This window comes from Gordionus sp. m RMFG-2023, chromosome 2 (assembly GCF_954871325.1).
Source record: "Gordionus sp. m RMFG-2023 chromosome 2, tfGorSpeb1-WG-v2, whole genome shotgun sequence".
NCBI classification, from domain to species: Eukaryota; Metazoa; Nematomorpha; class Gordioida; order Chordodea; family Parachordodidae; genus Gordionus; species Gordionus sp. m RMFG-2023.
This window is the reverse complement of record NC_088776.1, coordinates 714,903-786,991: the sequence shown is the minus strand read 5'-3', so window position 1 is coordinate 786,991 and position 72,089 is coordinate 714,903. Positions and strand designations below refer to the sequence as shown.

Genomic DNA, 72,089 nt, shown 5'->3' with positions numbered 1-72,089 from the left:
ATAATTTAGATTTAACAAATAAATTTTAATTATATTTAGCCAATACATTTATCTCATATTACCACCCCAAAATATGCCAGTATAAAAATTTTATCTCAACGACAATATTTGAACTCATGACATACAATACCAATTTATAAATATCTACACTGCACTCATTTTTTATTACAATTTCATATATTTTACGCTAAATTTAATAAAATGAATAAATAATAACTAAAATTTGTCATATATTTTCTATAAAAAAATGTATTCAAAAAAAAATTCATATAATATAGTTCAAGATTTTATTATTCCCGTCATTCTTGACGGGATATCAACTAGTCAATAAATAAATATCGATACTGCTATTTCTTCCATTAAATATTTTTATATTTAACCAGGCTATTAATACTATGCTTACCCCAACGTGTTGGGCTAGGTTACTTTAACATATTAATGGTTAACAGTGCAGATATGCACCAGGCTAGATTTTCTATTTAGGATTATTTTTTTTGACTTTTAGAAAAAATTGATCATTTTTATCCACTAGAAAAATCTTGACCATTAATGGGGTAAAAGATGCAATCCTATCAGCTGTTTTAGAGTATTGATGAATTCTTCCCCTGAGGGCTAATTTCATATTCCCTTTTTTATAATCTCTTATTTATTATTTATATATACGAAAACAAAACAAAAATTAAAGTTTTGTCACAGATTCTTGAACAACGAAGGGGACAACAAATACGCCCTCTATTTACACGATCGTTATTTAATATGCGTCAAATGCAATCGAACCTAGTCAGTCAATCAATCAACCAATAAAAAGCTCATTTCGCGATTCTACCTTGTCACAATAAAAAACGAAGCATCTCATACACACACAAAAAAATAAAATCCATTTTTATCTAATATTTTTACATACATTTTTTTTGTTTTGAAATACTTAAATTATATATTTTCATTTCTAAATGATTAGAGATGAGTGACGAACAAATTATTTATATATTTACAATATTAATTTTTGATATACTTTATTATGACCCCATGGGATAGTATTAAGTCATTTTACAAATGGTATCTCGAAAAAATAAATAATTTAATTATGATGTTACTAGGCTAAGAAAAAAAAATTAACTTGAAAATAGAAAATAATAATTTAAAGTTATAACCGAGATTGAATATCCGGATATTTCGAGTTTTTATATCGGTTTCAGACCTGTATTTATAAAAATTCAATCCGATGGGATGTGAAACCGAACCTGAACTCTCCGGACTCCTGGTATTTTGTCTGTACCCCAACATTTTTTAAAAGTCGAGGGTTCTAGGTGTCAAAAAAAAAATTTTTTTTCATTTAAATTCGAGAAATCATTTTTTTATTTTATACTTCCATTTTTATCGGTAATATCTTGTTTTAATTTATGTTAATTTGTAGGTGATATATGTGAATTTGGTAGCTTGTAGGCAATATTTTATTATAAATGATCCTAAGGGCCATATGCGATTAAGTAAAACATTTAATAAAATATGAATTTACTTCTATACGGGAGTATAAAAAAAATTTTAAAAAATGAATCTGTATTTCTTGAAGGATCTCCAAACCTGGATCCGAACCCTTATTTTTGTCGAAGAGTTCACATCCCTGATATAAGATCATATTAATATTGTTTATTTTATACATTTTTTTTTTTTAAAAAAAAATCCAATTATTTTAAAAGAAAGATTAGCAATATTAAAATGGGACTTAAATTTTTGTTATTTATATATTAAGCAAACCTGAAGATGTTACTTATATAAGGAAAAGGTCTGTACATTTATTATCGAAATCTCAGGGCATAGGCATTATTTTTCTGAAAGAAATATTAAGTTATCCGTTTTTAAAAATCGGGAGCATATCTAATTTATTTAGACCTAATAAGTGAATTTTTCCCTGCCTTCCATCTTTCTCATTCATTTTCTTCCTTTCCACTAAAGGGACATAAAAGTGAAAAGAGTAAGGAAAAATTTAGTGAAATTCTGCTTTTTTCTCCACTTTTAATTTTGTATGCATATGATATCGTTATTCCAACGGTGTAGTGTTTGGACGAATATTTGTGGTCATGATTGCTGCTACCGTCGGGACTATGAGGGCTATCCTTGTGCATGTCTAATTAATTTATTTGTTCTGTAATCCATTTTTCATGTAATGATTCTGTAAGAAACTCCTTTTTGAGTTATCAGCCGGTTCTGTTCTTAGATCTTAGGTGAAGCATTCATATCTTTATCTATTCCGGGTTTTAATTAAGCTAAATGTCGCCTTCATTATTATCCTCGACATAGGACCAATCTGTTTTGTTATTTTGACCGGAATTCACCATTGTTCTCCAAAAAATTTCGCTCGGCTTACATACCAGTAAATAAAAACTTTTTTTTCATTGTAGTTTTAAGTTTATTTAAGTGGTCTTGCAATGCATTATGAACTTAATACAAAAAAATATAAGATTCTGTAGTTAACCCTGCCCGGTAAAATAAAAATTTAGTATATGATTTCGGTGAAAAATTGGACCCAAAACATCTCTGCATAAGGCTTCTAAGAAAAAAAAAATTAAAAACTTTAAAGGGAATTATTTGAACGCAAAGCTTTTAAATATATATATGTGTTAGCGTCAACATGTTTTTTTTTCCGGCAACATGATAAATTTTTTTCAACTTGAATTCGTTTTTTTTTAAATTTCAAAATTTTAATTATACCGGATATCCATTCCAGCCGATTTTTGAAAACGCTTAACTTAATATTCCTTTCAGAAAAATAATGCCTAAGCCTAGAGATTTCGCTAATATAATGTCTTAGACCTTTGTTCCTTCTTCGAGCAAAATCTTCAGGCTTGCTTAGTATTTTTTTTGGATGAAATATTGAGGTTAGCCCTTTTACACTAATTCCAGCATGTTTGGAATACCTACTTACCTATAAATATCGGACACTTTAGCTATGAACTTTTGAACTCAATATAATTTATATTAATTTTTCGCATAAATTATAAATCAATCAAAGGTTAACGATAAAATTACCTATAATTCATAAGTTAGGTATTCCAAATACATGATAGAATATATTTCCGTTTTTTAGATTTTAAAAACGTGCTCAAAAAACGATTTAAAGTTGTAAAAAATAACACATTCCCAGAAGAAAAAAAAACACATTGGCACTAACATATAAAAAGGTAAATTATATAAAATTTTTATTTTAATTTTCCAAGTATAAAATGAATTTATTATAATATATTTTTATTAAATAAATCACATTTAAATAAGCCGATATATATTATTTATTTACTTATTACAAGTGATTTGATTTTGATACAAAATAAATATAAGTATAATAATTTTAAAAAAAATTATTCGAGGAACGTTTTTCATTTCATAAGATGATACTTCAGTTGATCTTTTGCTGCCTGATACACCTATGAAAAAAACAATTTTTATTGGTATAAAAGTTTCTAAGAAATTTCTGTATTTTAATGTAAATATGGCTGCCTTTTGCTCGACATAACACGGTAGCTAAGTGTGTCAGTATAACTCCGATAAAATAAACACTCGGCCCAATACCCCCTTTAAAAAAAATCATTTCGACCCAGGAAACTTGCGCAAAATATTTTTCGAGTGTGGGGTGGGAATATCAGAAAATAAATGTGTGGATGGGGGGGGGGGGAGCTAATCGTATTTGTATTCGTTTATTTTTTAGTATGTTAATAAACAAGGAAAGATCGAGGCGAATAATAAATTAAGGAAATAAATATAGACAAACCACCCCCCACCAATCCTATTATCTTAAAAGGGATCTAATTATTTTATGGCAAAATAAATATGCAACGCGCACATAGAAAAAAACGTTGATTGAATCAAGAAGCAAGTCAGCCAAGCACTTTTAACATGGTGGAGATGAGGTTTGTGTCTTTCCCCCCCCTGATATCACAATTATAAAAAACCAAAGTGGCAGATAAAAGATGGAATCAACTATGTTATTAAATAGCATTTTTTATCTTCTGAGAATTAACTATTATCATAAAAATAAACATATTAAAAAGGATCATGATTTAATAATATATGGAAAGATATATCGTAGAAGATTTTTCTAAAGCCATGATATAAGTTGGGCAATACAGGCCAAAGTGTAAATATTAATTTATTGCCAGACATAAGCCAAATAAAATCAATTTTTCAGGCCTATAATATAATGTTTCTAATAAGCAAATTCAAACTTAGAAATCATCATTTTCTAATGGTAATGGGATATAAATTATAAGTTTTTTAAAATTAATTGAATTATATTATATTTGTTTAAATGAATCAAGTAATATTTAAACCTGAATAAATGAAACTTTTAAAAGTAAAATTAGAACCCTAGGATTTTGTTAGCAAATATGGAATATAGTTAAACTATAAAATGACTCATTAAACTAACATATTAGGATCATGATTCCTCTTTTTAACAATAATGAATTCAATTTTTATGCTGAAGGATTAGCAACCCTTAATTATACATAATGAGTAAATATATTATTTTCTTAATTATATAGAGGAAATTACTTGAGCCATTGTTTGCTCAGTTAAAGGAATATCATCATTACGCAACATAATTTGTTGAATAATTAAACTTGGTGAAGATGTCATAAATATGCTTTAAATATATTAAATAATGATGTTCTAATTTATTTTATTTTTAATACCCTCTATCACATATTTCATCAATGGCTAGGAACATTAAGTCCAAATTTTCCATAAAATATTTTTTTTCTATATTTTTTCTCAAAATAATATTCACTGTGTCATACAATGTATTCAAAATGTTTAACAGCATAATCTAGAAGAATAATATTTTACATAACAACTTTTTTTTATCCAGAACTTTACAGGATTTTCATTTTGACTCCCAATAATATAAAAATAAATATCAACATTGCTCTTATACAAACAGGTCAACCCATCAAGCATCATAATTTCAGCTTACAAAAAAAAATTAATATAAAATTTATCATTAAATTTTACAATTAGCTCGATATGTTTTCGTGAATAAATTTTTTTCGAATGCTTTTTGCTCTTTTATACCATTAAAAGTATTATCATAATACTAAAAAAAATATGATTAATAAAATTATGATATATCAATGCAACCTTTGAGATCAATCGATTACCATCATTATCTAATATCAAGATAGCTTTAATCACATAGAGTGATGGTGGCTAAAGTCTATTATAATATCTAGAATGAATTTTATATAAATACCAAAAATGTTTCTTCTGATGGCATGTGCGTTGAATAAAAAATAAGAATATATGCTTAATTCGCCTTATGATTCCTTTTATTTTTAAAATTAAACAATGACCGAATGTTTATTGGTTATTTCATTTTTTAAGGGATAAATTATTTTTACCAGTATTTAAAAAACATAAAAAGTAGATTAATTGGAAAAATTATATACCTCTTGATAAAGCGATAACCATTTTTTAATCGTGCAGTAAATGCAACCTTTCTTAAAAACAGTAGGTACAAACGTCATACTGTCTTATCAAGCTCGATATATTTGTCTCTTGTCGACTTAAATTTGAATATGGCTTCGATGTTTATGGAGAAATAAAATATATAAATATTCAAAAAGAAATTTGGCTAATATTATTTTGTCAACAAACTCTTTTATAAATGCTATTTATCTTACTACCACAATTTTGAAAAATTATCAGATAAAAAATAGGATTAAACTTAAAGTTTTATTTTAAAATATAAACAATTTAGTTTGCATTTTATCGGTAGGAATTAAAAGAAATACAATTTTGGAAATATTTTAATTCATTAATATATGACCAGTGGGGTCACTGGAAGAGGGCGCGCAGGGACTCGATCCCCTGAAAAATTTGAATAGCCCCCTGAAGCTAAAATTTTTTTTAAATGGCTTCTTAATATTCCCTTGAAATAAAATAAATTTTTTTGATTGCCTCCTAAGCGATTTCTTTTATAATCTGTTAAATAATGTATAGATTTAACTTTTTTATTTAAAAATTAATAAGGCTATCTAAATTTTTATTAAATGTATACTAATTTAATTATTAAAATATATTAATACAAATAAATATATTTTACTATATCAGTTTTTCAATCAAATTCTGTATTATTATATCAATATCACTAACCAAATATATATTTAGCATTAACAGTTGAAGTTTAATTGACTTTTATTATTTAAATTATTATATAACCCTAATTAAATAAATATCGTCGTTTATTAATTAAAAATTAACAAATTAATGTAATTACGAGTTCAAAATCATTAATCAACTATATTATTCATTTTTTAATTTAATTACCATGTCTCTTCCTAAAACTCTTTCAATGTCCGAATAAGAGATTTCTTTTTAAAAGTAAGTAGACATATAGTTTATAATCCTCTATATATAATTATTTATAAAATATTATGAAAATTGAAACTTTTATAAGCATATTTGACAGTTATTGAATAAATATTTTAATAAATTTTACTAATAAATGCTTTTGAAAATAAATATAAGTAACAATTTGCATTCAATTCTACGCCACCTATTTATTTAAGTAAAATTATATTAAAATAAAACATTTTATTATTCATCTTACAATGGATATATCTTTATTAAATATTTTTTTTTTCCTTTTATTTTTATTATGTGTTTTTAGGAAAGCTATTTTTTTCTTCTTTGAAAAACAGTTTTGATTTAAATTTGTAATACGTTAATATTTTGATATTATTACAAACTACAATTATTTTAAGATATAATATATCAATTAGATAATAATATATAAAATCTTAATGTTACAAAATGTTTCATTTCTAACAAGGCAGCCTTGTCATGTATAACTCAAGGCTTCAATAATGTAATTTAAGATTATTGCTCCTACTGCTGAGAGCATATGATTACATAATTTAAAAGCGCAATAACTGTCTAATCGTTTATATATCAATAAAAATGGAAGATATTCTTTTAGAAATTTAGTATTTCACAATAATTCTTCCTATTACTTAAGCTTCCATCATGTCATCTAAAAGGAAGCTATAACCACCATATAGATTTATGATTTGGATTGGTTGTTTATATTCTCTTCAAGAATTATTATTTGGTTAGAGTGTCATTATTAATCAGTTTTACATTATCATTATCCCAGTACTCACCCCAACTTGTTTCTCCGTATTCCTTCTATCGACCTTTAAGAGGGACGGATATATCACTTATTCCTTTTACCAATCCTTATTCATTAAACATCAGCCTCAAGGCCATTTAGCTTATCCTTTCCCATTTTACTTCGTCACAATTGTTTCCCGTCAAATGAACCCGCTTTAAGCCTACAGAACTAAAATATTCTTAACTAAATTAATTTGGTGTTCTATTATTTCTTCTTCGATATCTAATATATTATTTCTTAATATCAATGGCGTACATCGACATTGAAGATATGAATAGATAAAAATTTTCTATGTCCGTAATACTTTTTATATTGATATCTAAACTAAAAATTTGCTTTCATTTTGTTAAAAGAATAGAAAATATACAAAAATTGGTGTCATGTAAAGCAAGGTGAATTAATAAAAATCTGACTTCCGTTAATATAAAGTTTCTTATTTATTATATCTTGAATCAATTTTACCTACAACAAATAAGTAACACATTAGAAGCTAGATAGAAACTATGATATCCTTCCGTCTAAATACATTCATGCTTTTTGGAAACATCTCTGAAAAGACATGTTAATAAATAGTAAGTAGGGTATCTTAGTACTTTAAGCTGTTGGTAAACTTTAAATCAAAAATGACTAAATCCATTAAGTGAGGGGCGAAGTTCTTAAATTTTTGTTATTAATTCCATGGATAAATTTTGGATACGTAGCCAGTAATTCATATAAAAATAAGATCATCAATAAAGAGTGTTGCCGCATAAGCCGGCGCTCTAAAGCATGCCTATCCTTGATGGATAAGGATGGGGGGGGAGTGTGATTAAGCCATTTTTAAAAAAATTTTAAATTTATAAAGGGTTTGTACGTTTTTTTTTGAATAAAATTATAATAATAGACATTTAATTCAAATTTAACGATTTCAATATAAAAGTTTTATAATGTTCATACTTACATCTCGAATTGACAGAAATATCGTATACAAACAAATACATATATTGTATAAAATAAAATTATTTCTAAAAAAGGATGAATGAAAATTAAAGTTTTTAAAATGCTTCTTAAAAGTGTAGAGTGTCTCTTATAAATTTTAAAAAATTTGAAGGAATATTTTGCAACAATAAATTTTAATAATAAAAGATGGATTATTTATATATTATTTTACAGTTACACATTTATTATGGGGTACGTTGACGGTGGAGGCAACCTCACTCCAGATTACCCAAGCACTATGCTCGATTCTATGCGGAGGAAATAACCTTAGCCCTCCACCATTTACATAGATTGTAAAGTTATTTACTGATTTTAAGATCATATGGGTTAAAAAATTGCTTTTGATCGACAACATCTAACAAAGCTCTCACTACTAAATGAACATATTATATATTGAAAATATAAATTTATCTTTTCACTTATGTTACAAACAATTAACTCTAAAGTTGAAAACGTTATATACGTTCGTCTTACCCTACCATCCGACTTATTAAGCGTTCCAGTCTTCCACAAATTTTATCCGCTAGTAACTGCTGCTTATTACAGCAAGTTTAATAATAATAATCTATTATTAATTATGATGCTGATTTAAACTTGGCGTTATCGCGGAAATAGTAATTAGAAAAGATTTGATATATTATCGTAAGCAATACGATTCATCAAAATATTACGATCTTTATTACGTTTCATGATATCAAGGAATCTTAACTTTTATTTGATCTTTATATTATTAAATTTGAAAAATTTTAAAAATTATGTTCGAAAAACTTTTTTTTGGTAGGAAAAATGTTGCTAGTACCGCACCAAGGAAAGGTACAATTTAATCGTATTCTTGAGTTTAATTCCATTTTTTTTAATTGCACTTCTCTAGAAAATAAAAAGGTGGCCAGATGGTCGCTAATGAAATGTTTTGGTGCGAGAAAAAAGATGGATGGTATAAGGCCGGATGACCTTGTACTTAAAGCCTTGTTGGGTGATAACAAGAGTGAATCCCCTATTTTCAGAAAGTGTTTTGAAAATATGGGTATAGGGAAGGTGAATGATTGTGAAGATGGGGTAGAGGAGTTGTCAGAGGTATGTTAGATAATCCCTGTAAGGACAAACTTTCTTAACCCACATATTCTAAAAGTGCTTTCGAAAAATCAAAGAGAATGAAAATCGTCTTGGTCTTGTACAGGCATACGGCGAGTGTGATTGTTCTTTAATAAACAAAGATGATACTAAAATGAACTAGTATGTATCGTATTTTGTAACTCTTGACAAATATTTCTGACTCATCTTCACAATCACCCACCTTTCCTTATTTTCAAAACACTTTCTGAAAATAGGGGATTCATTCTTTCTACCAGTCAACAAGGCTTCGACAACAAGGTCATCAGGCCAAATTCCATCTCCTTTGTTCCGGCCACCAAAACTTTTTTTCATTAGAGACCATGTGTCCACCTTTTTATTTTCTAAAAAATGTGCAAGTAAAAATAATGGAATTAAACTCAAGAATACGATTAAATTGTACCTTTCCTTGGTGCGGTAATAGCAGCATTTTTCTTCCTAAGACAAAAAGCAAACATAATTTTTTAAATTTTTACAAATTGAATAATATAATGATCAAATAAAAATTAAGATTTCAATTCCATCTCTTTTGTTCCGGCAACCTAAAAGTTTTTTGATTCGAGACCATGTGTCCACCTTTTTATTTTCTAAAAATTGTGCAAGTAAAATTAATGGAATTAAACTCAGGAATACAATTATATTGTTACCTTTCTTTTGTGCCGTACAACGCTCTTTTTGGCTAAACCAAAGCATGGCAAAAAAATATTTAGTAAACATATTTTTTCTTTATAGCAAATTTAAAAAACAAATATTTAATAAATGATCAAATAAAAGTTAAGATTATAAAATAATATAACTTTTCTAATTACAATTCCCGTGATAACGCTTAAATTATACATGCGTCACAATTTATATTTTTTTTTATTAAACTTGTTGTAATAAGCAGCAGTTACTAGCGGATAAAATTTGCGAAAGAATGAGCCACTTACGGGGAGACCAATGCTATTCGGCTGGTACGTATATAACGTTTTCATCTGTAGAGTTAATTGTTTCTAACATAAGTGAAAAGATATACTTCTATCTTCTATAGATAACACCTACAATATGTTCATTTTGTAGTGGGAGTGTGTTCTCAAGTCGTCGATCAAAAGTTTTTTTTTTAACCCATTCATCATACCTACATTTAATATTAATATTTTTTTGCTTTGAGGCAATAGAAACAAAAATAAGTGGGTCTTATTGCAAATTTAATAAATCTTGGAAAACGCTGCAAATACTTTCGAATCGATTTTAACCGGCGGCACAAAAAGGTTTTAAAAATTTTGTTTGCGATATTTATTGATTATTTCTCATCATGATTTATTTAAAATATTATAAAAGTATTTCAAAAAAGTAAGCAATTTATAAACATCTATTGAGATAACTTAAATAAATGGGTAAACCCCCTAATGTAAATTTGTTAAATAATTAAGAGAGTGGAGTTTATTTGTCTAAAATTTTCTAATATTATATAATTTTTATCTATACATAATTTGCGCATTTTCTGATAACACAACTTACGACTTATTTGAGTCATTCAGGGCTGAAACATGAGCACAGCCAGTAGAAACTTCACATAATAAATTATATTTAAGCAGGAGTAGCCCCCTATACCTTATCTCGAATAATATTAATGCAATTGATAATTATTAAATTAATTTAAAAAAATTATAGGTTTTAAAAATAGGATAAGAGAAAAATATTTACTATTAATTTTTATTCAATTAATATTTTTTTAAATAAATATAATAAATATTACATTGTAAGTTATTGGCTGAATATTATCTTCAAAGCCCATGAAATTTATTTCATATAAACATTTTAAAAAATTTTCGAAAAACGGGCAAAACAGAACCTGTGTTTAAAAAAATATTGCCATCAGGCACTAGTAAGTTCAGGATAGAACTGCCGATTTTGGTGGTCTGTTAGACCCTTCATCAAGAACAATGTCGCAACATACTCTTCCTACCCCCTAAGCTCGATGACTAAAATAAAGGATTGCATTACATGGATGCTTGTTATATAGTCAGAGAAAAGGCATCATAAGCCCAGTGTTACCTGAATCGTACAACCTTCTTTAATGTTATTTATCTATAATCTATTTGTACACAATTATTAGCGTTTCAGTTAATCTATTTTACGTTTTAAAATTTCATTCCTAACGTTTCAGTGATATCAATTTTATTAAAATAAACCTATTCACAGTACACAGCCCGTATTCGAAAAGTTTTATATGCCCATCGGAGTATGATAGAATATTTTCGGGTTTGAAATATTAAATTTTAAGTAAAAAAAAATAAAAATACAAATTAATATTAATGATCTTAAAATGGGTAAATGGCATTACAAAAAAAATGTTACCTTTACTGTTTAGATGGTTGAGTGCTAAGGTTATTTCCTGCGCCGCATAGAATCGAGCATGGTGCTCGGGTATTCTGAAATGAAGTTTGCTTTTGGAGGTTGACGTACCTTCTTTGATGCCAGAATAAGACCCTTTTTGACTAAACAAGGCAAAAATTTAATAAACATATTTTTGTTAAAGACAAATATTTAATAATTGTAATTTTAAAAATTAACTTATTTCAACAAATTATAATTGTTTACGAGAATATTTCAAATCTTTTCTAATTATAATTCCCGTTAACACTTAAATTAACATTCATAATGTATAACAATAATTAGTAAATCTGCTGTATTAAGCAGCGCAGCTACTAGGAAATTTGTAAAGAATGAACAGCGATATGTGTAGAGTAAGCCAACGCTATTCGGATGGTAGGATAAGAAAAAGAACTTATACGTTTTCATCTCTAGAGTTAATCATTTCTAATAACATAAGTGAAAAGATATATTACTATCTTCGATTCCTACCATCTATCTACAATATTTTCATCGAAACAGCAATTATTTTTAAGGGTAAAATTAGGACTCTTCGTGAATATTTTAATGAACACGTTAGAAATCGATAATGCTGAAAGCTATGCATCATTGACTATTTTAATTTTCGCTATTAAAATTTACCCCTTCTTTATGGAAACTGTTAATAAAATTTAAATGGTAGTACCTTTTACTTACTCGGCTCCCAATAGTTCCCAATTTTAACTTAGCAAAAAATCTCCTAGGGTCTTGTAAAATAAACATCTTAGATGATCAGTAATTTTGTAATATTAAGATATTTTATGGAAATTAAATTTTCTGACATATTTTTCAAGTTTATATATATACGGTTATTTAAAAAAAATTGGGACAGATTCCCTAGTATAAAAAATCCTCTCGGCTTTGGCACAATGTACTATTGGGCACCAGAGGTGTCTAGTAATCCTTATTATAGTGAATACAATTTTTCCTTCTATTTGACAATAAAATTTCTATTTTCACTAATATAATATGTCATAGAGATATTATAACTTTGGAATTTAGTCATAAAAAAATCGTAATATTTATATATTTAAAATAATATCATATTTTATAAATAATCGTTATCGTAATTTTTAAAACTACTAGAAATATTTCTTTATATAAAAATTCAAAGGCTTCTGCATTGATTGGTGGGCCTTAGGGGTAGTGCTATTCGAAATGCTGGTTGGCGAACTCCACTTTGGCCCAGAAGCCTAACATATAGATCCAGGTTCAATAATTTACAAATATTTTTAATGAAATTTAATTAAAAACATATTTAAACTCAATATATTATCATTGATTTAAAAATATATATTTTTCAATTATAAAGATAGTAAGCATATTTAATATTTTATTTCTTTTTAGTCAAACTCGAACGAATTCCGAAATTCGTTTCGAGCATCGCTTCATCCATCATCAAAGGATTCCTCACCGAGGTTTGATATAAAATTAAATTTTATTTTAAACTCAATCATAAAATTAAGGTTATTTTCTAAATATGCTAAGAAATTAAAAATTTATTAAGTTTAAACCTAATGTTAAATTTTTAAACTTTTCTAGAGGTGCATTTTTTTGATATGTTTATTCATATATTAAATAAAATCTTTTTATTTATTTTCATTTAATTCATAAGCAAATTTTAAAAAATATTCTATATTCATCATATTATAATTAGGATCCTCTAAAAAGGCTTGGTAGCAATGGTGTAGATGCTATCAAGTCTCATGGCTTCTTCGCAAAGATAGACTGGCAGCTGGTAAAATTATATTGATCTTTTTGAGTTTCATTATTTATTTATACATTTTTTTCTAACATTTTAAGATGGAACAAAAAATGATTACACCCCCTTATACACCAGAAACGGGTTGCTACAACCGTAAATATAGGGGGGTTTGGGATGGAGTTAAAATAGTTCAAATATGACAGCTGTGCTCATGTCGATGAATTGAGAGTTTAGAGGAATGATTAGACCTATGTCCCGACTAAACCTATACTGTAGAAATACAATCCTGGTATGTTTTTGTTTGGATGTATTTGGATTTCTATTTCTATGGATTTGGAACTGTTTTGATGCTTTTGTATTCCTGTTTCTATGGATTTGGAACTTATGTTTCGATAAATTTGGTATTTCTGTTTCTATTTTTTTTGAATTTCTGTTTCTTTGGCTTTTGCTGTTTTATTTCTATTATCTTAATTTGAAAATTATTAGATGTTGGCAAATCAAGTCCATACCTCTTTTATTTTTTTCTTAGGTTTATATTTTTCATCGTCTTTATCTAATATATCGAGAATTAAGAAAATATCAATTTTTAAATTTTTATAAGACAATTCTTAAAAGAAGTCAAACTTAATTAAACTAATAGAAACGATTAAATCTATAGGATTTATACTATTTCACTCCATTTTTGGCTATCTTCCATATCACAGAGAGTTTCAGCACTATCTGAGACTGAAGGCTCCTTATTTTTTCCTTTCAAATTTTTTCTTTTGATTAGGCCTAATTTTATATTCATCTTCCGTCAAATAATATTTATAAGTAACTATTCCTTTAAAGCTTTTACTTCTACGTTTCTCAACAGTAGGCAAAGATGTCATAGAATCTGGTACCCAGTGATTTCTGACTTCGTAATAAGGCAACTAATGTAATATTTGGCCGTATAACCACCATTTAAACTATTTATGCCAGTAATAGTCTAGATTACGTTATTCAGTAATCTATTTCTGCCAATCAAAGGGGCGCTAAGAGATTTGAACACATTTTCATAAAGGTAAGGCTCTTAAAAGCTCTCTTTATAATTATTGCAGCATTGTTCTCCTATTTCTAATATTGGTTGAATCGCTGACAAGAACTTTAGGAGAATATTTGGGTTCATAGGTATATATTTCTACAGTATAGGTTTAGTCGGGACATTGGTCTTATCATTCCTCTAAACTCTCAATTCCTCGACATGAGCACAGCTGTCATATTTGAAATATTTAAACTGCATCCCAAACCCTCCTATATTTACGGTTGTAGCAACCCGTTTCTGGTGTATAGGGGGGTGTAATCATTTTTTGTTCCATCTTAAAATGTTAGAAAAAAATGTATAAATAAATACTGAAACTCAAAAAGATCAATATAATTTTACCAGCTGTCAGTCTATTTTTGCGAAGAAGCCATGAGACTTGATAGCATCAACACCATTGCTACCAAGCCTTTTTAGAGGATCCTAATTATAATATGATGAATATAGAATATTTTTTAAAATTTGCTTATGAATTAAATGAAAATAAATAAAAAGCTTTTATTTAATATATGAATAAACATATCAAAAAAATACACCTCTAGAAAAGTTTAAAAATTTAACAATAGGTTTAAACTTAATAAATTTTTAATTTCTTAGCATATTTAGAAAATAACCTTAATTTTATGATTGAGTTTAAAATAAAATTTAATTTTATATCAAACCTCGGTGAGGAATCCTTTGATGTTGGATGAAGCGATGCTCCAAACGAATTTCGGAATTCGTTCGAGTTTGACTAAAAAGAAATAAAATATTAAATATGCTTACTATCTTTATAATTGAAAAATATATATTTTTAAATCAATGATAATATATTGAGTTTAAATATGTTTTTAATTAAATTTCATTAAAAATATTTGTAAATTATTGAACCTGGATCTATATGTTTGGCTTCTGGGCCAAAGGGGCTATTTAAACACCACTTTGTAATCTATCCTAAATTTGGTATAACCATAAATGTTTTAAAGTAAATAAAAGAACTTGAAAAAGTTATCAAAAAAATTTATTCCTAATATTACAAAATTGCTGATTACCTAATATGTTTATTATGAAATGTCTTAGAAGATTTTTGCTAAGATAAAATTGGAGTGTTTAGTTTTGGTTAAGCGAGAAAGCAAGAAGGACCATTTAAATTCATTAACAGTTTCCACAAAGAAACGATACCAAAGATACAAGCTCTCTATATATTTGAAACTTTTCTAATAATGCATTAATCTACTCTACAACCCCCCCTAAAATTTTTAAGGATAGGCATGCTTCAGAGCTCTCCTTACTTGACAAATTTATAAATTATCTAATTTGTAGGATTACTAGCAACATATACAGAATTTTACCAAGATGGCAACAAAAAATTTCTAAGAGATTTACCCGTCACCTCATTGGAATTAGGTATTTTTGATAATTAGACATTGTCGGGTCAATTTTTTATTAGGTTCGGATCATATTTAATGATCAAAAATAATTTTCTTTAATACAAAGGTATCGGTTATACAGTAAATATTAATTTATTAAGCTGATACATAGAAAGAAAAAAAATTGTAATGTATTTTAATAATGATATATATAATATAACGGAGATTGTATAGATATGTATATATATCATTACAATTACGGGTTGCAATTGAGTTTAATTAGTCCTTTAATATGGATATCCATCGGTGGGTCAGAAATTGGCTTGGGGAACATGCCATCGTCTTCTATTCACGAATATACTGGCTTTAGCCCACATTAGGGCCTCTTTTAGAATATTAATTTAACCATAATCAAATCATGTAGCAAGGTGAATATTATGACTCATTAAATATAGAGTTTCTAATTTATTATATCTTCAATCAATTTAACCTACAACAAATAAGTGACACATTAGAAGCCAGATAGAAACTATGATATCCTTCCACGTAAATACAGTCATGTTTCTTGGAAACATTAACTCTGAAAACTTATATTGATGATTAGTAGCACCGGTTTAAAAAGTTCGAAAATAATTACACGTTTTCCAAATTTTATTTATTTGTGTTTATATGCATTCACGGAATCACGTTTTTGTCTCCGAAATTCTATAACATCCCCTGTGGCATGAAACCACTTTGTTGGTTTCACAAAAATAACATGGTTTAGCTTAATTTGAACCTAGAATTAGCGCATTGAAATGCACGCACTGAACCGATTAGGCTATAGAAACTACTCAAAAGCTAATATTTTTTGTGATGATAAAATTAGGACTCTTTGAATATTGTAATAAACACATTAAAAATCGATAACGCTGAAAGCTCAGTAATTTTGTATAAGATAAATATTCTGAATATTTTTCAATATCTTTTATTTGCGTTAATATATATGTTATTAAAAATTTTATTGCCTAGTAGAAAAAATTCTCTTGGCCTGGGCATCATGTATTTCTGGACTCCAGAGGTTACTCGAGACCCTTATTATAGTAAATATTTCCTTCTATTTCACATTAAAATTTTCTATTTCCACTAATATAATAGTCGTAGGAGATAGTATAACTTCGGGATTTGGTAAAAAAATCGTAATATTTAGATATTTAAAATAATATTATACTTTAAAAATATCTTTATCTAAAATTTTAAAGACTACTAGGAATATTTTTTCTTATAAAATTCAAAGACTTACCCAAGTGAGTTTTATACGCTTTTTCAGTATAATTTAAAAATAGATAGTGAGCCTATATTAGGCGGAATAATCTAGGCGCTTTTTTAATACAATAAAATTTAAATTAGTCAAATTGAATTTATGCAATTTTTAGCCTATAGAATGCTTAATTAATTAATTTATAACTATTATACATATTATGTAATATGTAAAAATATAAAGAACTCAAACTTAACATAAATATATGTATAAATAATGAAAATTTTATATTTGGACACCTTGAACCTTTATCTCTTGAGGCTTATCCACTTCCAATCCCCTGACTCAAGACTTATAAAATTAAGATAAATTGTGCCTGTTGGTCCACTTCAAGACCTTTCTTTATCTTTGTACACTAACGTAAAACAAGGTAAAGTTATTTTACCAAACATATAATTTTTTAACTTTTCAAAAGATACCTAAAACAAAATATTAAAATAAAGATTCCTTGATTACATTGACAAATCATCTTGTCATCCATCGATAACGATTAGTGATGTTAAGGTAACTAGTTACATTTTGGCTAAAAAATAACTGTAACTAGTTATATTTTTAAAATTGTAACTAGTAACTGTAAGAACTAGTTATATTTTTAAAATTGTAACTAGTAACTGTAAGAACTAGTTATAATTTTTGAAATGTAACTGCCAAAAAGTAACTAGTTACTTTTAAAGTTATATTCAAATAATTAATTTTATTTTTAATATGTTGTGATAAATTAATTTTAAATTAAATTTATTTTTTAAATTAAATTTATTATTAAAATTTTGTGAAAATATCTGATTGTTATAATTTCCCGTTCAAATTGATTTTCTTTTCTTAAATTGTATAATTTTGTAAGCAAATTCAAGTAATTTAATAAATTTTAATATTATATTTATTTACAAATGTAGCACAATATATTTTTTTCCGTCAAGTAACAAGCATTGGAACTTCATATCATACGTAATAAAAAAAATTTTAAATTTAGAATAAGGAAAAACAAAGACAGATTTTAGAATTTAATATTAAATTATTAATCATTACTTACAAGAACCAAGTCTGACAAAAATATCATGTTATAGGTTTAATAATCTTTATGATAATGACAACATCATTGCTGCAATTCTTCACCCTTTATTTAAAACTGACTGGCCTTGGATTAGGCAAGAAAGGAATATAGCAAAAAAGAAGGAAATTTTAAATTTAATAAATACCTTAATACCTCAAAGTGAATCCCAGACGAATGAATCATGCTCAAAACCAACATCCCTTGATGTAGTTGGATTTTTTGACCTAAAGCGCCAAAATATTCTGGATATGAACTTATAGAAAACTTTATCAAATCTAATAACAACACTTTTTCTCTATATAACGATTTTCTTAAGTTAAAATTACTCTTTATTAAATATAATGTTGTTCTAACATCAAGTGCTCCCGTAGAGCGCTTGTTCAGTCTAGGTAAGCTCATTTATGGAGATAAACGAGCACGTCTCCTAGATAATAACTTTGATTTTAATTTGTTGTTAAAAGCAAATAAACATTTATTAGATTCTAATTTTTATGAAAAATAAATGTTTTTTTTTCAATGCAAATATATATTTTTATATTCGATGTAATTCAATTTTGCGATATTTTTTTATATAAATAAATAGTATATTATTTTAAATAACTGATTATACTTTGTTTATCCTAATTTTTTTTATATTAAATAAATGCATTCAATAAATAAATAATTCCCATATAACTGTAACTAATAACTAGTTACTTTTGTAAAAATGTAACTAGTAACTGTAACTAGTTATGTTTTTACTAATTTAACTAGTAACTGTAACTAATTATGTTTCAAAGTAACTTTTAACATCACTAATAACGATAGTCTATAGCAGTTTTGTTCGGTCATGAGTCGGCAATTGGTCAAATCACAATATTTTAAAAATATATTATTGGAATAAAGTTTTAAACATAATTATAGAGATATTAGACATACAAGAATTTTTAATGGATAAGGCCGGCAAACTTCACCTTACCAGTTTGTGGTTATTTTTCGTTTCTAAGCTACTGTTCTATCCTTTTTTAAAAATGTTTAAATATTTAAAAAACTCTAATAAATAATGATTAGGGGTTTCTATTACTATTATTTAAGCCATTAATACTCACAGGTTATAGTAGAAATAATAGTTTTCAATGAACATCATTAATTTAACATTACACTATATATATTTAGGCATACTCTTTCTTTTATTTTTAGTTCCACCATTTACCTACCAAATTTAGCTCGAGTTATGGAGGAACAGCTAATTTAAACAACATGATTTGGGATGTTTTTATTATCTCGTGCCTTATATATATGTATGTCTGTTCACAAGGCAACGGAATGGATGTCTTGCTTTGAACTTAGCGAATATATGATTAAGGTTCCATTATAATAGTACCAGGCTTTCGTCGTTTGTAAAAAGGAAGTTGTTTAATTTACTTGGATATATTTTTAACGATTAATTGTCAGTTTTATTCATTATTGATGAGTTGCTGGAGGTAATTGTTTTAGAGTAGAAAATTAACAGTGTGACATTACAGCTGCATCCTAATACTTATGTAAATTGGAAATTTAATAATATAAGCTTTAGTAATATCTTTGATCCAGATGCAAGATTAAATAGTGAATATAGGGTGAGTTTGATTTATTGATGTATTATATAAATTATTGTTCAGAATTTTATTAAAAAATCTTTTCTTAAATTTGGCTGCAAGAATCAGATAAGAATGAAAGTAATGTGAATAGATTTCAGTTTGATACCCCGGTGCGAAGAATTAGCTGTAAGTTCTATAAGAATGCTTCGGGATGATAGCGATTAGCATATTCGATGTTGAGTGATAACTTGTGCTATTATTGTAAACTCTTTTATAAATATTAGAATTATCAAATCTCTTATATATAAAAAAAATAATGTTATTTTGTTTATTGACTTATAACGAAATGAAGATATAAATTTTGAAAATTAATATGATTATTGATTTTTTAATTAAAATTTGTGACTGACTATCAAAATATTATTCGGAGAAAATTTGAGAAGAATAATGAATAAAAAATACACGGCGTCAATACAGATGGACATTCCTATTTAACTTAAAATTTTATAAAGGGTTTATTTTGATTTTAAAAACCCACTATGAACCGCTACAAACTTGTTTGACGTAACAAATGACGTTTTTGGTTCCTTTCCTTCAAAATACTCTTATATCGTGTTGGTCATAGTGATGAAATTTATAGCTTTTTGCCACTCTGAATCAAATTGTGATAAAGACTCCCGATAAATTCAAAAGGTTCGTTAAACATAGAGCCAAGGCTATATGTTTAAACGGTATACAGTGATCAGGTTAGTGGACCCTTTAGTCTTTGGAATTCATATCCAAAAAGAAAGATCTCATGTTCAAATTAGGTTGTTGGCAAAAATATAATTATTTAAGACCAACTCAGAATTAGGCGACATTGTTGCGACAATTAATTATTTGGTCCGGATCGTATTTAATTATTCCAAAATAAATTTTTTTAAATAAAATAAACTTATAGGTTAATATAGTTATGCAATTTTAATACATTAAGGTGATACGAAAATAGAAAGAAAATTTAAATTGTAATAATTTTAATGATGATTCGAAAATGATAAATATAAGATTACAGAGATTATGTATAGAGATGTACTTTTATCATTTACAATTGTGGGTACGATTGAGTTTGATTGGTCCTTTGTTATAGATCTTCATCAGTGGGTAATTGGCTTGGGGAACATGCAGACTTACTCTCTTCATTAATATATATTATCTAAATCATTTTTATACAATATTGAGCATGGCGGAAATTTCAATCCAATATTTTAACTGCAGATCGGAACGACAACCTAAATATAAATATAATACACTATAAGAATTATATTTTACAAATATTCACTGAAAACTAAGTTTTTCTAGTGAATTTTAGAAGGTCCGTTCTAAATAAATCGAGGTATAAATGGACATTCCGAAAGTAAAAGACCCGACTATTAATATTTTTCTAGTTATTTATATATATTTTTTACTTTGAAGAAATTTGTATATTATAATATAACAATTATCTTATATTACTTTAAAATTTAGATTCGATTATTTGTAAATTTATAAAAGTTAAAAAATGAAATTCTTCTTGCCTTAGGATTGGTTACTTTGAAATTTTCTTCGTGATTGACATTTTATTCATTGATTTTAGCATCAATTTTCGATAAATTTTAATTTATTGACTATCGCACAAATCAAGAACATGATTTGATGTACGGTCCTCGAGGTGATCGGGAACCAATATGATTAGCCATTTTATTAGTATGTTGTTTGATAATATTTTTAAATTGACCATTGTCTTTTCATCCTTTTTCTTTGAAATTTTATTAATATCTGATAAACATATATTATTTAAGCTTTCTAGTCACTAACCTACATCTACCTTATAATCATATTAATATAAATTGACTATACTTCTTATAAATAGGATATCTACAGTTGTCGTCTAATTCATCGGGAGAAACATACTTTCCACCAGATCAAAAAAAAACTTCCATTCCTGGTTGAGTTAACAGCCTTTTACCAAACCCCGATGAAGAAGATTATATATGTATGAAAAAGATTTATTAAATTGAGAATATAAAAAAATTTAATATTAAAAAGATAACAATTTATCTATTAATTTACAGTTACGCTTTCATCATGGAGTACGTTGACGGTTGAGACCTCCATCGTCACCTCCAAAACCAACCTCACCACAAATTACCCGAGCACCATGCTCGGTTCTATGCGACGGAATTAACCTTAGCACTCCACCATCTTCACAGTAGATGTTAACAATTTTATTAAAATTAATTACCCATTTTTAAGATCAATAATATTAATTTTTTTGTTTAATTCTATTAAAATTTAAAATTGCAATTGGAGACTTGAAATCGGTAAACATTTTCTATTTTATAGACTCTTTTCCTTAAGCAATGTTGTTAAACCTCCAAATTCGAAGATTAAAATAAACGATTCAATTATAAGGATTTATGTTATATAAGGGAATAGCTCCCTTGAAGACTTCTTCTTTCAGAGATTAATTACACATCATAACCTCTAAAGCCATCTCAATTTATTTGGACACAATTTTGATACCTTTAATTTCCCTATTTGATAATTTCAGTGTTTTATGCTTCTTTTACAATTATAAATTATATGCTATCAAAAAATATCTGTGTACGAACCATAGTCCGTAGGTTTGACATGGGAATCATTACATAGAAATATATGTTCCTAGATGATACAATATTAATTTTTAATATAATAAACAAAAAAATTAATATTTTTTGATCTTAAAATGGGTAAATAATTTTACTATAAAAATGTTACCTTTACTGTGCAGGAAGTGGACTGCTAAAGTTATCTCCGCCTCATAGAACCGAGCATGGTGCTTGGTTAATCTGAAATGTGGTTGCTTTTGGAGGTGACGGTTGAGTACGAATGCGTAACTGTGAAATAATAAAATAATTATCTTTTATTAAAAAATTTTATATTCTCAATCAAAAAAATCTTCTCATAAATATATAATCTTATATAAAAGTATAAAAGACCCACATCATAGGGATCTCGTCAAAGGCAGCTAAATCGACCAGAAATCGGAGTTCTTTCCAGATGAAATAGACGCCAACTGTATATATCCTATTTAATAAATCATGATAAATTTAAATTTTGTTAGTAACATGAATAAAAAGTAGATGAAGGAACAGAATAATTAACATCTAAAGTTATATGATGCTGATAAAATTTGAAAAGAAAAAGGCAGAAAAGTGGTTTTCATTGTGTAAATTTATAATTAATTAAATGCAAATCTTTAACTCCAAGTGGAATACTTTCCAATCACCTCAACCGCTTAAAATTTCTCATTTACATAAGATCGTAGAAATACTTTAGTATCGCTACCAATTTCTAATAAACTAAACAATTAAATGTCAGTGCACAATTAGTCGGGGTTTATATCTACAAGTGTCATTACTGATCAGTTTTACACTATCATTATCCCTGTTCCCGCCACAACCTGTTTCTCCGTATTCCTTTTTTCGGAACAATCTTTAAGAGGGATCGATAATCTTATATCACCCCTTCCTACTGCCAATCTTTATTCATTAAACGTCAATAAAATGCCTTCTCACTTTGGTGTATATGTGACAAACGTATAAATTAAAAATAGATCTCTAAAGACCTCATTTTACTTAATCAGTATAGTCAAATATATTTTGTTAAATCTCGAAATCCTAAGAGACTTTTCCCATTAGGTTGAGGAATCAATGTGTTCCTGTCTTCAATTATTTAAAAAAAATAAAAGTGTATGAATGGCACCAAATGTTTTAGTGGCCGTAGTATAAAGAAAGGTATTAGTCCAGATGGCCTCGATATTGATACAACCTTTGGCGCTGAGGTTCTTGAGAAAATAGATATTTATTATAATTCAGGAGACTTTGTAAATGTATTGAAATGGCTTCAATAAATTAGCCACTTTAAAAATGGTGGATCAATCACTTATACGCGCGAGCTACACCATCGGATATCACATCAGCATTTAAGCTATCTTATTTAAATTTTTCTTGACCATATTCTCTGCTCTGTGGTCACCATTATATTTTGCTCATCCTCTATCTTATCTTTACTTAATCTTTTATAGCTCTTTAAATTTTTATAGATAACCCCGTTTAATAGAAAATATTTCTTTCTCACAATCATCAGCCTCAAGGCCATCTAGCTTATGCTTCCCCATTTTAATTCGTCACAATTGTTGTCTGTCAAATGAACGCGCTTTAAGCCTACAGAACCGGAGGTATTACGAGATGTTATCTATACAGATATAGTAACTGGTTTCGATGAAAGAATTTCAAGGAATTAACATTTTACAACGGGAAATGATGCCTACATTATAAATGGGTTGTAGAATAACAGTGAGGGTATAATTGAAAAGGCTTTCAAGAGAATATTTTTCTTAGCCAAAGCTGATAGCTTGAAAAAGGTTATAAAAAGTATCAATTGAAGATTTACGGCTAAATTAAATGGTTAAAGAAAAACACAGAAAGACTCGATTACCCATATTATCAATGACATATCAGAAGCAGAGAATGACGATAAAGGGATTGTAGGATATATGAAAAAAATCTGCATTTGAGAATAGTTAATCAAATGCAAAGAGAGGAGCAAGTAATGCCTGATATATTTATATGAGGCGATAAAAATATTATAATATGTGAACGTCTACATTAACCAACTTAAATATTTTCCTACATTATCCAAATATCCTGAGATGTATACATGCTTTTCAGTATAATTTAACAATAGATTGTGAGCCAATATTAAGCTGAATAATCTAGAAGCATTTTTTAATACAATAAAACTTAAATTAGTAGCCCAAACCAAGGCTATAAGTTTAGCGGATAAATTTATGCAATTAGCGGACCTTTTAGTCCTTGGAATTTTCATCCGAAACGAAAGGTCTCGTGTTCAAATTAAGTTGTAAGCAAAAATAATAAATTATTTTTAAAAAACAAATATTTTATTTAGGACCGTCCTCAGAGTTAGACATTGTTGGATCAATATATTATTAGGTTCGGATCGTATTTAATTAATAAAAAATAAACTTTAGGTATATATTATATAGACATTTAAATAGACATTAAGCTGAAACGAAAGTAGAATGAAAAATTGAAATAATTTTAATGATGATACGAAATTGATAAATATAAGATAACGGAGATTATGTAATAAAGATTTACAATTGTGTGTAGTATTGAGTTGTCAATTGATATCGATCTTCATCAATAGGTCAGAGATTGGCTTGAGAACATGCAGTCTTCTATTATTCTCTGATATACTAGATCCAACCCACATTAGGCCATTTTAGCCTTAAAAATAGTTTAAGGTGGTCGAATAATTTTAAAATATTTTTAAAGGAAATGAATCTAACCATAGTTAAATCATGTAGATTGAACTAAATGCTCTAGAGTTGATGATCGATATACATAAGCCAGTTGCTCACGTGCTAAATGCTAAATTACAGAGCGACGCTATCCTTTATTCATAAATTACGCATCTTTCGAGTGCCATCGCTGTTCTTCAAAGTTATTTTAAATGAGACTTTCATCTTTAAGATGTTTTCTAATTTAATATATAGTATTTTTTAAAACTTAATTTTATTTACGTTACCAGCAAGCACAAATAAGTAATATGGATATTTTATGGTTTGACATCGCTTATGCATAATTTAATACAAACATAAAATAATAAATGTTAGCAAAAAGAACTAAAATATTCTAAACTAAATTAATATAGTGTTCTATTTTTTTCTTCTTCTATATCTAATACATTATTTCTTATTATCAATGGCGTACATCGACATTGAAGATATGAATAGATAAAAATTTTGTATGTCCGTAATACTTTTTATATTGATATCGTAAAATAAGAATAAAAAATATAAAAAAATTGTCGTCATGTAAACAAGGTGAATAAATAAAAATCTGATCCGTTAAAATATAGTTTCTTATTTATTATATCTTAAATCAATTTTACCTACATCAAATAAGTAACACATTAGAAGCTAGATAGAAACAATGATATCCTTCCGCCTAAATACAATCATGCTTCTTGGAAACATCTCTGAAAACACATATTAATAAATAGTAAGTAGGATATCTTAGTGCTTTAATCTGTTGGTAAACTTTAAATCAAAAATGCCTAAATACATTAAGTGAGGGGCGAAGTTCTTAAATTTTATTATTGACCCCACGGATAAATTCTGGATAGGTATCCAGTAATTCTTATAAAAGTAAGATCATCAATAAAGTGTTGCCATATAAGCCGGCGCTTTGAAGCATGCCTATCCTTGATGAGTAAGGGGGGGGGGGTATATGTGATTATGCTATTTTTAAAAAAATTTCAAATTTATAAATAGCTTATATCTTATTTTTAACATAATTACAATAATATACATTTTTATCAAATTTAACGATTTCAATATAAAGGTTTAATAATATTCATATTTACATCTCGGATTGACAGAATCGTATACAAACAAAAACATATGTTGTATAAAATAAAATTATTTCTAAAAAAGGATAAATTAAAATTAAAGTTTTTAAAAATGCGTCTTAAAAGTGTAGAGTTCCTCTTATAAATTTTATAAAATTTGAAGGAATATTTAGCAACATTAAATTTTAATAATAAAAGATAGATTATCTATATATTATTTTACGGTTACACATTTATTATGGGGTACGTTGACGGTGGGGGCAACCTCACTCCAGATTACCCAAGCACTGTGCTTTCTATGCGGCGGAAATAACCTTAGTCCTCCACCATTTACATAGATAGTAAAGTTATTTACTGATTTTAAGATCATTTGAGTTAAAAAATTGCTTTTGATCGACAACATCTTACAAAGCTCTCACTACTAAATGAACATATTATATATTGAAAATATAAATTTATCTTTTCACTTATGTTACAAACAATTAACTCTAAAGTTGAAAACGTTGTATACGTTCGTTTGCTTACCCTACCATCCGACTTATTAAGCGTTCCAGTCTTCCACAAATTTTATCCGCTAGTATCTGCTGCTTATTACAGCAAGTTTAATAATAATAATCTATTATTAATTATGACGCATATTTAATCTTAGCGTTATCACGGAAATAGTAATTAGAAAAGATTTGATATATTATCGTAAGCAATACGATTCATCAAAATATTACGATCTTTATTACGTTTCATGATATCAAGGAATCTTAACTTTTATTTGATCATTATATTATTCATTGAAAAATTTAAAAAATTATGTTTGATTTTTGTTTTAGGAAGAAAAATAGTGCTTCTTCCGCACCAAGGAAAGGTACAATTTAATCGTATTCTTGAGTTTAATTCCATTTTTTTTAATTGCACTTTTCTAGAAAATAAAAAGGTGTTGGGATGGTCACTACTTAAATGTTTTGGTGCGAGAAAAAAGATGGATGGTATAAGGCCCGATGGCCTTGTACTTAAAGCCTTGTTGGGGGGCGAGAAGAGTGAGGGCCCTATTTTCAGAAAATGTTTCGAAAATAGGGGTGTAGGAAGGAACGATGATGGGGAAGATGGGGTAGAGAAACGTGTCAGAGGTACAATCGATGATCCCTGTAAGGACACGGTTTCTTACCCCAACTTCGATGGGTATTTTGGAAAAATACGAGAGAATGAGAAGGTTGGCCCTGTAGATGTCAAAATTGATGGTGGTAAAATGGACCTTCTGTGTGCTGATTACGAAATAATAAGACTCATAGGGAAAGGTGGATTCGCCAAGGTTTTTCTAGTTCGGTCCAAAAGAAACGGTCAGGAATATGCCGCTAAGGTGATCAAGAAGCGATTCCGTGATCACGTAGAGGTTTACATTTCACCATTTAATATTTATATGTTGTTTAAAAATATTTTTAAATTGACCGTTTCAACGTTTATTATATACTCGCTATATTTTTGATAAACAGGATATAGACAGTTATCGACAGGTGCATCGCGAGAAAAATACTTTCGATAAAATTCAAAATCTCCCTTTTTTGGTTGAGTTGTTTATGTTTTACGATACCCCGATGAAGTATGTTTTACTTTTATATAAGTTATTTATGAGAAAGTTTTATCGAAATGAGAATATAGAAATTTTTTTTTATTTAGTAATAATCGATAATTTATCTGTATATTATTTTACAGCTACGCCTTTATTATGGAGTACGTTGACGGTGGAGACCTCCATCGTCACCTCCAACAGCAACCTCATTTCAAATTACCCGAGCACCACGCTCGGTTTTATGCTGGGGAGATAACCTTGGCGATCCACCACCTTCATAGCGAAGGTAACATTTTTATAGCAAAATTATTTACCAATTTTAGAAAATAAAAATAATAATTTTATCGTTAATTTTATTAAAATTTAATATTTTTCTACCCAGGAATTATACATCGCGATATCAAACCGGAAAATATTCTCTTGTGTTCCGACGGTCACATAAAACTTGCTGACTATGGCCTCTGCACAGTAATATTTTTGTATTAATAAAATAAATAACATTGAAACCGTAGGAACAAGATTTTAATAAGTAAAATGGATAAAACCTTAATATTTGTATTCAAACATATTTTAGAAAAATAACATTAAAGAAGGTTATATGATTCAGGATCTTTTAACATTGGACTTGTGGTAGATTTTCTTTGAAATTTCGAGGCAGTTACTATTAGGGATTTATATAACATACATCCTTATAATTTAGTGTTTTAGTTTAGTCATCGAGTCTAAGGGTAGGAGGATGTAACGAGATTGTTCTAAATGAAGGGTCTAACAGACAACCATAATCGTCATTACTGTATTGAACCTATCAGTGCCTGAAGGCAATATTTTTAAATAACAGGTTCTGTTCTGCCCGCTCGAAATATTTAAAATATTTATAAGAAAACAATCTCATGTGCATCAAATATAATATTCAGCAATAATTTACAATGAAATAAATTGTATCATTATATTTACTAGCTGATATCCAGTCTAGAATGACTGGGAATCAGAATTTTCTTCTTTTCAATTACGAATGAATAATAAATTTTAACTTTATTGATTGAATCAGAAATTTTTTTATTTTATCATCATCCAATAATTAAAATTTTTTACATGAAAACAATAATATAAAATGATAAAAAGACTATAATAATTTACTGTAAAAAATTTAACTTTCATTGCCTACGAGATATACCTAAAAAAACTCATCTAAGCAAATTGTAGAGAAGGCAATAAAACAGGACCTTTTATGGTAACAATTTTTAAATTTTCCCCATGAAATGGTTTTTCAGAAAAAAAATCATAGCGTTAAAAAATATAATCAAAATAAGAAATTTATATAAGACTTGTAAAAAAAATAGAAAAACTTTATAAATTTACTGATAAGGGTGTTGAAGCAATAATACATTCTGATTTTCAGTATTACTACAATTTGATAGTTGATTTTTAATATATTTTTTGTTGGAGTGTATCTTATGCAGAAACATAAAAAGATAATAAAATAGTTATTAAATTGAAAAATTTAACTTCTATTGCCTATGAGATATCCTTAAAAAAAACCTATTAAACATATATGTATTAATTATATAAAATTGTATAGTGTAATATTAATATAAAATTGTGTAAGAATATCTATAATATATCAGTTAGTTCTAGTATCTAAATATATGATAATGTATAAGACGGTAATGGTTTTATGCTAAAGGAAGATGAATAAATGTTTGATATGATATGATTATATGGTGATTTTTGATGAACTAATATTTTTTTAAAGAGTAGTAAAAATTTTAAAATAAAAGAATACCTATTTAATAGTTTGAATTTTATGGTAGCTACAAACTTTGTATTGTATCATTTGATTAATTTTGCCAGATTTAGAAAAAAAAATCTTTATTTTGCCAGATTAAGAGAAAAAAAAATCTTTGCTGGGATTCGAACCTAAGTCCATCAGATTTGTAAGAGAGGCTCTTGCCGATTGGGTCACAGACATTATTACAAATTGTGTAAGTGTGACTGTCACAGTGTGACAAGGCTTTTATACATATTATAGATAGACTTCAAAAAGTATATAAAAAAATTAATAGTAAATATTTTTTTTCCCCCTACATCCTTATTTTTTTAAAAACTTTATTTTTTAAATTAATTTCATAATTGTCAATTGCTACATTAAATCTTCAAAAAAAAAGGAAAATAGGAAATAAAAAAGGACATTAGTATTCTTCCAGCTGAGGTATGTGCCAGCTCGTGCTTAAATATGTAATTTATTTAATAAGTTTCCACTGGCTATGCACACGGTTCACTAGCGTTTTTAAATACCTAACTTGACCATCTCTATTGTGGTTTATTCAAGTTTTTAGCCTAAAAATTTGAATTAAGCCTCTAAGTCGAGTCTCAACTTGAAGATTGATTCGAATATTTTTGGATAAAAACATAGCTATGCTGTTTTATAGTTGACTAAAGTTGGATAGTTTAATAACTAGTTCAGCCCTACACGACTCAACCAAAACTTAAATTGGTATCAATAAAATTATATTGTATAATTGTAAATTTTTGAAAAATAATATCAATTTTTAACAAATTTATATTGAAGGGGGTTTACCGATTTATTTAAGTTATCTTGATTGGTTTTATATTTTTAAATCAAAATTATACCTTTACAAATTGACGCCTTTTAGAAATATACTCGAGTTATTTTAAATAATCAAATGAGAAATAATCATTAAATATAGCAAATATAATTTTTAAAACCGTTTTGTGCCGCCGGTTTGAATCGATTCGAAATAATTTACGGCTTTTTCCAAATTTTATTAAAATGCAATAAAACCCACCTATTTTTGTTTATATGCATTAACTATACACGCCGCGGCCTACGAAATTCTGCAGTATGAAACCACTTAAAATTGAACCTAGAATTAGCGGATTAAGATGTACTAGCTATATTTTTTTTGTGAGCGTAAAATTAGAACTCACTTCTTGGATATTGTAATAAACACATTAGAAATCGATATCGTTGAAAGCTATGCATTCGTTCCCAATAGCTGCCAATTTTAACTTAGGAAAAATCTCCTAAGATTTTTTTTAAATACACATCTTAGATAATCGGTAATTTTGTTATTATTAAGATAATTATGGAAAATAAATTTTTCTAAAATATTTTTCAAGTTCTTTTATTTATTTTAATATATATATACGGTTATTAAAAAAATTTAGGACATTTTGGTTGGTAGAAGAAATACTCTAGGAATGGGCACCACGTGCTACTGTGCTCCAGAATCCACCCGAGACCCATATTACAGTAAATATTTTCTTCTATTTCACAATAAAATACAAATATAGTATGTCGTAGATAGTAATAACTTTGGAATTTAGTAAGAAAAAAAAATCGTAATATTTATATATTTGTTATCATAATTTTTAAAACTACTAGAAATATTTCTTTATATAAAAATTCAAAGACTTCAGCATTGATTGGTGGGCCTTAGGGGTAGTTCTGTACGAGATGCTGGTTGGCGAACTACCCTTTGGCCCAGAAGCCAATGATACCTCTCCAGGTAATAATTTACAAATACTTTTAATGTAATTAAAAACATATTTAAACTCAATATTTTATCATTGATTAAATACAAATTTTTCAATTATAAAGATTGTAAGTATATTTAATATTTTATTTCTTTTTAGTCAAACTCGAACGAATTCCTAAATTCGTTTCGAGCATCGCTTCATCCATTATCAAAGGATTCCTCACCGAGGTTTGAAATAAAAATTAAATTTTATTTTAAACTCAATCATACAATTAAGGTTATTTTCTAAATACTCTTTAAGAAATTAAAAATTTTCTGAATTTAAACCTAATGATAAATTTTTAAACTTTTTTAGTTGTGTATTTTTGATATGTTTATTCATATATTAAATAAAAGCTTATTATTTATTTTCATTAAAGTTTTCATAAACAAATTTTAAAAAATATTCTATATTCTTCATATTATAATCAGGATCCTCTTAAAAGGCTTGGTAGCAATGGTGTTGATGCTATCAAGTCGCATGGCTTCTTTGCGAAAATAGACTGGCAGCTGGTAAAATTATATTGATTATTTTTTTGAGTTTCATTATTTATTTATACATTTTTTACTAACATTTTAAGATGGAACAGAAAATGACACCTCCCCCCTATACACCAGAAACGGGTTGCTACAACCGGAAATATAGGGGGGTTTGGGATGCCGTAAAATTCGTTTAAATATGACATGGCTCATATCGAGGATTAACCCTTATGAAAATGTGTTCAATTATCTTAGCGCCCCTTTGATGGCAGAAATAGATTACTGAATAACGTAATGTAGACTAATACTGACATAAATAGTTTAAATGGCGGTTTTTACGGCCAACCATAATTAGTTGCCTTATTACGAAGTCAGAAATCACTGGGTACCAGATTCTATGACATCTTTGCCTACTGTTGGGAAACGTAGAGGTAAAAGCACTAAAGGAAGGGTTACCTATAAATATTATTTGACGGAAGATGAATATAAAATTAGGCCCAATCAAAAAAAAAAATTTGAAAGGAAAAAATAAGAAGCCTTCAGTCTCAGATATTGAAAGCTTAAAATTATTTAAATGACAAGGGTTTCAAATACACCGTTCTGGATTGTAAAATAATCAAAGCTTTAAAATACCTTCCAATTTTAATAGCTGTGTTTCTCTGGATTTGGAACTTTTGTTTCGATAAATTTGGAAATTTTGTTTGGATGGCTTTTGAATTTTGTTTCTATGGCTTCTGCTCTTTTATTTCCATGGCTATCTTAATTTGAAAATTATTAGATGTTGGCAAATCAAGTCCATACCTCTTTTATTTTTTTCTTCGGTTTATATTTTTCATCGTCTTTATCTAATATATCGAGAATAAACAAAATATAAATTTTTTAAATTTTTATAAGACAATTCTCAAAAGAAGTCAAACTTAATTAATCTATAGAAACGAATAAATCAATAGGATTTATACCATTTCACTCCATTTTTGGCTATCTTCCATATCATAGAAAGTTTCAATATCTGAGACTGAAGGCTCCCTATTTTTTCCTTTCAACTTTTTTCTTTTGATTGAGCCTAATTTTATAATAATTTTCCGTCAAATAATATTTATAGGAATCCCTTCCTTTAGTGCTTTTACCTCTACGTTTCCCAACAGTAGGCAAAGATGACTTATGCACTCTGTTTCAATGGCTTTAGCACTTCTGTTTCTCTGAGCTATCTTGATTTGAAAATTATTAGATGTTGGCAAATCAAGTCCATACCTCTTTTATTTTTTCTTCGGCTTGGATTTTTTATCGTTTTTATCTAATATATCGAGAATAAAGAAAATATCAATTTTTTAAATTTTTATAAAACAATTCTTAAAAGAAGTCAAACTTAATTAATCTATAGAAACGAATAAATCAATAGGATTTATACCATTTCACTCCATTTTTGGCTATCTTCCATATCATAGAAAGTTTTAAATATTTTATTAATTATTGCAAATCCTCATTCTTATTATATGCGTATGTTATGTTCTTCACAAATCAATAATAACTGTATTTTATAAACTGTTCTAATTTAATTGATAATGATAATTTAAAAGTATCTTGTATTTAAGATACTCTAATTAGGCATGTATCTTTTTGATATTTTGAAAAAGATATTAGTATCTGTATCTAAGATTCATTTTTTTACAAAGAATCTGTATCTGTATCTAGTTTATTTTTTTCGTAGGATCTGCTCAACTCTGCTATTTGTTTGTTTAATTATATTTGTTTTTATGCATTAAGATAGAACTGCCCTAAAATTGGTTGTAATTATTTTTTTTAAAACTCTTATTTTTAACAAAATAAACTAACATGATCTCCACACTTCTTCATAAGTTTCAGGGTTGAATATTCTTAGAGAAAAAAAAAATAATTATATATATAATCAATTCTGAACGGTAGTAATAGTATAATTAAACCTACGAGAAAAATTAATAAATAAAATTATCGAGAAAAAAAATATAAAATTCTTTGTTCTTGACTTCAGAGCCTTGTTTGAACAAACAAAAAACACGATTTTTTATCGTTCTTAGACGGATTAACATGCTTTCGAAAAAGTGGTTCGAACATAGAATTTTTAAAGTTTTTTGAAGAAGAATTGTCAACTGTGGCGGTACGGTATACCGGTAAAAATATAGCGGTCTTTCATCGTTTAAAAATAAATAAATAATAGGAATTAGGAACATGTTTGGAAACCATTATGGATTAATTTAATGAAAATTTAGCCATCACATGGGACGATCCTAAAGATTATTTCTAAATTTGTTCAGAACTTAGCTTAGAAATTTGCCATTCAACTTTCTTAACGGCTCTATATAGACAGCCTATCCATGGTAATTAATAGTATTTTTGTTTAGTCATTCATTTTAGACACCTTCCTTAAATTTATATATTTTGCCTTTTGTTTTGTTTTTGAAGTAAATTTTTTCTTATTTAAAAAAGCCTTCTATATACCTCTTTTGTTGATTTATAAATCAAGTTTTTAAAAAGAAAAAAAAACCTAAAGATTGAAATTAAATTTTATCAATTATATTTCAACCTACAAAGTCAGCCTTTAATATAATATACATATCGTATAATTTAAAATTTAAATTAAATTTTGAACTTGTTATTGTATACTTAAAACTTTAGTATGACCTTTGATCCTTTCGTAGATTATTCTTTAAGGAAGCCCAAATTTTTCTAAGAAATTCTCTAGGTTTTAGCTAATTAATTACGATACAAAAATGATAAAAGTAAGAGTTAATACCTGAACAATATAATATAATTATTTCAAACTTCTTTTTTTTATATATAGAATTCTTACGTGTTCAGAATTTTAAAATAGTGATTTAATCATTGAATTAATATGATCATATAAAATAAAAGAGTTTACTATTAGCTTTCTCTGATAAGGATTTCGCTATAAAAAAAATGGCGATATTCGTTTCGCAATATAGTCTTAGCAGAATAGTAATTTAGCCCAATGTGAATTCGTGGTAAAAGTTTTGCTATAAAATTTATCGCTAAAAAGTGAAATGTTTCGCTGAACAATTGCAACGTATGATTTCATAACTAATTTTCTGTGTAATTAAAAAGGATATCGAAATTGCTATTTTAGAGCCATTTTTTTGTTGATGACTAGTTTGATTAAAGATTTAGCGCCATATTTCTGATTAGACAGTTTATCGTATTTTCTTTAGAGTCTCAGCCAAATTTTTAGGATAATTCAAGGCTCATAATCCTTTTCTATAGTATAGTTTAGAATAAAGGATTTATGTTATTATCTGTATCAATTCATGAGGATTAAAATAATAAATTATTTTTCTAATAATAGGTTTTAAAGTTTATATTCACTGCAAAATCTATCCAGTGTAAAATAAAATTCTAAACATCTGCAACCAAAATACCGAAAAAAAATTTGTAAAACTAATTATGAATTCGCTTGGTGGACGTTAAAGTAATTGAATTTCAAATTTCTATAAAAATAAATTGTTTTTAAAATACAAAATTATTAATTTAGGTTTGGAGCTGAAGAACATGACCCAAACTCTCAAAGGCATTAATTACATTCGCAACAATTCTTCAATAGTAAATACTTCCCATCTGTTAGAAATTCTAAATGATCATGGGAATATCACACTTTTCCTTCCGATTAGCAATTCGGGTTTTGGTCTTGAGCGGAATATTATTCCCGAATATTTGCATAGGGGTCTCATATTAAACGACATGCGAAAAGTCACGATGGGTAACGAATCACATGACTTACATTTCACGATTCACAAAACTAGAACGAGTACCCGATGGGCAGTTAACTGTGTACCCGTGATAAAGGATTATTTTACTACTCAAGGAATGATTTACAAATTAAAGGAGGATTTTCCTCGCACCAAACAAACTGTGTATGATTTCCTGAAGCAACAAGAACTCAACTCGACTATGGCAAAATGTATGAATATATTAAAATACTTTTTATTATCTCTATGATAATTGTAAAAATTAGGCTTTTTTAAGTTTAAAGAATTTCACTACAAAATGATTAATTTATTTACCTTTTTTTCTTTTTTTCTTTCTTTCTTTTTCTTTTTTTCTTTTTTTCTTTCTTTCTTTTTCTTTTTTTTCTTTTATTTATTACTTTTATTTCTTTTGCAAAATCGTTTCAATATCTTAAAACCATTTTTGATTTCCTATTTAATTTAAAATTATCTTTATCCTCTTCCATAATATTATTTTTTTTTGTAAATGTAGATTTGATAGCCTCAGGATTAGCCAATTTGACTCTTAATCCCGGGAAATATCATACTATCATCTTACCATCAAATTCAGCTATAAATCAATTATCTCCACAACTCATCCAGGAATTAGAATTTAATGTAAAATGTGCTAAAGGTTTTTATTTCCCCGAGAATTTTCTTACCATTATTCAATATTTTTTTCCTTCATTTGAAGGTAGGAATTATTTAATTTTATCATGACATCAACTTCTTAAGTTGAAGATGTTCTTAAAACTTTAGTAAAAACTTTAGTAGATTTTTATAAAAAATATTTCAAACACATTTTATTTAAGATATCTGTCTATTTATATTTATATATTAAATTTTACATAAAATTAATTTAGATGTTAAAAATAAATTTATTAATTTTTAAATATTAATTGAAATAATAATTATAATAAATTAAAATAATATAATATAAAATTTATTTAAAATAAATTATAATTTTAATTAAAATTATTTAAAATAATTATAATATTCGAATTTCCTTTTATAAAAAATATCACGATTTTCTACTTTAACTTATTTCATTTTATTTTATATAATAATCAATTCAAATTTATATTCTAAAAAATAATATTATATCAAGTGAAATATTTATATATGGCGTCAATCTGGCAATGTGTATTTTTTGAGCTTATCAATGTTTGGAATACCTAACCCTATAAATTTCACACAATTTGTCCATAAAATTTCAAAATTAATATAATTTATATTAAATTTTAATTATATTTTTTTTAATATAAATTAGATTATTTCGGATAAAATCCGATCTTTAAATTTTAAAAAACGCGCTCAAAAAATGATTTATAAAATTGAAAAAATAATATATTTCCGGGAAAAATACATAACGTATATTTGGAATCATAATGTAATTCTTAATCTTAGCTACCAATCATGTGTTTTTAACAGTTACATGCATAAGTTACCCCATATTTACATATATATAAAAAACATTACCTATTTATGTATCGAGAATGGATATCTATATATTATTTTTTATTAAAAGAAACGCTTAAAATGCACGGAATCGCAAAATGAATTTGTCCTAATCTCTATAAAAAACTTCACGCAATTGAAACTTTAAAAAGTTCTACGGTAAATATCGGCTCTAACATGATAAATAATGGATTCATCATTGACACTCGCGTTTTATTCAACGGAGTTGTAATATTCGTGGACCTTGTCTTGATATCGAATAAATGTAAATCAAATCATTTTTTCCACTCTTCATATTTATTAATTTCACTCAATTCCGAATTATTTCAATTCCATTTAAACAACTTCGATTGAGTTGGCATGACCATTTTAGATTTTGCCCGGGTGTGCCCAAAATTTTTTTATTTTACTTATATACAGGAATTACTCTAATCATGAAAGGGTCGTATAACTCCATGACCTTTCAGTATAATTAACCAATTAAAATTGTTGTTCTGGGAAGGAAAAGTGATTTTAATTTACTGAGTTATTAATTTTTTGAAAATAATTTACGTAAACTTATACATGATATAGTTTTTCGAATATATAAATTATAATTATAAAAGCCCTCTCATTGGTTAAAATCTTGCGGGGAGAACCGGAAGCCAATGAATTCTAGAATTACTTTCATAGATCTAACTTCACTCTTCTGAACGAAAATCGCGAAATTAGTTCTCATACCAGACAATGCGGCTTTCCTAGTAATAAACAGTTGATTAATTGATTTTCATTTTTTTTTAAAAGATATATGTATATTCTAATTATTTAATTTAACTTTCTCTTCCATTTTTTTAACCTCTTTATTTTCATTTTCTTTATTTTATTTCTTTCTTTTTTTTAAAAAACCTTTCTAATAACAACTTATATTTATATAAAATCGTATATCAGAATCTTGACCAAAACATAAAAGAAAAATTGAGAGAGAATACCTCTTACGCTAAAGAGTTCCTTGAAAATCATATAGCTCTATCTAATGCCCTGAATACTATTCGACATCTTGAAGGGGCAAATGGTTCAATGTACAATGATATTACGCGTGTAAAAATTTTGTAAAAAACTTGATATAGCCTAAATGTATTCCATAGCATTTCCAGCGATGGAATATAGAAAAATGAAGGGAATAATATTTATGAAAAAAGAATTGTAGTAAATATTTTAATCAGTTTCAAATTATTTTAGATAGAAATATATAAGATTCATAAATGTAAATAAAATTATTATATAAACCAACATTACTTTTCATTTAAAAATAATATCAATTTAAGCATATTTTTAGCCATAATTAAGAATTAAATTGTGATTTTATATATCTTAAGATTTCAACTTTATATAGTAATATTTTAGGATATAAATTCATTATATATTTTATAAAATAACCTTTAAATTTTAATTTTCCTTTGGCGATTTTGACATGCAAAACCCTTTGCCAAAATTTTATCATTTATAAAAATTAACTATTATTATTTTTTTAAATAATTTGAATATTAGATTGTGATACCCAACAATATACAATGTGTAAGAAAGATTAGCAAAAAGATCTATCATTTCTGCGGAGTAAAATTTCGCTTTATCCCTAAGGTTACGAAAAATAATATGAACTCCTTTTAGATGACTCTTTTTAGGTAATAAAAATTAAGGTTGGTATTTTATTATTTGAAATATTCATACATTTGTATTTAAATATATTATGAAAGAAAAAATTATTTGGTTAATTATCTTTTAATCTGTAGTTACTAGTATTTATTAAAAACCAATTTTAATAAATAATATTGAATTATTAGTTATATACAAAATCTTTTAAATAAATGTAATGATTTTACTATTGACATTATATTTTAAAATAAAATATTAAATAAATTTTTTTTAATTAAGGCATTAGTTCCTCTAATTGCGAATTTGTCAGAAATTCTAGCCGAATATGAAGAAATTCTAGCCGAATATGAAGAAATCAGCATATTTAGACAGTTTCTAGATCGATCCAATTTAACATTCAAGGCAGATATTTATTATACAATCTGGGTTCCAAGTAACAGAGCCCTAGAAAATATCGTAAACAATTTCCACATATATAATACTTTGCTAAATGCGAATGTGTCAATTGAGAATTTCGTTAAAATGCATATATTCCCAGGTTATTTTTTTTTAAAATTATCATATTTAGATTTATTAATACAAATTAAGAAGGAAAGAAAGAAAGAAAGAAAGAAAGAAAGAAAGAAAGAAAGAAAGAAAGAAAGAAAGAAAGAAAGAAAGAAAGAAAGAAAGAAAGAAAGAAAGAAAGAAAGAAAACGGCTAACTCCATATTTTATCCAGAATAATATTACGCAAGGCCTAAAACTTTTGCTCCATAGATGGCGCAAAAGTCCAGACATCGATTAGCGAAATCTCGCGACTTGGACGATATTATTCTGGCTAAAATATTGTGGTAGCAGTTTTTTATAAATCGGCTCAAAACGCGCCGTTAAACAAGACTACTTGGGAGTCATCTTAAGCGACATATTTTGGTGTTTCCAAGTCGATTAAATGTACTAATTTGTTTTAATAATTTTTTCATCTATTATGGCTTATTTTCTATCGCTAAAGTTAGTTTGCGATAATATATGTTATATACATTTGTAACGATATTGGTTTTGATAATACTATTCAGTAATGGTTTATTGCACTTGATACTACTATTTGGTAACTTTATTGTAATAATCATATAGGGGGTTAGGGATACTGTAGGAATAACCCTTATGGAAATGTGTTCAATTCTCTTAGCGCCCCTTTGATTGGCAGAAATAGATTACTGAATAACGTAGTGTAGACTAATACTGACATAAATAGTTTAAATGGCGGTTTTTACGGCCAACCATAATTAGTTGCTATATTACGAAGTCAGAAATCACTGCGTACCAGATTCTATGACATCTTTGCCTACTGTTCAGAAACGTAGAGGTAAAAGCACTAAAGGAAGGGATTCCTGTAAATATTATTTGACGGAAGATGAATATAAAATTAGGCCCAAACAAAAGAAAAAAGTTGAAAGGAAAAAATAAGGAGCATTCAGTCTCAGATGGTGCTGAAACTTTCTATGATATGGAAGATAGCCAAAAATCGAGTGAAATGTTATAAATCCTATTGATTTGTTTGTTTCTATAGATTAATTAAGTTTGACTTCTTTTGAGAATTGTCTTATAAAAATTTAAAAAATTTATAATTAATTTATTCTCGATATATTAGATAAAGACGATAAAAAATATAAACCGAAGAAAAAAATAAAAGAGGTAATTTTCAGCATCTGAGACTGAAGAATCCTTATTTTTTCCTTTCCACTTTTTTCTTTTGATTGGGCCTAATTTTATATTCATCATCCGTCAAATAATATTTATAGGAATCCCTTCTTTAGTGCTACGTTTCCCAACAGTAGGCAAAGATGACTTATGCACTCTGTTTCAATAAAATGGAGTGAAATGGTATAAATCCTATTGATTTATTCGTTTCTATAGATTAATTAAGTTTGACTTCTTTTAAGAATTGTCTTATAAAAATTTAAAAAATTGATATTTTCTTTATTCTCGATATATTAGATAAAGACGATGAAAAATATAAAAATAAGAAAAAAATAAAAGAAGTATGGACTAGATTTGCCACTAATAATTTTCAAATTAAGATAATCATAGAAACAAAAGTGCAAAAGCCAAATAAACAGAAATTCAAAAAAAATAGAAACAGAAATACCAAATTTATCGAAACAGAAGTTACAAAGCCATAGAAACATAAATACAAAACCATCAAAACAAATCAAAAGACATAGAAACATAAAATCAAAAACCATCGAAACAGAAATATTAAATTTATTGAAACAGAAGTTCCATATCCATAGAAAAAGAAATACAAAACCATTGAAACAGTTCCAAATCCATAGAAACAGATATTCCACATCCATCCAAACAAATCAAAAGACAAAGAAACATAAATTCAAAAACAATCGAAAGAGAAATTCCAAATTTATCGAAACAGAAGTTACAAATCCATAGAAACAGAAATACAAAACCATCAAAAAAGTTCCAAATCCTTAGAAACAGAAATTCCACACCCATCCAAACAAATCAAAAGAGATAGAAACATAAATTCAAAAACCATCGAAAGAGAAATTCCAAATTTATCGAAACAGAAGTTACAAATCCATAGAAACAGAAATACAAAACCATCAAAACCGTTTCAAATCCATAGAAAACGAAATTCCACACCCATCCAAACAAATCAAAAGAGATAGAAATATAAATTCAAAAATCATCTATATGAAATTCCAAATTTATCAAAACAGAAATACAAAACCATCAAAACAGTTCCAAATCCATAGAAACAGAAATTCCACATCCATCCAAACAAATCAAAAGACATAGAAACATTAATTCAAAAACCATCGAAACAGAAATTCCAAATTTATCGAAACAGAAGTTCCAAATCCATAGAAACAGAAATACAAAACCATCAAAACCGTTTCAAATCCATAGAAACAGAAATTCCACACCCATCCAAACAAATCAAAAGAGATAGAAATATAAATTCAAAAACCATCGAAAGAGAAATTCCAAATTTATCGAAACAGAAGTTACAAATCCATAGAAACAGAAATACAAAACCATCAAAACCGTTTCAAATCCATAGAAACAGAAATTCCACACCCATCCAAACAAATCAAAAGAGATAGAAATATAAATTCAAAAATCATCTATATGAAATTCCAAATTTATCAAAACAGAAATACAAAACCATCAAAACAGTTCCAAATCCATAGAAACAGAAATTCCACATCCATCCAAACAAATCAAAAGACATAGAAACATTAATTCAAAAACCATCGAAACAGAAATTCCAAATTTATCGAAACAGAAGTTCCAAATCCATAGAAACAGAAATTCAAAATTCATGAACAGAAATTCCAAATCTATCGAAACAGAAATTCCAATCCATCGAAGCAGAAATTTCAATCCATCGAAGCAGAAAATCCTAATCCCTAGAAACAGAAATTCAAAAGCTATTGAAATAGAAATTCAAAAGCAATCGAAACAGAAGTTTCAAATCCATAGAAACAAAATTCAAAACCATCGAAACAGTTCCAAATCCATAGAAACAGAAATTCCAAATCCATCCAAACAAAAATTCAAAAGCCATCAAAACATTTCCAAATCCATCTAAACAGAAGTTCCCAAATCCATAGAAACAGAAACCCAACGAAACAGAAGTTCCAAATCCATAGAAACAGAAATTCAAAATTCGTGAACAGAAATTCCAAATCCATCTATTCAAAAATTCAAAAGCCATTGAAATAGAAATTCAAAAGCAATCGAAACAGAAGTTTAAAATCCATAGAAACAAAAATTCAAAACCATCGAAACAGTTCCAAATCCATAGAAACAGAAATTCCAATATCCAAACAAAAATTCAAAAGCCATCAAAACATTTTCATATCCATCTAAACAGAAGTTCCCAAATCCATAGAAACAGTTACCCAACGAAACAGAAGTTCCAAATCCATAGAAACAGAAATTCAAAATTCATGAACAGAAATTCCAAATCTATCGAAACAGAAATTCCAATCCATCGAAGCAGAAATTTCAATCCATCGAAGCAGAAAATCCTAATCCCTAGAAACAGAAATTCAAAAGCTATTGAAATAGAAATTCAAAAGCAATCGAAACAGAAGTTTTAAATCCATAGAAACAAAAATTCAAAACCATCGAAACAGTTCCAAATCCATAGAAACAGAAATTCCATATCCATCCAAACAAAAATTCAAAAGCCATCAAAACATTTCCAAATCCATCTAAACAGAAGTTTCCAAATCCATAGAAACAGAAACCCAACGAAACAGAAGTTCCAAATCCATAGAAACAGAAATTCAAAATTCATGTACAGAAATTCCAAATCTATCGAAACAGAAATTCCAATCCATCGAAGCAGAAAATCCTAATCCCTAGAAACAGAAATTCAAAAGCTATTGAAATAGAAATTCAAAAGCAATCGAAACAGAAGTTTCAAATCCATAGAAACAAAATTCAAAACCATCGAAACAGTTCCAAATCCATAGAAACAGAAATTCCAAATCCATCCAAACAAAAATTCAAAAGCCATCAAAACATTTCCAAATCCATCTAAACAGAAGTTTCCAAATCCATAGAAACAGAAACCCAACGAAACAGAAGTTCCAAATCCATAGAAACAGAAATTCAAAATTCATAAACTGAAATTCCAAATCCATCTATACAAAAATTCAAAAGCCATTGAAATAGAAATTCAAAGGCAATCGAAACAGAAGTTTCAAATCCATAGAAACAAAAATTCAAAACCATCGAAACAGTTCCAAATCCATAGAAACAGAAATTCCAAATCCATCCAAACAAAAATTCAAAAGCCATCAAAACATTTCCATATCCATCTAAACAGAAGTTCCCAAATCCATAGAAACGAAAACCCAACGAAACAGAAGTTCCAAATCCATAGAAACAGAAATTCAAAATTCATAAACAGAAATTCCAAATCCATCTATACAAAAATTCAAAAGCCATTGAAATAGAAATTCAAAAGCAATCGAAACAGAAGTTTAAAATCCATAGAAACAAAAATTCAAAACCATCGAAACAGTTCCAAATCCATAGAAACAGAAATTCCAATATCCAAACAAAAATTCAAAAGCCATCAAAACATTTTCATATCCATCTAAACAGAAGTTCCCAAATCCATAGAAACAGTAACCCAACGAAACAGAAGTTCCAAATCCATAGAAACAGAAATTCAAAATTCATAAACAGAAATTCCAAATCCATCTATACAAAAATTCAAAAGCCATTGAAATAGAAATTCAAAAGCAATCAAAACAGAAGTTTAAAATCCATAGAAACAAAAATTCAAAACCATCGAAACAGTTCCAAATCCATAGAAACAGAAATTCCAAATCCATCCAAACAAAAATTCAAAAGCCATCAAAACATTTCCAAATCCATCTAAACAGAAGTTCCCAAATCCATAGAAACAGAAACCCAACGAAACAGAAGTTCCAAATCCATAGAAACAGAAATTCAAAATTCGTGAACAGAAATTCCAAATCCATCTATTCAAAAATTCAAAAGCCATTGAAATAGAAATTCAAAAGCAATCGAAACAGAAGTTTTAAATCCATAGAAACAAAAATTCAAAACCATCGAAACAGTTCCAAATCCATAGAAACAGAAATTCCATATCCATCCAAACAAAAATTCAAAAGCCATCAAAACATTTCCAAATATCGGTTTTTGAAAATCCGTTCCAAACCGGATCGGATATTGACAGTTATCATAGTCAATTTGAGTTATAGTTTATATATTTAAAATCTGACTCGATGACAATTATAGAATGTGCTAAATACCTTATTCTTCACACACCAATTCTATCTTTATAAAACAGGTATTGAAAAAATTCCGTTTTTTCATCTTTATTGATAATTAGTAATAAAAAAGGGGGAAAGCAAAGTAATTTTCGGAACATATAAATAATTTTAAAAATTAGATATAAAAAACCTATATTATTTTAAATGATGCGACATTAAATAGTGTTTATAATATAATATAATAAACTTCTTAATAATGTATCATAAAATTAAAAGAGAGATAATTTAATCTAACTTAGATTTTATTTATATATGTTAAATTTCATTAAAAAATATTAATCACGAAACATCTCGTAAATTTATAAAATAAAAAATAAAATTAGCCTAAATAATATGTAATATAGATTAATTTTTTATTCTGGATTTCAAAGTAGATGATTGGTTAATAATGCATACTACCAAGTGAATGTATGGAAATATTTTAAATACCAACTTAATTTGCTAAATACCGACCAAAATTTATTAAAATGTAATAAGACCCTTATTATTTAATATATTAAATCACGTGGTCGAGTCCGGCCTCCTATATATTATCCCCCCAAGGATGGAATTACCAAGTTAGATTTAAAAAAAAAACATCACCATTCCCGGGATTCGAACCCAGGATTATGGAATCAGTAAGCCAAATTATAAATATATTTGGTAGTGCCTATCCAAATGAAAAATGAACAAAATTCAAATTTGATAGGATGTACCTTAAGGTAGTAAGCATCATTAACCTAGATGATTTGATAAAAATATTAATTTCTTATTACATAAAATTTGGTGTTTCTTCCCGTAACGTAATATTTTTTATCCCATATCTTCTTTACAAGTCGTTTATGTTAAAAGGAAGGCAAGAAAATTTCAAAGATATTGGAGTGGTGGCTATCATTTCATGAGTAGGAATATTGCTTGACTAGAAACAGGGGCGAATATTTGGTAACAAATTTTTCCAATCAGCAATGAGATTTACATTGTAAAGTGCTATGGAATCGATATAAAAAAATCTCAAATTACTATTTAAATATTCTTACAAAGAATTGGGTTCAGTTACTATGGCCTCCACAATTTGAGTTGTAGAGTTCGACGAATTCAAATGATAGGATATACAGTCGATTTTAAATCACGTGTGTATCATTACTTAATTGCTTATAGTGTGTCTCAATGAATATATCTTTTATATAGTTTTGTATTTGACATAGTGAGAGGGAGACAGTAAGGCAATGCCTTATAGGCGAATGTGGCAGGGTGCTAGATAATACCACTAGTATCACCTTCTGAAAAAAAATTAAAAGAATTGCTCTGCAAAAAACTTCAAACTAATGATAAGACTATGATATATGAAAATATACTATTTTCTACAGTATATAATTGAAACTATGTATACCCAATAAATGAATTAGGATTTTTATCTTCATTAATTAACTTATATCGTTAACACTATATAATATATCTGTATTAAAAATAATGGCTTGCCTTAAAAAACCTAAAATATTTTTTCGAATCATTTATTCTAATTTTTAACCTATGAATTTTTCTGCAACCCCTTTATAAAATTTCATGGGGTACCAATACATTACTATCTTGCAGTTTTGCTGCTAGAGTCGAATGGCTAGATGATGAAGTACATCGCGATTGAGTTGATAAAGGATTTCTGATATTTACATATTATTTTTTCAAATTAACAAAAAATTTTAGATTTATGTTTGACATGTTTTTATTTTTATATTTAGAAAAGCTTATTTTATTTATTTTCATTAAAGTTTAGATTGAAATTTATTTATTTAACGATTTTATAAATTTTAATCTTAAATTATCTATTACATATTATAATGCTTATTTTAATAATTTAAATCATATACATATCAAAAATGAAAGTCATTTTATTAATTCAATGAGCAAGTCATAATATATTTATTTACATATATAACAAAAAAATAATTCATTATTATTGGTACAATGAGCATCGGTTTTTGAAAGTCTGCTCAAAACTGGATCGAATAGTGACAGTTAACATAGTCAAGTTATTATTAATTAATGATATGTTGATAGTATGTAAAATATTAAGTGACTCTTTTTTGTTCAAATATTCTTCCATTTTTTTCCAAGACGCGGTCTAAATTACCAGATGGTACACTTGTTAGGAGGATTCATGGCGGATTTGGCGGAACAGCTAAACGCCTCTGAAAACTGTTTAAAGTTGGAGAGAACTCCGTTTACTCTTGTTTTTATAATAGATTTTAGTATGAAATCTTTAAGTTTATTATTGAATCGGCAATTCGAATTAGGAAAGAAGGAAAGAAAGAAAGAAAGAAAGAAAGAAAGAAAGAAAGAAAGAAAGAAAGAAAGAAAGAAAGAAAGAAAGAAAGAAAGAAAGAAAGAAAGAAAGAAAGAAAGAAAGAAAGAAAGAAAGAAAGAAAGAAAGAAAGAAAGAAAGAAAGAAAGAAAGAAAGAAAGAAAGAAAGAAAGAAAGAAAGAAAGAAAGAAAGAAAGAAAGAAAGAAAGAAAGAAAGAAAGAAAGAAAGAAAGAAAGAAAGAAAGAAAGAAAGAAAGAAAGAAAGAAAGAAAGAAAGAAAGAAAGAAAGAAAGAAAGAAAGAAAGAAAGAAAGAAAGAAATAAATAAATAAAGAAAGAGAGAGAGAGAATCCGAAAGGCTGTTATATGTTGGCTCTAGCAAGGTTAAAAGTGAATTTTGAAAAATATATATTAACAAACCTGTATTTGTCAGGGCTGTGAAAACCAGATCTAATTCTTTCATATAGAGCTTCGGGCGTGTCCTTAGAACAATGACTCTTATATATTATTTTTAAAATATTACATTTATTTTTTTTAATGACACATTCATATGAATAAACTTGAGCATAGGCAAGGAAGAATAGTCGATCTTCGACTGTATTGGATTTGAAAGCGTATTCATCCCTCCTTTTCTTGGCCTGATAACTCTTCAATGCCTATTTTATTTTTAAATGCAACAATATATTATTTTTTTTTTAAATTTTAAATTATAAGTTTTTTTAATAAATATTCTTATACATTTTTTTTCTATATAACTGTTTTTAGGGGTCAAACCGATAAAATGGATAAAATTTGAAGAAAAAAAACCTATTCATTATTTTATCTAGAAAAATAAAGTTATTTAAATCAAGATAGCATCGGCATTGGGAAAAGGAGATAGCCAATTGTTTTATATGTAAATATTTAGACTGAGTCTTGTAAGGAATTACTAGATTTATATGTTTTGGATCTCTTATCAAAAAATCTCTCCTATACCCAATATATATATATTTTTTATCTTGCCATAACTTTGTCCATGTGAACACTGAAAAATACTAAATTCGAATACTAATAATATTATCTTACATTTTCTTTCTTTCTTTCTTTCTTTCTTTCTTTCTTTCTTTCTTTCTTTCTTTCTTTCTTTCTTTCTTTCTTTCTTTCTTTCTTTCTTTCTTTCTTTCTTCTTTCTTTCTTTCTTTCTTTCTTTCTTTCTTTCTTTCTTTCTTTCTTTCTTTCTTTCTTTCTTTCTTTCTTTCTTTCTTTATATGTTTCTTTTATTTACAATAATTTAATTTTTGATAATTATATTACTTTCAAAGATATAGAAACTCCTCCATTATCCGCTATATTTTCTCTTAACGTTCGTTTGCCGTCCAACTTAAGATAAATATTGTAATCATAAAATAGAAAGCAATATTTGAATAATTATTTTAAAGGGAAATTAAAGGAATAAGTGGCAAAAGATTTTAAATTATATTAGTAATAGTAATGTTAGTTTCATACTAGTTTGACAAACTACCAAACATATTAGTCAAATATGCTATGTAATAACAATTTTTTTTCTTCCCTTCATGATTAGATATTGATATACCTTATGGCCATTGATGGAATAATTGGAATATTGGTCAAGGTAACAAACTGTTTTTTTACGAAGGCTTCAATTGATTTATTTGTCCACCACAAGTTCCAATTACCGCTTTTATCATATTTCCTACCTGTAAACAAAAAAAAATAGGAGCATTTATATCAAGGATATATTATCAATAATGCCATCTTAGCCTATATTCCACAATTTTCCTTTCCAATCTTTTCCAATCTTTCCTTATAAGATCCTTTTTTTAAAAAAATAAATGATATTAACCTTCAACGTCAAAGCCGTGTCCTATTTCGTGGGTTATAACGCTACCTATAGCTCCAAATTGATAGCAGCTAAATGAAAACACAATTAACAATCACAATTATTAATATATTAGCAATGAAGCATATATGTAATAAAGTATAAGCAATAGCAAGTAAATCATAAAATACAGTTGGATAATAAGCTAACAAAAAGGATTAAAAAGAGAAAGATAAGTTAAATAAGGGCTACATCGTTCCTCCATTCCATTCCATTACTATTTTACTTTTCTTACCCTTTCCTACATCTCCCAACACACTTATAGATAGAAGGATAATCAAAGAAAAGGTAGAAAAATGATTCAAAATCTATTTTTTTTTAAATATTAAAACTTTCAAGATTAGTCTGATTAAGGCAGCCCGCTACGAGTTAGACGCTACCTTCTTTTTATAGCGGATAACTAATAGCCCACTAGGGTCGGGTTTGAATTCAATAAAATAAATATTAAATATGAAGTTAATCTCGCTCAACGCATATCATTAACCCCCCCCCCCCCACCCTATCTTGTGGCCAAGTGTTTATGCATGCCCTATGATATTTATTAATAAAAAAATTATGTTTTCTTTCATACTCAGTATAAGTTTTATCGCATAACGGTTTTCGTAAAATCCCAGCAGGAAACACTTGTGTCGCGAATATTTATTTTGTTAAAAAATTGAAAAATTATGATAATAAGAAATAATATATATTTAATTTCCTTAATAAGACATGGTGAATCCCATGTCAAATAAACAAGAGTTTCAGTCTGACCATTTTGAGATATTTTTAACTAAAAATTTTATTTAGGAATAAAATAAATTTAGTTCCTATTATCATTTTCGTAACATAGAGTTTAATTATTCAAAATAATTGCTGAATATTTAAATTTAATGCATAAAATTTATAATAAATGATATGGTTGGCGGGTCGGTCATATGACCGTAGGAGAATTTGGCCTGGTCAAATACGATCAAATACACTAAAAATATTATTGGTGAATAAATATATTAGATTTAATTAACTGTATATATTAAAGCATGTTTATCAATTCTAATTAAGTTACAAATTATCTAAAAATATGTTTGTATCGACAAGGAAGAGATTTAATTAGTATTAAAAAATATCATTATTAAATTGATCAGATCTCAATATATAAATAGATATAATAATTTTTGCTAAGGCATGATTTAAGAAAATTACTAAATGCTAATTTATATTACATTATGTACATTTATCCAAACAAGATGGGCATGGTCAATGAAATGTAAGGAACAAATAGATATACGAGAAAGTTATAAAAGCAGTTTTTACAGATACTAATCATATATTAACTGAAGAAATGGCAGAAAAATTTTTAAAATTTTAAACTATTCTTTAACATTTTAACTATCTTATTGTTGTAAGTGCAAATAGATAAATATATACTTTTTTGGTCCACTTAAAAAAACAAGTTATTTAATTTGGAAAAAGACATAATTGAATCATGCCATACTTTTATCCATTTCTCCACCTAATAAGAAAAAAAAATGAACCAAACACTTGTGCTTACACTGCTGATTATTTATTGGATCCCCATTATAAGGGGAACATATTACTGGAAATGAGCTTGATGAAGCATGCAATATAATAGGCATTTTACAAATTGATGGTAATCACGATATTTTAAGTGACGTAATAAATTTCTGAAGTAAAAGCGCGGATATATAGCCAAAATATGTGGAAAGCAGTAACTCTAATATAAAAAAAACCCATATGGGCTTTGCTCATCTTGAACATTACGAGAAAGTGTCTAATATCTTACTAACAATTCCTAGGTTATACTTCTCTTTCGGAAGGCGATTTGGAGCAGCTTATAGAAGAATCCTGCCTTTGAATGGCTTTAACTTTAATGATAATTTAAGTAATTTAAGACAAGAGATAGGTAATAAAAAAATTGAACCATATTTCTCAAAACCTGTAGGAATTCAAATAAACTAAATATATATATATATATATGTGCGCCCTAAAAAATTACTTTTAAAGTTTTTTTTAACTTTCGGTACGCATTTTTATATTTCTTTGGGTCTATTAAATTTAATATAATTTAAAGAAGTAACGATAAATTAACAAAATAATATTTGAATGAATATTCTCGCCCCAACACCTTTCCAGAGATATATTTTAAAATTCAATAATTTAAATTCAAGTTTTGCACATATGAAGTGCTCATATCTCAACCCACTGAGTGATTTTGAGATCTAGAATTTTTCTTTGTTTATTACAAGAAACAATTCATTACACAAAATTCAAAATATCAAAAAATATTTAATGTGGGATAGGGAAAAAAATAGCGTCATTTTTTGTTGTTGAAGATTTAATAAAGTAGTAGAATTCACATTATATTCCTAATGGGTTATGATGTATGCTTGTAAACAGAAGGACACAGAGGACGCAGGTTCAATCCTGGTAAGGAGCATAAAAATTTTCAGGTTTTTCTTTGATGACTGATGCGTAAAGACATATGATAAGATAAATTTCGAAGCTTAGAGATGACACCCCGGTTGCCGACAGGCCTGGACAGCCGGGTGCTAAAGATTCTTGTCCAATAAACAAAATGAAGGAAACAAATGAAAATATGAATATGAAAGCTAAGGCGTTATCTCCGAGAGATGCGCAGGGTAGACCTCCATCCTGTGAAAAGTAAAATAAAGGTCAAAGAAAATAAGACAAGATTAGCAGGTTTAAATATTGGTACACTTAAAGGTAAAACGAGAGAATTGGCATCAATGTTGAACAAGAGAAAAGTTGACATAGCGTGCATTCAAGAGACATGGAAAGGTCATAAGACTTTAATGATTAGAGATAGGTATAAATAGTACTATTATGGAATTCTTAGTAATAGGAACGGTGTCGGTATCATCCTCAGTCAAGATCTAACCTCTGACCTAGTCATACTAGGTGGTGACTTAAATGCACATGTGGGAAAAGTAAGAGATAGTTACAAATGTCATCATGGTGGTTTTGGATATGGAGAAAGATATGATGAAGGAGAACATATACTGAAATTTGCGCAAGATTTCGACCTTGCCTTAACCAGGAAAAAAGACAGTCATTTAATAATCTATAAAAGTGGTACAAGGAAAACACAGATAGATTACATGCATATCTTTCGTAGAAGATTTAAAGATGTAATAGATTGCAAAGTCATCCCAGGAGAAGATATAGCCGCGCAACACAAATTACTAGTCATGGATTTACACATCACAAATAAATCGAGTCAAAACAAGATAAAACTGGAACCATGCATCAAATGGGGTAAATTATAAACAATGTGACAGATGCCTTTGCAATCAATGAAAACATTGAAACAATAGATTCCTCACAAGTCAGTGAAAAGTAGTGGACAGATTTTTCATCCAGATTAATAGACACCAAATCGACACTAGGCTTGACAAGGGGAGGTAACAAATCATACAAAGAACTATGGTGGTGAAATGAAGAGGTACAAACCATTATACAGGAGAAAAAACCCTTTACAAAATATGGACAAATCCAAAAACCCAGATGACAAGACAATATACAAAAAATCCAAGAAAATAGCTACAAAGAAGGAGGCTAGGGTCAAATCTATGGGATACGATGACATGTATGAAGAACTACATACCAAAAGGGCAAAATAAAATATACAAATTAGCCAAACAGCGAGAAAAAAATTCTAGGAATATAAAAGGAGCTCCGAAAGTAATCAAAAACAAAGATGAGAAATTGATAATAAAGGAAAAAGAAATAATGAATAGATGGAAAGAATATTTTCAGGAGCTTCTCAACTTTAATCTTCCTATACTAAATCTAGACGATCCCCATGTCAAAACTTTTTATAACCAATAACAGAACAAGAGATAATCATATGCCTTAAGCAAATGAAAAACAACAAAGTTATAAGTCCATGTTATATTCCAATAGAAAGCTTTAAAGCAATAGGAGATGATGGAATACATTTCCTCAAATCTATACAATAAAATACGGAAATGAAGAGGTTCCCCAAAAATGGAGGCTGAAGGGGGGTCCACACAATTGTCAAATTAAAGGGGCATAAAATTAATGTCACACTGTCTAAAACTATACGAATAATAGAAAAAAGATTAAGAGACCTAATCGAAATAGAAGAAACTCTGGTTTAATGTCTGGAAGATCAACAACTGATGCTATCCACTCAATTAGGCAAATGAGTGAAAAATATAAGGAAAAGATACAAAAAGCTACACATGGTCTTTCTCGATCTAGAAAAGGCCTTCGATATAATCCTAAGAAAACTTATATGGTGGGTGCTACGCCACAAAAAGGTTCCCTAAAAATATATAAGAATAATACAGGATATATATGGTAATACATGGTCCGTAGCACAACAGGTACTTCAGCAGGCTTTACAATAGCCGAAAGAGTTTATCAAGGGTCGGTTCTCAGCCCACTTCTCCCGTGGAATATGATATTTGCAGATGATATTGTGTTACTTGCCGAATCCAAGGATGAAATGAAAGAAAGATTAGTAAGTTGGATAAATATCCTAGAAAAGCACGGACTAAAAGTAAATAGAGAAAAGACGGAGTATATGGTGATAGGAGGAGATTAAACAGACTGTATTAATATAAATTAATGGCAGATATCGGTAATTGAAAGCTGCAAATATTTGGGCTACACTATACAAACAAATAGCACAATAGAAGGAGATAAAGAGTAAAATTAATCAAGGGTGGTTAAAGTGAAGATTTTTATCTGGAGTGCTATTTGACAAAAGAATCCAACACAAATTAAAGGAAAAGATTTACAGTTCCATAGTACAACCATCTATTTTATATAGTTTGGAAACATGGCCAACCAAGAAATCAGACGAGAGAAGTCTACAAACTATGGAGATGATAATGCTGAGGATGATTGCTGGGTTAACAAGAAAGGATAAAGTGCGCAGTACTAGAATAATAAGTAGTTTAAAGGTAGTGCCCATTAAGACTAAGTTAATGGTAAACAGACTTAGGTGGTATGGGCACACAATGAGAAAGCCTATGAACTACATAGGAAATAAGGTTAAGAGTTTGGAAGTGATGGGTAAACGTATAAGAGGAAGGCCAAAACTTTAATGGGGCCATAAAGTTAGAGTTAATATAAAGAAGTATAAATTAAATAAAAGAGATTGTATGAATAACATAAAGTGGAGAAATGTTGAAGGAACTTACCACCAGAAAAGGTGAAAGCTAAAGAGAAAAAAAAACAAAATAATATTATATTTTATTTAATTTATATTTTTTTGTGTTTGCCATTAATGTATCAAAATATATAATTTATTTTTACGAATATATATTTAATAAATTTGTTGTATCGAAGTTTAGTGTATTTGGTAAATAAGTTAAACAAAAATAATTTTATATTAATATTATTTTTAATATATATAATTATACAATATTTTTTAAAAAATATTACTTATTTCATTTTCAGAAGAAGAGTAAAAAGCATTAGAGGTATGCGGTGATTCAAACCATCTGTTATATATATAAATATATAAACATTGTGATCTTATATAAAAATATTTGTAATTAATTGTGTAAATCGATTCAATTATTTTTAAACGATGTCATTGCCACAACCCCCTCTTTCCCCATACGAATAATATATTTTTTTAAATTAACAGATTTTATTCCGATTGTATTAGAGGTTTATGCAATCGGACTTATTTTGTGTCAGGTAGAGAGAAAGAAAGAGAGAAAGAAAGAAAGAAAGAAAGAAAGAAAGAAAGAAAGAAAGAAAGAAAGAAAGAAAGAAAGAAAGAAAGAAAGAAAGAAAGAAAGAAAGAAAGAAAGAAAGAAAGAAAGAAAGAAAGAAAGAAAGAAAGAAAGAAAGAAAGAAAGAAAGAAAGAAAGAAAGAAAGAAAGAAAGAAAGAAAGAAAGAAAGAAAGAAAGAAAGAAAGAAAGAAAGAAAGAAAGAAAGAAAGAAAGAAAGAAAGAAAGAAAGAAAGAAAGAAAGAAAGAATGAAAGAAAGAAAGAAGGAAAGAAAGAAAGAAAAAAAGAAAGAAAGAATTTGCAACGGACCTATATTTTTGATGTAATCCATTTTGAAGAAAACCCAACCAATTCGATCCGGAAATTTTTAAATATCAGAATCATATTATAAAAATGCTTTCCTTCCTTTCCTTTCTCTGTATATCAATGATCAAAGTCGACTATTATAGAGGAAAGTATTAAAAGTTATTCAATTGTTTAGAGTGAGAATTACATAATAAACAAAATAAAGTTGGAAAAAATCGTTTATTATTTGAATATATTTATACAAAATTTATTTCAGAAGATACAATATAAAAAGGTTTTACAAGAATATATTTTTGGAAACTTTAAAAAATTCATATTTATAACCATATGATTTCATTATTTTTTTAAAATTTTTTTTACCACCGTCTCATAAAAATAGGTATTTTTAAATTAAAATAAATAGGGCATGGGTGGTAGGGGGCAAAAAGGTCAGATCTGTATGATCCCGAAAAACCTGTCAACTGGGTCTTAAGAGAAAATCTATAAACTTTTTCTTTTGCTTAAAATAAAAAGTTTTAACTGTTTCTTATCTACTGGGAGGAAAAGTTTTTTGATATTTTGTAATTCATTTGCGCTTCTTTGACTGAGGTAATTCTTAAAATAGGAGTCATCTTGCATGTATAGCTATTAAAAATGATATAAAGAATATAATATATTATTTGTAGCATTTTTAGATAACGCTTGTGCCACTATGAGTTGTTAGAGAGAATACGACATGAAAAAGTGACCCCAAAAAAGGGAATATTTTATTTTATTCGAAGTTTATTTTTTCCCTAAAATATCATTATTTAGCGAGACCCGGCCCGGCCTGAATTAATTTAAATATAGAAATTAATTTTTATAATTACTCAAAATAAAAGACATATATATTATATGTCGTTTAGTTTCAATAAAAAAAATAAATATTTATATTTTACGTAAAAAATTCAGTATAAAATTGATAAATTTAGATATATTTTAAAAAAATTTCCAAGGTCCGACCCGACCTGGTCGGTATTTTTTTTTAAATATTAGGCCTAGCGGGTCGAGCCTGACTTTGCAGATCTATACTAGAAATAGCGGTTATATGATAATCTTAAAATAGGTTTGATCTTACAAAATTTAAAATCAAAATGTATTCATCAAAGTGTTTTAATAATAATTATGCCATTATATTTATTTTGTGTTCAACTCCTTCGTAATCTTTGTCCAGTTCTTTGGAATCCACGATGTATTCCGGATAACCAATTTTGACATTTATCGCATCTACCTATAAGAGAGCATATTTATAAAATTTTCGCAATAATTTAATATTAAGGTATATATATATATAATCATTGAAAGGGGGGAATTTAAATAATTTTGAACATTTAATCAGGAATAATATTATTTTTTTTATTGTTACGTTCAAAAACAAAAAAAAAATCGAAATTAAGGTCCGGGGTCTATATGGCCCAACAAAGTTTAGGACATCTATTTCCCATTATCTTGAGGTTTTAAGCGATATTTTTCTGGCTAAAATATTAAGTTAGCGTTTTTAAAAATCGCCTCTAATAAGAGCCATTCAACAACACCAATCAGAAATACTGTTTAATTTAATAATAAATTAATATTATTTTTAAGAATTTTTTTTTAATCAGGGCATGTTTTAAAATACAAAAAAAATATAAACTTTTTCCATAGATCTACTCTTCGTAGTTTCATCCATCCAATCAAGATTCCGAAAAGCATCTTTATAAGACATTTTCAACGAATCAACAATTCCTTCCACCTGGAAGATAATGTAAAATGACTTGATAATGAAATTTATAAAATTATTATAAAAAACTCTTGATAATGAAATTTATAAAATTATTATAAAAAACTTTTGAAATATATATATATGTTTATTTATCTCTATTGCCTTAATTTTATCCGAAGAATCAAAATTGGATTTCAGGTAGAGGGAACTGAGTGGGAATTTCATAAAGGTGGGAAAATTCTCTAAACATTTCTTCCAAGCCGGTATTTTTTCATAATTTTTTATATTATGCGCCTTGAGAACTGGGTTAACGGCATCACCGAACTTTTTGGACAAATAAGGTGTGAGAGGTTTTACATTGTGCCACATGATGTAATCATGCAAAACTCTTTTTTTTTTAAAAAAAAAGAAAAATATTATAGCAAAAATAAGATAAGTGAGTTAAGTTAAGAAATAATTATGAGAATATTATAGAATATTTCATCTTAAAATACACCTAGATATGCCCATTTCATTTAAGCTACGCTTGATTAAGCTATTCATCTTCTCCATGTAAGAGATGGATGTGACCCAAAATACTTGGTTGGTTGGCATGGATATGTTGTGAACTTCGAAATATTGATTTATATATTTTGTCCAATTCATCTTGCGGAAAAAAATAAATTTTGAATTTAATTTTGCACCCAAAGAGTTTTAGGTGACTCAAAAAATTTATACTTATCTGATGACTTAGTATATATTTTTTTTCACCCTTAAGATCTCATATTTTAAAATTGGTTGAAAAATTCTTTCTTTCTTTCTTTCTTTCTTTCTTTCTTTCTTTCTCTTCTTTCTTTCTTTCTTTCTTTCTCTTTCTTTCTTTCTTTCTTTCTTTCTTCTTCTTTCTTTTTTTTTCTTATCTCTTAGATTTTTAACTTACGAAATCAAAATTGTTGTCCAACTCTTTTAACGACATTAGGACGTAATTCGACTCGTCAATAGTTTCCAAATCCATAGAAGATGGAGTAATCTAGATATATTAATAATATTTTAGGATATATAAAATAAGAGTAATGTTTGAGAGTTAAAGAATTGTAGTTCTAAATTATGTTATTCGCGAATATAGTTTCCTGTTAAAATGATGTCTTTTAGTGTTACCTAGTGTTGTTAAAGGGCTCGTTTTGAGTCCATTTTTTAAAAAACGGCTAACTCAGTATTTCATCTAGAATAATATTACCCAAATCTGAAGATTGTTTGTAGAAGGAATGCAGGTTTGAACATCTATTAGCGGAATCTAAAGTCTTAGGGTTTTTGGATAAAATATTGAGTTAGCCGCTTTTAAAAATCGGCTCAAAATGAGGCGTTTAACAACACTAACTGTTACCCTTTGAAAATAGACTAAAATTTATATATAATAAACTACAACTTCATTAATTTTATCGCGCTAAACCGATGACTAGCTCAACATTTTATTCAATTATATTTTTTTTTCGACAAAAAATTCCCTAAATTTCTCCTTTATCATAACAAATCAATGGGTCATGAAAAAATATATATCAAAATTTATTTGACGAATTGCGTGTTTGTTCATCTCATTAATAACCAATCAAGAATTACGACTTAAGAACTAAATTGCGCGAAAATATTTTTAGAAAATTAAAGCCCGGCATGAATTTATAACAAAGGGATTAAAATCAAATATGCATCAACCTTTATAGGTACCCACGAATTCACAGTTTCCGATAATTCGCGGCGAAATGCGCAAAAATATTCTGGATTTTTGTATTCTTTTACCGCCCAATCACGCTAACCGCGAATTCGGGCTAAGTGTATTGAGCCATTTTATTTTGTCATTCATCATCATTAAATGAATGTTTTGATCAAATTGTATAAGGTTTTTTTAAAAAAAGGTAAACATTTTTTAATTTTAAGCATTCTTAATGATTTTACCCTAATATCGAAAGCAAAATGAATAAAATAATAATATATTTTAATTTTAAACGTTAGATAGATGCCCCTCAAATTTCAGCACGTTCGACATAACGGTTTTAAGTTGATTATTTATCGGCGTTTGGCGATGTTCTTCGCGGCCCAAAGTGTAGCGAGTTAGATTACTATCGTGTTGATTGAGTCTTCTCTCTTTAGGAAACCCAGAACTAGTTACCACCAAATTTCCAACGTTTAACATGTACTTTAAATAAGCGTCGTAACGTTTTAGGTTAATGAAGGTGGCATTGCCCTCGTAATCATCATCGTATGGGGGAGCGACTTGGCCTGGATAGATGCAGAGTATGTATTTGGAGGAGTTTTTGGGGTCTATACATGGATGCAATTCAAAGAATATAAATCCAAAATTGCTGAGAAAGCCTTCGGGATATCTGACTATATGGATAGGAGAGGGGGGGGGAATAAATAAATTCAATTTTAGTAAAATTTTATTTAGTTGAATAGAAATAGAAAAGGGGAAAATTTTTAATTGAAGAATAATTGACAGTAGGTAGAAAAATATATATTGTCTCGATATTTATATAAATATCGGCTATTTATTCTATAGTCAACTATATTTAAGCGGGTATGCTGTTAAGAATCCCCGTCTAAGTATGTTGATAATAATGTAATAGTTTTTTATAACAATTTTAAGGAAAAAATAAAATATCGGGAACAAAATCATAAAACCAAAGAAAACGAAAATATAATACAATTATTATTTCTATCTAGATATTTCAATTTTTTAATTTAAATTTTAATCTAAAAATATAGACAATTATTTAAATATAAAGTTTTGGCGATATTTAATTTTGTTCGATAAGTACTTTTTGGATTAAATAAAAATGAATGAAAGATAGTAAAATTATGCTTTTTTTAGGAGTTTATTTAAATATAAAAATAAGAGAAAGAGAAGAATGTTCTAATAAAAGTAACTATTCCTGAATCTTCCTGCAACTCTTATTCTCACTGCTTGTTTAATATAAATGTATCCCTTATAAAAAGAAACTACAAATTCGTAAGAACCTTTCTTTAAGTTGGAAGATTCATCTATGAATGGGGAAGGCTTGTTATCCACGTTCAGCACATCCCAACCTCCATATAGGTCTAATAGATCGGTTAATGGCTTTCCTCCCAATTTTTCTCTAATAATATTCTTATCCATACAAGAATCGTAATATGTCTTGGCCAATCTCTCGGCCCTTGCTTCGTATTTTGTATGAGGATTTTCTTTATTTATTTTTATAATGCAAATATAATAATTTATCCATGTACTTATCTACTAGTGTTAATGCAACTAGCGAATACTTTATGAAAGATTATACTTTCGCTGTGTCGTTGTTAAATTAAATATTAACAAATAACTTAGTTATCTATGAATGAACTGCTTTATAAAGGAATAATATAACTTCAACTAATTATAAATATAAAATGATACTTGTAACTTTTCAAAATTGTAACTGTAACTTTTTAAAACTTACACTTGTAATCAAGTAACTGTTATTGCTAATTCTAACACAAGATAATTCTGACATTATTATTTCTCTACCCAACCATTTGTTGTTCCCTTTTGATGATGAATAATCACCTAATATATCTTTTATAGTTAAAAGTATCGATTCTGAAATTGCGCTTATTTGATCCCATCGATTATAACCGCTTGGAATGGAAGTTTTTTGGATGTAACCACCGCAGGCGAATTCGTAAAAATCTGTGCACGGATCCATACTTTGATTCATCCAGGAGGTTAATTGAATCATGTCAAAACTCTTCAGATCTATTTAAAATTTAAAAAAAAAATGTATATAACCAGTAACCTTATTACTTGTCCCGTTTAAATCTAATTATCATATCTTGATTAGAGGTCTGCTCTGGGCGAGTTAATCTAAAAAGCCTCCGCCCTGTTGATTTAAAATTTATTTTTTAAACCGCCAGTTTTAACCATAGCTTTTTTAATACCGGTCCTCCCATTTATCTAAAAAATTTATCTAGCCCACCCACCCTCATGTTTAAAAATTATTTTAATGGCTGGTTTTTATTCATAATTTATTTAATTTATTTGTATATTTTTTTATTAAAGTTTAAAAAAATATGTAATATTTTGAAATAAAAAGATGATTTTTAAATTAGCAGTAGTCTTTTCAAAATGCAGTTCGCCGTTAAAATACTAAAATTGACCTGCCCATCGACCACTAAGCCAGCCTGCTAGCTACTCAATGTTTAAAATATTTTGGAAAGCCCACCTGCACCCACCTGAAGAATATGCGGGCATGCGCGGCGAGCCAAAAACCCGCCAATGAGGAACCCCTAATTATGATACCCAATCTTAGTTTACTAAAATTTGCTAGGAAATTTGTAATCAGAATTAGCCAATTATTCCCGATTTATTAAGTATTATTCGAAATTATTCTTAAAAATATTTAAAATTATTCTTTAGTATTTTAACATGATCCTTTAAGTGACGTTTTAGTTTATTTTTCTTATACTTTTCTTTCTACATAATATATATCACTTTTTTTGAAATTCTTAATAATCCATCTTTCTTTTCATTTTAAAACAAATTATTTTTAAATAGTGTTTAATTTCGAATCGAATTATCTTCAAATTTATTTGTTACAAATACGAATTATGCAAATATTATCCGTATATAGGGATAATTTCGATTCAAGAATACGAATAAGGCAAATATTTGATCCGAAAATATGAATAGTGCAAATATTCTATCCGAAAATACGAATAGACTTTATATATTTACTGTAATATATATTTTATTCATGATTTATCAATATTTTAAACTTTTATTATATCTAAATTTTATTTCTTTATAAATTTATTTTTTACGGTTAAAAATATAAGATTAATATTAAAATAAAGATTGAAAAATTCATAATTTATAATTTAGAGATGGACGAAAAATGATAAAGAACCATAAATTTGTTATTAGATATAAATTTCCATTCAAACGCGTTTGTTTATATATACAAAATCCTATATTGAGGGTCCCTAGTAATCCCGTGTATTATTATAAATTCTAATCTTTAAAAATTCAGCGCACTGACCCCTGAAGATGCAGAATTTTGCAGGTCAATGTATATTATAAAAAACTCTATCTGTTCGACTGAAATATCCAGCTCTCTATCATAAAATGGAAATGATTTTTTTAGAAAAAAATATTTATTTACAATTCAAGGGAAAGACTTACTATCCTCCTGAGTTGAAGCCTCTGGAATGATTGAAGCACGTGACACGAATGCTAATATTAATATCGATAAAATTAATCGAAAATTTTGGTTAGGCATTATCAAGTCTCTATTTTAAAAGCTTAAAAAAAATATTTGGTTAATTTATATAAGGAGCCTTTTAGTTTCTTTGGTTTATAATAAATGTTGGGAATTCAAATGATTACAATTATTGAACAAAAATTATAAAATTTGGAGCAAAAAATTATAAAATTTTGAGCAAAAATTTAAAAATTTAAAAATTAGATCCTATTTTTTTAATCTTAAATATTTTGTATAGCCTTATATATTAAAATTTTAAATTCTGATAAATATTTAATGAAATAATTTATAAGAATTAGAATTGGATTTATTGTATCGATAAAATATATTAATTTGCCTTAAGGATATTTCTATTCTGGAAATTTGTATTGTAGCCCTATAAAATAAAAAAAAATTTTCCCCGGTAAAAATATATTATAAAATTAAAAAAATATTGTTCACAACTTTTAGTTTTAGTTTCTTAGTAAAAAAGTATCTTTTTAAAATAATTATTTACACCCCTTAAGATATTTTTTTTATATTATTCCATAATTTTTCTCGTATAAAATATTGCAAAAATTTTTTTTAAAACATTGTTTCGTAACTTTTAGTTTAGATATTCTTAAATGATTTCATTTTCTAATAAAATTTTATTTGTTCCTTTAGGAATTTTGTTCATTCCTCCATTTAATTCTCTTGTAAAATACTGCTGTATTAGTTCCTAAATTTCTAATTCACTTCCACACAAAAAATTTTTACTGCTAATAACAGTGTTTATTTATTTATTTTTTTAAAATAAATTAGAACTTTCGGATTGTTTAATTACACCTCACCCTAAAATATAAATAGCCAAAAATAGCGTTGCTGAACGGTCCGTTCTGGTTAATATTTTTAACCTAAAATAATATTACGTAAGCCGGGAAATTTTTGTTCATAGATTCTCGAGGCTTAAGATATTATTTTTATAGTTAAAAATTATTGATCGAATAGTTAGGGATAATTTACCCAAATCGGACCCGTTTAAAATCGCTAGCGGAAAACCGGCAGGCCCATTAACTTATTATCCTATTTTAAAAAAAAATTTGCTTTCCTTATATTTTTTTGAAAATTCATAGAAGATTTTTCACAATTATTATTTGATTTTCACAAAATTATTTGGTTTAATTTTACGAGTTACTAAGATATAAATTTTTACTATAAAAATCATATTATGCACTTAGATAAAATAATTAATAAATATGTCTGAGCATATTATATTTTCTAAAATCGGTGAAAATAATAAATATTACTTAAAAAATTCATATGTTGGGAATATAATAAAAATTACTTGAAGTACTGTTAATAAGATTAATTAAGGATAGATATATGAAATAGCACTAAAAGATATCTATTGTAAGCTAACCTAACCCTAACCCTAACCTTAAATTTTTTTTAGTTTTCCTATTATTTATGCCGATTAAATTTCTTTTTTTAAAAAAAAAAATAATATAAATTAAAAAAATTTCCTTTGGAGTATTTTTTATTCTTGCTAATTTAAAAAATGTAATTATAAGTCGTATTTGTAATATACATTTCAATAAATAAATTAAAATATTGATGTCATGATAAATCAATAAAATAAATATTATAAAAAAAATGTTTATTTAATATATAATAATAAATATTATTTGAAAAAAAATATACTAAATCAAAATAAAAAATTTGTCTCCGGAAAATTAACGTATACTTTACAAAATATTTCACTTAAATCACGTGACATCAGATACTTTTACCAAGGAATTGGAGGTGGAACGGGATAAGTACTTATAAATTCGTTTAAAATTGTAAGGGAGTTAGTTTTGTTATCCTTGATAGTCAATAGGGCGTAGATAGAATTTGGGGTGGGGAAGGGCAGTAATATCGTCATTAGATTGGGAGAGGGGGGGGGCAAGAATATATAAAAGGCACGATAAAAAAATGGGGGAAATAAAATTGTAACTAAAAACTGTTATGAAAGAGTCAAGCGACACTAAATAAATACGCTAAAATGTAAGGGAAAGATCATCCGTGGGAAGTGAAAGACTGAGCTGAGGAATGAGAATTCTCAGAAGATATTATTTGGACAAAAATACTAACTGATAAAAATTCGAACCTTCAAATCTATATATAAGGAATTTATTAATTAAAAAATTCTTTTTATTTTGGCAATTTTTTTTTGTTTAATAATCGTAATTTAATTGATAAAATTAATTTGTATTTTATATTTTTTTTTGTGATAATGTTAAAACTGTTAATATATAAATTTTGCATAAACTTTGTATATTTTTATTTTGTAATTTAATGACCTTTGAATTTTCTTAATTTATTTCTTTTTAATTTTATTTAATGACCTTTTGTAATTTTTGTAAATGTTAATTTAATTTAAATAACGAATTTGTTAAAATTTAACCATTAAAAAATTGTATATACATAGACAAAAGTTATTTTTAGTATTTTTAATATATATAGAAATCATAAAAATATAAAAATAAAAATAAAATCATTTATAAATTGTAGCCTTTCGTATAAATATCAAAAACATTTTGTCCACCCTAAAATTTAGAAGAATAATATGTTGCAAAACTAAATTTTTTTTCATTTATCTTTCTATTTCTCTTGGCTATCTTTTAGTGTTGTTAAAACGGCTAACTCAATATATTATTCAGAAAAATGATTATGCAAGCCTTAAGATTTTGCTCACGGGTGGGCACAAAGGGTTTGAAACATCTGTTAAAGAAATCTCGAGACTTAGAGAATATATTTTTTTCTGGCAAAAATACTGAGTTATCCATTTTTAATAATCTGCTCAAATTGAACCGTCAAACAACACTGGTGTCTCTATAATGATACCTAACTTCGTTATTTCCATTTCTATTTTAATTTTTCTCTTCGGAATCTCTAATGATATTCATCTTTCTTTCTTTCTTTTTTTTTTCTATATAGCTTGGCTAAATTTTCTTTCCAATTATATCCCAATTTATATTTATTCTTTTCTTTTTTTTTTTAAACCATTTTCTCCTTTTTTTTTCTTGACATTAATTTTTTTTTTATAAAAAAAAGAGTTTTTCCTCTCACATTGTACGATAAATTGTTCCGATTATGATTAACAATTATAATTATACCCTAAATAATTATTGACACATGAAATAAGGTTACTTTATTCCATATGTATATATGTAATAGTGTTGTTGAACGGCTAGTTTTGAGCCGATTTTCAAAAAAGGGGCTAACTCAATATTTTAGCCAGAAGAATATCGCCCTAAGTTCCGTGATTTCCAGAATATATGTTGTTCCTTCATATGAGCAAAATCTTCAGGCTCGCGTCTGAATGAAATATTGGCGACGCATGTGAAGTCCCAAATTAAGGGATAACCATCTGGACTTAGTCCATCAACTGATGATAAATTAGTAGGCTCCAGATGTTTGGTATTCGGGCCCTCGTAAAGATAACTTAATTACTCATTGCATGCCTTGCATGTCTGCCTAGACTCTTATATACAAATCAAGACCTCCTTTTGGGATCAACTAATATATTTTATATTTTATGCATGGCATGTATGTGGTTGAACTATGTTACATCCAATTCGTTGTCTTAATAGTTAATTAGTGAGAGGTTACCTAGGTTACGATTTGGTAATAATTCCAACCATTTATAACCAATAGTACAGTCAGCATTTTGTAATTGATGAATATATTCCAAAGGGTGGTCTGATGAGAGTATTTAAAAAAAAAATTTTAAATTAAAGGTTCAAGAATTGATTGATTTGTTAAATAGGTCATTTTTTTTGCAGGATTTTACCAAAATTGTATTCGGGCGTGTTTAGAAAAATAATTCCAGGAAATTTCAAACAAATTTACCCTTAACTTTAGGAGCAATTGGCTGCTGAATTTTTTTTTGATAAATTTTTTTAGTAATAAGAATGTAATGAGAGAGAAATAACGGTTCTTCAAACCATTATCGGTTTTAAACAAAAAAATAAAACTATTTATTCATGTTTATTATGGTTAAAAACATATCGGGTAGTTTATAAAAGATCGACCCCAAATCAGTTATTTTCATAACAACATGACCAACTTTCGCTCGAAAAGACTGATACTAATCACGGTAGAAGATTTTTTCTTTTAAAGTTTTATGAATACGTATAGGTTTTCTGATGCAGTTTTTGAACTTCCTTGTGAAGAATTATATCTTAAGGAATGGTGAATCAAATCTATACCAAAACGGTTTTAAGCAACAGAGAGAAAGTTCTTGTATACAGGTTGTCTTGAGAAATATTATAATAGTGGAATACATAGAAGAAAGAGGATCATAAGACTAAAAAATTTTCACTTTTTTTTGTATAAACTAATTATCAAATTTAAATCTAGATAAGCCATTTTAGTTTTAAGACGTAAAAACAAATTAAAACCTTTATTGGCAACAATATTATTAACTTTTCTTCTCTTCTCTTCTCTTTGTTAAAAGTTTAGAAAATTACAAAGCTTAAGTTACATCAGATCTTGTCAAATTTTTATACCCATATAAAAAATACCATTTCCAAATATTTTTCATATATTTGGTATAAGTTTAGATCATCCATATATCAATTTGTGATTGTTAATTTTTCATAATTAAAGTGATTTATTAAATAAATAGATGTTCAAGTAAGTGATATAAGAATGGTAACGTGGTTTTATTAAGACATGGAAAAAAACATAACCGAATAATTTTGGAATGTTTTCAAGGTACTAAAAAATACATCTCAACAAAAATTATATTGCTATTAGTATTACACTACTCAATCATTGAAATAATACTAATTGTAGTATAAGTTACAAATATTTTTCTAAATTACATATATTTTATAATTGAATCAGTATTATAAATTAAACTATATCAACGTTATTATATAATATTTGTAAAATCATTAAATTAACTTCTATTTTTTCCAGCTATAAGTAAATTATTATCTAATTCTATGGTGCTGAAGAAGAATCGGGATTGGAAAGAAAGAATGAAAGAAAGAAAGAAAGAAAGAAAGAAAACCAAATTGATTACAAAATAATATTAAATATTTATGTAAAATATGTTAATGTTGCACTTTCAATTTCCGACCCGCTCGGGTCTCTCCAAAACATAGAAATTCTTTTTTTCTCGGGCTCGGGTAAGCTGTAAGAAACAGCCTAACCCGAAGCCGAAGAATTAAATATTAATATCCTCATTATTCATTTGTTTCATCGATATCATTCCCAAATTATGAATTTTGATTATGATTTTGGATTAATATTTGTATTTATCACTAATTTATTTCCATATATTGTATTCCATTTCAAATCAACTGAAGATTCAACCCGACCCTCTTTGATTTTTTCTAAAATTTGCATGATGGTAGTATATACACTAACTAGCAATAATATAAAATTTTAATTCTCAACTCAGCTTACTTCATGAGAGATGGCCATCTTTAGAAACGCGAAAAGTTCAAAATACACCATATTTAATTTTAAATATCTCAAAAAGTAAATAAGCTAAAGGTATAATTTAAACTTTATTAAATAACTCTAGAATAGCCCTTTTATATGATATAAAATTTATTATATTAAAAATAATTTTTTTACTAAAAACTGGAAATAGAAAACCGGAAATGGTTATAAAATAAAAATTGCCCTTTTTTTTCTTTCAAAATTTTTTAACAAATATACATTATATATCTTAATATTTGTACAAAATCCTAGATTGGGACCATTACTGGGCCAATAGTTATTAGGCTTTAAATATAAATAGTATGGCTTAAATTCTATATTATACGAAATGATTATTTTTTTAAAAAAAGTGATAATATTTGTTAATAATAGTATTAAAACTGAAATCCGAACCCCATCTTAAGATTTATATTCGCCCCCCCCTCCCAAAAAAAAATTTTTCTTCTTAAATTCGAGATTTTTGACCTGGCAATTCTATGAGTGAATTATGTATAGATTATTTTCTTTGCCGGATAAAAAATTATCTTTGTGATCGTCAGAAATATATTTTCATAAAGATTATTTTCATAAAGATTATTTTCTACTTATAATTAAATATCAAATAAAATAATTATCATAAAAATCAAATTCAATTCCAACAGCAACAGCCGTCATTTTTATTGATTAATTTTATAAAGCCATTTTTCTAAGAAAATTAAATTATCGGTATTCATTATCCAATTTATTTTTAATTTAAAATAATTATATAAAATTAATAGCTTTCTTTTATTTCTTACCAAAAAAATTTAAATGTCTAGAAAAGTTATTTCTATTCCAGTAAAGTGATGTAATCCCTTTAGAATAAAATCTCATTCAGTACGTTACGATCTTAGAAATGTTTTACAATGGATGATAGAAGTGAATTCTAGTTTATCAATTAATCAAAAAATTTGTAGCTCTTGCCGCAAAAAATTAAAAAAATATTCAACAAATATGATCTCACCTTTTACTTCTACGATCCCGATCACATTACCTTCTATTTCTAACTTACCTTCTACCTCAACTATTAATGAAACATTTAGCGATTCTGAACCTGATCAACCATGCAATAATCCCGACTCTTATACAGATTTTAATACTTCAATTTCAACTTTAAATGAAACTTTGCCATTTTTAGGGGAGACACCTATTAAAAAGAAAAGGTTAAATGAAAAAAAATATCCTGTAAATAAATTATTGAAAATTCAGGGAAAAATTTAAAAAAATTTTAAAATAAATCTAGAGGATCAAGCAAAAAAAGATGAAGCCGAAATCATAAATCAACTGAAAGAAAAATTTGCTACAAGTTCTCGCAATGAAAAAATACAAATTTTAACAGTTTTACCAAAATCTTGGACTCTTGATAAAATTGAAAAGGAATTTTTAATCACAAATTTTATGGCCCGGACAGTTAAACAATTAGTTGAAGAAAAGGGGGTTTTGTCAAACCCAAATATCATAAAACCAAGTAGAATAATTCCGAATGACATTGCAAATAAAGTAATAGAATTTTATAATTCTGACGAAAACAGCAGACTTATGCCAGGTATGAATAATTTTATATAAATGAAAGGTAATGGAAAAAGGAACCAAGTACAAAAGAGATTAGTTTTGTGTAATATAAAAGAATTATTTACCAATTTTAAAGAAATAAACAGTAATATAAAGATAGGTTTCAGCAAGTTTGCTATCATGAGACCAAAAAACTGTATTTTAGCAGGCAGGTCTGGAACGCATACAATGTGCATCTGTACATTTCATCAAAATTTTAAATTAATTATAATTGAGGGTAAATTAAATCAGTTAACTGCAAACCAGCATAACTATCCATTTCCTCCCTTAAAAGATTATAAACATTATATTGCACAAAGTCTATGCAATCCAGCCCAACCTTGCTGTTACTTAAAGAAATGCCAAATGTGGCCCGGCACTTTGGAACTTAAAGAAAGATTACATTTATTGTTTGATAATAATGCCATAGATTATATTACATTTAAACAATGGTTGGCGGCAGACCGTACAACCCTCGAAACGTTAACTAAGTCCGCCAGCGAATTTGTGGAGTATTTGATTGAAAAATTAAATATATAAATTCCTCATGCATTTATTTCTTCGGAACAATCTTCATTTTTTAAGTCATTAAAATCGAATTTGAAGGATGGGGAATATCTAATAATATCCGATTTTGCAGAGAACTACGCTTTTGTAGTTCAAGATCACGCTCAAGGCTTCCATTGGACTAATAATCAGGCAATACTTCATCCATTTATGATTTATTACTGCGAAAGCGGTACCATCAAACATATAAGTTACGTAGTTATATCAGATTGTTTAAAACACAATACTTGTTCCTTTTATTTATTTCAAATAAATTTAATTAAATTCTTGAAAGAAAAATTTGATATGATTTCAATAATTTATTATTTTTCTGATGGAGCCGTTACCCTGTATAAGAACAAAAAAAACTTTGTAAACCTCTACAACCATTATAATGATTTTGGGATCAAAGCAGAATGGCATTTTTTTGCAACTGCACATGAAAAAACTCCTTGCGATAGTTTAGGGGGAATTACAAAGAGGTTGGCTGCTAGAGCCCTGCAACGTCCTTATGAAAATCATAACTCCTATGGATTTATATAATTATGCGAGAATTAATATCCCGGGTATTAAATATACATTTGTCAGCAACGTTGAATATTTAAGAATGGAAACCAATCTCGAAAATAGATTTTTAACGGCCAAACTAATTCCTGGGACACAAAAATATCATTCATTTATTCCAATGGAAGGAAAAATGAAAGTCAAACGTTATTCTAATTCATTAGATAATTTAATGTATGATATTATTTAATTTAATATGTTTATAACAATATTAATTTTCCATTTGATATTCATGTAATATAAATAATTAGCTAAATAAAGTTATAAATATTTTTACAATTATTTTCTTTCTAAAATAAAATCGCTAAACTTATATGTTAAATATGACATAATGTCTACTAGTGGGCTCACAGTCCGAAACATTTATAAAAAAAATATAATCGGCCGGATCATAAAGGAATTTTCTTTTTATTTGTTTCGTAAATTACTATATATTTGGTATAATTTAGGATTTAAGCCATACTTTTTATATTTAAAGCGTAATAACTATTGGCCCAGTAATGGTCCCAATCTAAAATATTGTATAAATATTAAGAAGTGTAATGTCTATTTGTAAAAAAAATTTGAAAATAAAAAAAAAGCAATTTTTATTTTATAGCTATTTCCAGTTTTCTATTTCCGGTTTTTGGTAATAGACTTTTTATTAATAAAATAATTTTTATATCATATTAAAGGGCTATTCTCGAGCTATTTAATAAAATTTAAATCATGCCTTCAGCTTAATTACTTTTTGAGATATTTAAAATTAAATATACTGTATTTTGGAATTTTCGCGTTTCTAAAGATGGCCATATCTCATGAAGTAAGCCGATTTGAAAAGTAAAATTTTATATTTTTATTAGTTAGTGTATATACTACCAACATACAAATTTTTAAAAAAATCGAAGGGGGTCGGGTTGAGAATTGACTGTTTTTGGTTGATTTAATATGGAATACAACATTTACATATATAATCATATTCCATCAGGTTAAAATTAAAATATATATCAGCCAACATAAAATCTATAAAATTGATCTGTTATAAACAGTTATAAAAAATATTTTCATTCAATTAATTTTTAGTGGTTTCATCTAAAATAGTGTTGTTAAAAGGTTTTATTCGAAACGATTTTTAAGAACGGTTAACTCTTAATATTTTAGCCAGTAAAAGCATTGGCTTGGCCTCAAAATTTGGCCAATAAGATGTCCAAAATTTTTGTGTGCCACAAATCTATTCAGGTTTGTGTAATATTTTTTTCGCGATAAAATTTGAATTGGCACTTTTAGCGGCTCAAACAAATAGAATCAAACAATACGTAATCTTATATCTTATTCAATTTAATACCCTAAGAATTTATATATTTAAAAGAATTATCGATAGAATGTATCGATCCAAATTTTATAAAAAAATTTCTGAAAATTTTGATTTCCAGGCATTGGAATATAAAATAACTAAATTATTATAATCGGTATCAATAGCTATAAACGGCTAAGGTTAGCCGACATATCCAAGATTTAGCCTACCTTTAGCCATCATAAATAGCTACAGCTAATTTTTTTAAATAATATTAATTTTATCTTTAATTATTTTACATGATAATAACCTAAGAAATGTTGGTTTTGATAAAGAAAAATTGATTCTCGTAAACCAAATTAAGAATCGATCAGCTGTTAAATCGCTTCGGATCGGATACCGCCATGAATGCGCCCTTAAATATAAAACTTAATTAAAAACCAAAATAGATGGGTAAATAATTAAAGAATGAAACATTTGTTAGCGAATGTGATTTTTTAGAGTAAATATGTTATTTTTCCAATCTTAAATCATTTTTTGGGCGCGTTTATATTTTAAAAATTTAACAATCTGATTTGACCGGAATTGTGTTTCCGGTATGTTTAGAATATACCTATCTTAATGATTGTAGACAATTTTGACCTTAATCTTTGAGTCAATGGAAAATCTCTATGGAAAAACTAAATATAAACTTTATCAAGTTTTAAAAATTCATGGCAAAATTGTTCTATTGTTTAATAGGGTAGGTCTATTCCAAGTATGTTGGAATACATTTCTTCTAAAATCAGATTTAAAATTTAAAAAAAAGGCCTCAAAAAATGATATTAATCAATCAAAATTATATTCATTTTCAATTGGTATGGCTTTTATATTGATAAAATCTTCAAGCCTGTTTAATTTAATATAAAAGATCTTACTTTAAGCTCATAGCATCGGTGATCTACTGTACAAGATCTTACTTTAAAGGTCATAGCATCCGTGATCTCCTGTGCAACATTTATTTTTACTTTATCTTACCTATATTTGGTAAATTCTACTATAATAATCCAATTTTTTGAAAGCCCATCTTTGTGAAAGAGAATGCAATTTCTTCGAGTTGTATTATAATTACAAAACTTGTAATAGCTCACAGAGCGTTCGTTCTGAAATGGGAATTTCTAAATTTC

General features: G+C 27.2%; 5 protein-coding genes and 1 long non-coding RNA gene across 6 annotated transcripts in view; 3 read left to right on the top strand and 3 right to left on the bottom strand.

Moving 5' to 3' along the window:
- LOC135923565 (LIM domain-containing protein jub-like) overlaps nucleotides 1-1,061 on the top strand; it is a 7,894-nt gene extending 6,833 nt beyond the window's left edge. The window contains exon 6 of the mRNA XM_065458381.1: nucleotides 686-1,061. Within this exon, the coding sequence (XP_065314453.1) occupies nucleotides 686-781 (96 nt within the window). The 3' untranslated portion in view covers nucleotides 782-1,061. The remainder of the gene's footprint in view (nucleotides 1-685) is intronic.
- Nucleotides 1,062-3,184: 2,123 nt separating this feature from the next.
- LOC135923887 (coatomer subunit zeta-1-like) lies at nucleotides 3,185-5,351 on the bottom strand. The gene is made up of 7 exons (XM_065458876.1): nucleotides 5,243-5,351; nucleotides 5,131-5,199; nucleotides 5,005-5,086; nucleotides 4,870-4,961; nucleotides 4,686-4,819; nucleotides 4,546-4,636; nucleotides 3,185-3,419 (listed from the first exon to the last, which is right to left on the bottom strand). Exons 1-7 carry the CDS (start codon nucleotides 5,264-5,266, stop codon nucleotides 3,372-3,374), a joined length of 540 nt encoding a protein of 179 aa, XP_065314948.1. The 5' UTR covers nucleotides 5,267-5,351; the 3' UTR covers nucleotides 3,185-3,371.
- A 21,227-nt stretch (nucleotides 5,352-26,578) lies between these two features.
- Nucleotides 26,579-36,728, top strand: LOC135925513 (serine/threonine-protein kinase PLK1-like). The gene is made up of 15 exons (XM_065460884.1): nucleotides 26,579-26,709; nucleotides 26,934-26,968; nucleotides 27,027-27,493; nucleotides 27,594-27,700; nucleotides 27,814-27,956; nucleotides 28,053-28,138; nucleotides 30,860-30,944; nucleotides 31,105-31,200; nucleotides 31,328-31,398; nucleotides 31,642-31,722; nucleotides 31,791-31,871; nucleotides 32,045-32,120; nucleotides 35,213-35,638; nucleotides 35,938-36,078; nucleotides 36,715-36,728. The coding sequence occupies exons 1-15, from the start codon at nucleotides 26,579-26,581 to the stop codon at nucleotides 36,726-36,728; spliced, it is 2,040 nt and encodes a 679-aa protein (XP_065316956.1).
- Nucleotides 36,729-37,052: 324 nt separating this feature from the next.
- On the top strand, nucleotides 37,053-38,496 carry LOC135925355 (uncharacterized). Its single transcript, XR_010571626.1, has 4 exons — nucleotides 37,053-37,167; nucleotides 37,508-37,642; nucleotides 37,830-37,979; nucleotides 38,430-38,496. It is a non-coding gene; the product is annotated as an uncharacterized LOC135925355 (long non-coding RNA).
- Nucleotides 38,497-46,455: 7,959 nt separating this feature from the next.
- Nucleotides 46,456-50,105, bottom strand: LOC135925508 (endothelin-converting enzyme 1-like). The gene is made up of 7 exons (XM_065460874.1): nucleotides 50,083-50,105; nucleotides 48,473-48,540; nucleotides 48,262-48,326; nucleotides 47,923-47,988; nucleotides 47,190-47,285; nucleotides 47,050-47,126; nucleotides 46,456-46,555 (listed from the first exon to the last, which is right to left on the bottom strand). The coding sequence occupies exons 1-7, from the start codon at nucleotides 50,103-50,105 to the stop codon at nucleotides 46,456-46,458; spliced, it is 495 nt and encodes a 164-aa protein (XP_065316946.1).
- Nucleotides 50,106-55,686: 5,581 nt separating this feature from the next.
- Nucleotides 55,687-63,396, bottom strand: LOC135925501 (endothelin-converting enzyme homolog). Its single transcript, XM_065460861.1, has 9 exons — nucleotides 63,294-63,396; nucleotides 59,729-60,007; nucleotides 59,257-59,460; nucleotides 58,247-58,560; nucleotides 57,185-57,274; nucleotides 56,762-56,910; nucleotides 56,428-56,653; nucleotides 56,197-56,295; nucleotides 55,687-55,794 (listed from the first exon to the last, which is right to left on the bottom strand). Exons 1-9 carry the CDS (start codon nucleotides 63,394-63,396, stop codon nucleotides 55,687-55,689), a joined length of 1,572 nt encoding a protein of 523 aa, XP_065316933.1.
- Nucleotides 63,397-72,089: the final 8,693 nt, after the last annotated feature.

Bases quoted from the DNA above. Each gene is read 5' to 3' on its own strand.
- LOC135923887 (XM_065458876.1), bottom strand. From the start codon at position 5,266: ATGCCATCAGAAGAAACATTTTTG. The intron at 4,962-5,004 runs GTAAAATTTAAT...TTTTTTTGTAAG, and splicing joins GAAAACATATCGAGCTAATT to CTGAAATTATGATGCTTGAT. The intron at 3,420-4,545 runs GTAATTTCCTCT...TTTTTTTCATAG, and splicing joins CTGAGCAAACAATGGCTCAA to GTGTATCAGGCAGCAAAAGA.
- LOC135925501 (XM_065460861.1), bottom strand. From the start codon at position 63,396: ATGACGATATTACTGCCCTTCCCCACCCCAAATTCTATCTACGCCCTA. The intron at 59,461-59,728 runs GTTACTTGATTA...AAATAAATAAAG, and splicing joins TGTTAGAATTAGCAATAACA to AAAATCCTCATACAAAATAC. The intron at 56,654-56,761 runs GTGTATTTTAAG...TAAAAAAAAAAG, and splicing joins AATGAAATGGGCATATCTAG to AGTTTTGCATGATTACATCA.
- LOC135925508 (XM_065460874.1), bottom strand. From the start codon at position 50,105: ATGCTTCATCAAGCTCATTTCCA. The intron at 48,541-50,082 runs GTAATATGTTCC...GTTTTCATTTAG, and splicing joins CTTCATCAAGCTCATTTCCA to CTGCTATCAATTTGGAGCTA. The intron at 46,556-47,049 runs GTTTGTTAATAT...TATAAAAACAAG, and splicing joins CACAGCCCTGACAAATACAG to AGTAAACGGAGTTCTCTCCA.
- LOC135925513 (XM_065460884.1), top strand. From the start codon at position 26,579: ATGTTACAAACAATTAACTCTAAAGTTGAAAACGTTGTATACGTTCGT. The intron at 26,710-26,933 runs GTTTAATAATAA...TTTTTGTTTTAG, and splicing joins TCTGCTGCTTATTACAGCAA to GAAGAAAAATAGTGCTTCTT. The intron at 32,121-35,212 runs GTAAAAGCACTA...TTATTAATTTAG, and splicing joins TACTGTTGGGAAACGTAGAG to GTTTGGAGCTGAAGAACATG.